The sequence below is a fragment of the Urocitellus parryii genome, chromosome 8, assembly GCF_045843805.1.
Source record: "Urocitellus parryii isolate mUroPar1 chromosome 8, mUroPar1.hap1, whole genome shotgun sequence".
Lineage (NCBI taxonomy): Eukaryota > Metazoa > Chordata > Mammalia > Rodentia > Sciuridae > Urocitellus > Urocitellus parryii.
This window is the reverse complement of record NC_135538.1, coordinates 107,935,177-107,996,124: the sequence shown is the minus strand read 5'-3', so window position 1 is coordinate 107,996,124 and position 60,948 is coordinate 107,935,177. Positions and strand designations below refer to the sequence as shown.

The following is a 60,948-nucleotide window of genomic DNA, read 5'->3' as shown; positions in this document are numbered from 1 at the left end:
TTGTGTAAATTAGGAAAGGAAAAGTAAACACTATTGGGAAATGGGGAGGAAGATGGGTTCTAATCCCCATGTTTAGGGGTTTGATGAATATGCATATGTATGTGAATACTATGTCCCACAAATCCCTCAAATGTAGTACTTTATTTCAGTATTTCTCAAAGTTTTTTTTACTATGACTCACAGTAACAAATGCAGTTAACATCTTGTAAAAACATACATTGAAACATGAAATTGACAATATTCCAACTTCTTGACCTATAAAAATGGTGATATATGGTTCAGCCTATATATAATGCAAACACAAGTTTTATGCAATGATACTTTACCTTGTTTTTGTTTTGTTTTGTACCAGGATTGAACTCAGGGGCACTCAACCACTGAGCCACACCCCCAGCCCTATTTTATATTTTATTTAGAGACAGGGCCTCACTGAGTTGCTTAATGCCTTGCTAAACTGCTGAGGCTGGCTTTGAACTCCTGATCCTCTTGCCTTAGGCTCTCAAGCCACTGGGATTACTGGTATGCTGCATCCAGCTTTCCCTTGCTTTTTTGATACCCATTAATTTACTCATTGAAATGCTGGTTACAGTACACTAAATTGATATCACTAACAATAGCGCTAATAAGTCACAATCAACTGCTTTATTTAATCTTCACATTTTTTAAAATTATTTTTTAGTTGTAGTTGGACACAATACCTTTATTTCACTTATTTATTTTTATGTGGTGCTGAGAATCAAACCCAGGGTCCTGCATGTTTGCGGTGAGCACTCTACCACTGAGCCACAACCCCAGACCTTCACAATAATTTTTAAGGCAGAAATCATCACTCTCTCCTATTCCCTTAAAAAACACCTGAATGGGACTGGAGTCTTGGCTCAGTGGTGGAGCATTTGCCTCCCATGCCTGAGGCACTGGGTTAGATCCTCCATCAACAGTTTTGGCCCCCTAATCCACAGTAATAAAATAAATAAAGGCATTGTGTTTACCTACAACTAAAATAAAATGTAAAAACACAACAACAAAAACACCAGGATGTTTATCCCTGGAAAGAGGTGACTTATTCTAGGTAGCTCCTATTAACTATTCACTGACTATTTATTGTGTGCTTTACTCTTTATCTCATTAAATGTGCATTCAAAATCTCTTGAGATGGACACCAACAATGGTAAATATGAAGTCTGGAGAGAGCTAATCACTTATTTCCAGGCCAGGACTAGCAAGAGGCAGATTTCAGATTTGAGTAATTTTTTTTTAACAGCTAAGTCCAAATTATTTTTACTACCTTGGAGCAAAAAAGACCCAATTTCTTTTCTTTCTTTAATATATATATTTTAGTTGTAGATGGACCCAATACCTTTATTTTATTTATATGTGGTGCTGAGGATCGAACCCAGGGCCTCTCAAGTACTAAGCAAGTGCTCTGCTGCTGGGCCACAACCCCAGCCCTGTAGCCTAATTTCTAAGATAAGAGCTTTCCTTGGTTTTTGAAAGAAGGGCAAGTGCGCGCGTGCATGTGCTCGCTCCTTTAAACTTTCAGTCCGCTACACTTTATCTCAGGCCTTTGCACGACTTTTTAGGGTATGCTTGATCGTCTGGACCACCCCCCTTCCAGTCCACCCAACAGCTGGAAGTCTTCACTGATCTCCATCTCTCTTCCCTGCCCCCATCAGGGACGTAGGAAGACCACCTCTCTCCCCCAGCTTTTTCCAGATGTAGATCTGCCAAAGACGCCCCAGTGAAGAGGGTGATGAATGGGGACCTTGGAGCCGAACTGGTGGGAAAGTGTTGATCCCTCGAAAAGCGAGGGAAAGGAATGGGAAGTCGGGGGGCGAAGAGTAGGGGAGTGGAGCCACTGGTCGCGAGGAGTCCGTAAATACCAGGCACCCGAGCCCCCACCGCTGGGTCAATAACTTTGCCTTCCTCAGGAAGACGTGAAGAAGTGCTCCAGTCAATTCCTTCACCGGAATTGGGCTTTATTTTCTATTTATTGCAAACCTCCAGCCCATCAGGCGGTCCGGAGTGTTTGGCTCAAGGTCCCTTCTCCCCGCAAGACAGCGCCGCAGTTCTCTCCCAGGCTTCCTCTCTTCAGGCCCCTCCCAAATCTACCATTCTCTGGTTCAGGGGGCGGAGTTGTGCCTCCTTTCTGGTTCCTTTAAGGGCGTCGACTCCTCCCCTATCGGAATCGCTGCCTGACGCCGGATGACAGCAGCGAGTTCGGTATGTCTATGCAAATAAGAGCCCCCTGCGGGCCAATGGGGAGCGGAGGTGCCGGAACCGCGGACCAATGGGGCGGGGGCGCTGGGGCTCACCATATAAGGAGCGGCCTCGCCATAAAAGGAAACATTGTATCTCTTTATATGGGGGGAAGGGTCGGGGGATCCCTCCGCCGCCAGCGCGCGGTCCCGGCCCCCTCCACCCGCCGTCTCGGCTGCGGCCAGCAGCCCCTGCCCCCCGGGGGACGCTGACGGCCGCCGGGCGCGCCGCCCTAGCATACGGACAGGGGGCGCTGCGCGCGGCCTGGGGCAACCCGGGCCACAGGGGCAGGAAAGTGAGGGCCCAGGTCGGCCCGGGCGTGCAGGGGCCCCGGGTTAGCAGCGACGGCCGCAGCAGCTATAGCCGCACTAGGAGCAGCAGGAGTGCCGGGTTTAGCCGGGAAGCCGATGGCGGCGGCGGCAGCGGCTCCGATTCCTTGCTGACTGCCCGTCCGCCCTCCTGCATTGAGCGCCATGTTACCGAGCCAAGCTGGGGCCGCGGCGGCTCTGGGCCGGGGCTCGGCCCTGGGGGGCAGCCTTAACCGGACCCCGACGGGGCGGCCGGGGAGTGGAGGCGGCGGGACTCGCGGGGCTAATGGGGGCCGGGTCCCTGGGAACGGCGCGGGGCCCGGACCGGGCCGCCTAGAGCGGGAGGCTGCAGCAGCGGCGGCAACCACCCCGGCGCCCACCGCGGGGGCCCTCTACAGCGGCAGCGAGGGCGACTCGGAGTCGGGCGAGGAGGAGGAGCTGGGCGCCGAGCGGCGAGGCCTGAAGAGGAGCCTGAGCGAGATGGAGCTCGGCGTGGTGGTCGGTGGGCCCGAGGCATCGGCGGCGGCCGCTGGGGGCTACGGGCCGGTGAGCGGCGCGGTGAGCGGGGCCAAGCCGGGTAAGAAGACCCGGGGCCGGGTGAAGATCAAGATGGAGTTCATCGACAACAAGCTGCGGCGCTACACGACCTTCAGCAAGAGGAAGACGGGCATCATGAAGAAGGTACCAAGCCGGAGGCTGGTCAGCCACCGGGTACCAGGAGGGTGGGTAGGCACAGGGGGAGCCCGGGAGCAAGGCAGAGCTGAGGCGGAGGTGAGAGGCGGCGAGTCCGCAGGAGGTGTGTGGGAGGGGATGGTTGTTACCCGCGAAGGGCGAAAGGGGAGGGGCCGCCAGGGAAATGTGGGGAGAGGGGAGATGCCGCAAACGTCCGGAATAGAGGGAAGAGGCGCCGGGGTGGGAGTGACCGGCACGAGAGAGGAAGAGAGACCCGGCGGAGTGAAGGGGTGAGCAGTGGCTGCCGGGGAGGTGGCTAACGAGATGCCGGGGTCAGAGGTCCGGTGCACTTCGGTGTTAGGGAAATGCATCGGAAAAGCAGGGAGCAGGGAAGGTATGGAGATGGGAAGACCAGAGCTGTATGACAACAGTGAGCGAGCATGTGTGGGAAGAAGGTGGGCACCACAAGAGTAGTGCTGGCTAGAGGATAGGCAGGGCTAGGGGCCAGGTGAGGGAGCCGAGCAGGAGGGCAGGAGAGCTCGTGCTGTCTGGAGTAGCCATAGGGTACCAAGTCCCGCCCTGGCCATGTGTCTTCCGTTGCTTCACTGGAAACCTCATGCTCCCGGTAGGACTGTCTGCAGAATCGCCTGTCTTTGGGGCAGATGGGGTTTCCAACCCTAGGGAAAATTTGGGCATGGACTTTGAGGGAAGATCAGGGAAGTTTGTAGAAGTGCCTAGAAATGCCTCCTCCGAGTCATCTTGGGGGTAGAATATATAAGAATGGGTGGAAGCAGAGGAAATGGAAAACAAGCTACAACCTTGGGAACACTGGCTGGTATTTTTATCTGTGTGTGCATCCAAGGTGGGTGTGGAACTTTGTTGGGAGTAAGGATGGTATCTTTGGGGTCCCCTTCCTGGCAGAGTATTTGGTGCCATCTCCCATCACTCCAGATAGTGTTACATCAGTGTCCCTTGTTACTTTATCATGAGTAGAGAAGGTTGTGTGGAAACATAGTTCACGAAGAAAAACTCGCCTTTATTTTCTTTCCCTCCCTCTTTTCCTTTCTTCCTTCCTCCCTTCCTTCTCCCTCCTTCCCAAGACAAGTAGGAAAAAAGGTTAGTACAATGTTATAGGGCAGAAGGAAAAATTAGGTTATAGCAACAGGTTAGGGCCTGGGAAGAACCATGAAACAGTTTGTGGCTTAGGTGGTCCCTTATCACTAATGTGATGTGTGAATTCCAGTGTCATAGGGTTCTAGCCCTATCCCTGTGACAGGGAGGAGAGAGGGAGGCTCCATCCACTGGGAGCTAACTGGGTCCCTCCATGTCCCCTGAGGTTATATGCTCCATCCCTGGGGAGGCAGTGACTGTTTGCTGGTTATCTGTGTTCTGGGGAGAGACATGGATAGTTTTACTGCTCATAGCTCACTTTCATATACACTGATGGGACCCTTGTAGAGTCACTAAAGATGAAGGTCATTATAGGAGTGGGGGCTGGAGATCTCTGTGTATTCTTCTCTTTCCTTCTTCCTGAGGAAGGTTGAAGATAAAAAGTTTTGCTGACTTGCCCATCTCCCTCCCCATCCCTCAGGCCTATGAGCTGTCCACGCTGACAGGGACACAGGTGCTGTTGCTGGTGGCCAGTGAGACAGGCCATGTGTATACTTTTGCCACTCGCAAACTGCAGCCCATGATCACCAGTGACACCGGCAAGGCACTGATTCAGACCTGCCTGAACTCGCCAGACTCTCCACCCCGCTCAGACCCCACCACAGACCAGAGAATGAGTGCCACTGGCTTTGAAGAGCCAGATCTCACCTACCAGGTGTCGGAGTCTGACAGCAGTGGGGAGACCAAGGTGTGTTTGTATCACATATGTAAGAGGAGGGAAGGGAAGGGGATCTCTTTCCCTACCTGGCTCAGTATAGGTAGAAAGGTGTCTACAAAGGTGGGTAGAGCCAGGTTAGTGCCCCTTATCCTAGGGGACAGGTGTCCATCCTCCATTCCTGACAGGAGGCCGGCCCCCTAGATAAGCGGGCGGCCTCCGTGCCCATATAAGGCCTGCTCGGGCTCCACGCCGGCCTCCCGCCCGCAGCCCGCCTGCCTGGCAGAGCCTTTGCATTCCTCCCGCCAGCTGTCTCCCTGCTGGGGGCGGGGGTGTTACTTAGCCCTGCCCTCCTGGTAGACTGGGTCGCCCGGGAGTAGGAAGGGAGCACTTTGGGTCCCAGGGTCCTGGGAACTCAGCACTGTTGGCAGGCTGGCTGGCCGGCCGACTGGGTGGGGGACTACCTTACTAGCTAGCCGCCTATCCCTTCAGGATGTTGAGGCCTGTGCAGTTAGGGAGTGTATTCGCCTGCTGCTAGGGATGCCGGCCCTAGTTACGCCTCCCCCTTCCTATTCCCGGTAAGGAGATGGGGCGGGGCTTCCTCTTTGCTGTCTGGGGAGCTCCACCTTCTGGGTGTGCCTTAACTAATTGACCAATGAGAGGAAGGGGCACTGTTTGCCTTAGCAACGCCACTACCAATCAGCGGCCTTGAGCCCTGCTGCTTAGCAAACATCCCTCGCTGACCCACCCCCAGCTTTTGAGCCCCCTATTAACTCAGTTTGATTTAGGCTTGGTGGTTGGTTTTAAGCTCCTGGCTTTCTCTTTCCCCTTCTAAGAACAGAGCTGCCCCTCCCCTCTTCCCTCCCGCCCCCATGAGGAGAGAGAGTCAATGCTCCAGTCTTCCCCTCTATTAGTTCCTACACCTGTAATCATTTTCAGACCCCTGTAGCAATAGGAAATTCTGGTGGATGAGTAAGTTACTAGGTACTTTAAGTCTTAAGCATTTAGCATAGTTCTTCAGTGCCAGAACTCTAAGATCTCTCTCACATCCTGAGTTCCCTGAAAAACTCTCAGTCATCTTAGAAGCCTGGCAGGTCAGAGCTGGAAGAACCCTTTAAAGATAAGATAGTAGTACAGTCTCCTTGTGTCTATAAACACAAGGAAGAGGAAGACTGAGGCTCAGAAAAAGAAAGTAATTTCCTCAACTTTATACAGATGGTCATTGCCAGAGCTGGAAACAGACCCTGGTCATGATTTGTGACCACAGTCCACTGGGACAGAGAATCCAGGGAGTTCTGATGATGATAATCATGACTATCATTGTCATCATGATCACAAGAGTAGCAGATATGTATTTGTCTTTATGTGCCAGGTAATAGTCTCTAAATGTTTTTGGATATGTTAGCCTATTAAATCTAAACAGAAATTTATGAGGTATTGTCCTCCTTTTAGTCATTTATTTTTATTTTATTTTTATGGTGCTGGGGATCAAACCCAGGGCCTCACAAATGCTAGGCCAACTGTCTACCACTGAGCTGTGCTCCCAGCCCTCTACGCTTTCAGAGGTAGAAAACTGAAGCTTAGCAGCTTCATAACATGCCCAAGGGTCTGCATCAGATATTGTAGAGCTGGGATTTGAACCAAAGCACACTGATTTCAGTCTGGGCTCTCAGTCCACACAAAGCTTCTGCTGGGTGGGGTCTGGTAGAGGCTCACTATTTCATCTTTACTCTGGGTATAGGACACACTGAAGCCGGCGTTCACAGTCACCAACCTGCCAGGTACCACCTCCACGATCCAAACAGCACCTAGCACCTCTACCACCATGCAAGTCAGCAGCGGCCCCTCCTTCCCCATCACCAACTACCTGGCACCAGTGTCTGCTAGCGTCAGCCCCAGCGCTGTCAGCAGTGCCAACGGGACTGTGCTGAAGAGTACAGGCAGTGGCCCCGTCTCTTCTGGGGGCCTTATGCAGCTGCCTACCAGCTTCACCCTCATGCCCGGTGAGTCACAAGAGGCAGGGAGAGATTTATCCTCCCCGGGCCAAATTGAGCATGCTCAGAGTGGGTTTAGGACTGGCATGAGGAGACCCTTTTTCTCAGCTCAGAACAAGAGTTAGAGCCTTAGAGAAACCTTATATATCCTATTGGTAGATTGCTGTCCTCATCAGTAAGTTTCAACTGTATATTCTAGCCATTCTAGCTAGCCCAGCCATGTTCCTCCATTGTAATGGGGACAGTAGACATTCCATTACTCTCCTATCTTGACTGGAGGGCAGATTATGTCCTTGATGGGTCATTTGAAGAAGGTAGAGGTAAGGTTTGGGGAGGAAGAGGAAAGGAAGCCCCTGGAGAGGAAATTCAGGGCATGGAAGACCTGTTTGGCTGTTAGGAAAGAGGGTTGGGAGTTTGGGACCAGTGTGCCAGACCCTAGGACTAGAGTGTTTAAACATGTTTGCAGGTGGCAACTGGGCAGGATAGAGCCCAAGTAAGACTCTGTGTCTCGTAGGTGGGGCAGTGGCCCAGCAGGTCCCAGTGCAGGCCATTCAGGTGCACCAGGCCCCACAGCAAGCGTCTCCCTCTCGCGACAGCAGCACAGACCTCACGCAGACCTCCTCCAGCGGGACAGGTATAACTTGCAGCCCTGTTGCCCTTCCTGCTCTGTCTCCCCCCACGAGGCCTAGCAGCAGATACCCAACTATATCCTTCCTGTATGTAAAGTAAGAGAGTTTCTTAAAGTAGAAACTGAGGCATTTGGCATAATTTTAAGGAAAAGTCAGGTGAGAATGCTGGATTTTAAATCCTGCCCTGCAGTGTGCTTGTGGATTCCAGGAGGAAATTAAGGATCACTGAAGTTACCTCTTTCTTATTTAGATAAGGAGAAGTTATTTGCCCTAAAACCCAGCATTTAATCAGTTATCAGGAAGGACTCGTGGGGCAGTTATCTCCTTGTGGGGAAGGTATTATAGAATTTGAGTAGCCATAATTTCCCTCAGGTATCTTTGGTCATTTCACCCCTCAGGTATCTTTGGTCATTTCAGAAACAATAGGATTATCTCAAAATTACTTTTAAGTTATCTTTATTTCAACCTTATTACACAAAATGTGGTCTAGGGACTGGGAGCACCAGCATTACCTGGGAGCTTGTGGAAATAAAGAATCTTAAGCATCACCTCAAACCTATTGAATCAGAATCTGCATTTTAACAAGATTCCTATGTAACTGTATGTTTGTTAACATTTGAGAAGTGCTTGTTTAGAATATGAATTTGTGAGGTTTGAGTTTAGAAAGAAGGAGGAGGCATAAGAACAAATTTTTTTAAAAAGGGATGATGGAGCACTCTAAAGGGAGAGAATCTGAGTTTCCTGGGAGTGCGGTCAGTCCTTGAAATCTTAGGGCTTGAGAGCAAAAAGTTCAGTAGATGGACAATCCAATAGTACAAATGATGGGATATAGTCAAAGGTTGGTGCTTTTGTGTTCCGGGAAAAAAATAGGCTTTTCTTAGCTGGTGACTAAGAGAGCAGAGTTATAGTCTCATCAAGCTTCTGACCCCCTGGGACATTGCGAAAAGATCTTGGAGACTGGAATCCTGGGATAGGAAGGGAGATATCAGAGAGACTAGTGCCTGACATGTGTCTGTGTTTTCCAGTGACGTTGCCCGCCACCATCATGACATCGTCCGTGCCCACAACTGTGGGAGGCCACATGATGTACCCTAGCCCCCATGCGGTGATGTATGCCCCCACCTCGGGCCTAGCTGATGGCAGCCTCACCGTGCTCAATGCCTTCTCCCAGGCGCCATCCACCATGCAGGTGTCACACAGCCAGGTCCAGGAGCAAGGTAAGGGGAAGGGCAGGGTTGAAGGAAGGAGGACCATTTCCTCCCTTATACACTCAAATGTTCCAACTCCCTCACTGAGGTATACATGCTCATACACACACACTTGGATGCCAATACATATTTCCTGTGCACGCGCGCGCGCACACACACGCACACACACACACAGACTTGGATATTCTCACATACACTAGGACACCTGTATTTGTCTACTTGGACCCTCATATCCACAAGTACTCTCAAAACATATTGGGCACTGAGACTCACCAGTCACTTGTGCATTGCCACTTCTCCAATAGCTGGAAGATCCTCTTCAGCAAACATGAGTGTGTATCTCTTATGGTTTCCAATGCAGGTGGCGTCCCCCAGGTGTTCCTGACAGCGCCATCTGGGACAGTGCAGATCCCTGTTTCTGCAGTCCAGCTTCACCAGGTAGGTGGGGGCACCTCTCACATCATCCCACATAGCTACTGCATCTTCAGCTGGGTGGACATTATTACCAATTGGTCAGAGCCCACATCCTAATTTGTTTTCTGCTCAGGCTTTTGGTGGGCAGGCAGGCAGGCCAGCAGCAGACTGGTTGATCCTCCTGCCCGTTTCCTCATATACCCCCTTCCCTCCAGATGGCTGTGATAGGGCAGCAGGCCGGGAGCAGCAGCAACCTCACCGAGCTACAGGTGGTGAACCTGGATGCCGCCCACAGCACCAAGAGTGAATGATCCGCCCGCTGCCCTGGACAGATGGCCCAAGGGACGGCACCACTTATTTATTGTTGCCTTTTCACGTTTTCTTTACACACTTGTTGACGGGCCGCAGGAGGGAGGCAGGGAGGAGGAGCGGGCAGCCACGGGACTATGCCCTCTCACTCCAGCCAAAGAAATGGGCCTGCCTGCCCTCCACCTGTCCTCCCTCACTTTTCCTTCCTTCCTGCTCCACCTCCTATTTCTGTTGACGGTGGGGCTGTCCTCCCTCCTCAGACTCCCCTCAACAGCTTGGCTGGATGTTTGCCATGAGTATTAGCTTACCCAATGGGACCGTGTCCCACCTTCCCACTCACAGGCCTTCTGTGGGACTGGACACTGTGTCCTCCCCTGAGGAAGCGGTTGGGACTCTCTCTCCAGCCTCCTTGCTGACTCCAAGTCAGCACTGTGTCTGCCACAGGCTGGGGGTCTAAGGAGCCCTGTACCTTCCCCTCAGGGAGCCAGCTGAGGAGATGGGAGCTTCTTCCCTCATGCTGCCGCCCTCTGCCCCTTCAGCTCCTGAGTAGCTGGGCCTGTGCACTGGGCAGGTTCCTGGGGCCACCTGCCCTGCCTTGCCGTTCCCCATGGACCTCCAGGGGCTCTTGGGTTGGAGGGAACCACCAGCGTTCCCTTCTTCCCTTTGTCTTCCCCCCCCCACTCCTCCCAGCTGCTTTACTTAAAGTTGATTTTGAACTTTTTATTTGAGGAGACGAAGTGAAAACAAATCTATAAATATATATTTTTAAAATATTTAACTTTTTTTTATGGCGTTTTTCTCATCCCCCTCCCTACCCGAACTCCCCTTCCCTGGGGAGCCCAAGGGCTCCCCAGAACTGGTTGGATCCCTGGGGACAGAGTCACCCCATGAGCTTGGGGTCTGCCAGTGTGTGGGGGAGATCTGGGATCACCCGGTCCTGAGTTGTTTCCAGGAGAAAGCCGGGGGAGGGGCCCTCAGGCCATGCCCTGAAGGGGTGGGGAGGATGACCCACAGCTCTGGGCCTCTTTTTGCCCTTTAGGCTGTTGCTCCGGAGAGGGAAGAGGGAGACCAAATGTGGGGGTGGGGTGGGAGGGTGTCAGGTAGAGGCAACTGAGTTCATTTGTGCCACACACATGGGCATTGCAGCCTTGTGCTCCCCCAGGCCCGCAGCTGCCTGGGGCCCAAGTTGCAGTGAGCAGGGTGGGATCTGGGAGGGGGGAGAGGCAGGAATGGGGGGTCAGAAGTGGGAGCAGCTTTTGGGCTGAGTATAGAGATGGGGAGCCAGAAATGGGCAGCTCTCCCAGGGAGTGAGCAGCTACTGTAACTTTTTTAAATTAAGACAAAAAGCCTTGAAGAAAATGACTTTATTTTTCTAAGTGTAACCTCAGTATTTATGTAATTTGTACAGGGGCCATGCCCCACCCCACCCCTGCTCCCTTAGGGTAGAACTTGAGGGTGGGCCACCATGGGGGAAGATTTTTACCCTGTGTTAGAGCCTACTTTCACCACCTGTATCCAGAAAGGGAGCTTTTTCAGAAACGGGGCAGCAATTGGGGTGGAGTTTTATTAACCCCTTAACGACTGCCTTCAGTAGGAACAAGCCTGCTTCTGTGATTAGGTGAAGGGGTGGGGTAAGATTCTACGCACAGCCTAGTTATCAAGGGGATGATTTGCCGACACAATTAAGAACCCCCTAACCTCTAACCCCCATTGCTGTCTTGCCCCAAATTGGAGTACCAAGATGGAAGTTGCCTTCCTAGGCTTTCTCCTGGAGATAGCTGGGGCTTATGGGTGGTTTTTAAGGCTGGGGCATGGCAAATCAGGGGCCAGAGTTGGGGAGCTTGGGACTCAGGTCTGTAACTGCCCAACCCCTTTTCTCTGCTCTTGTTTCACTCCACCACCACTCACTCACTCCCCAATCCCCCACCCGGAGGAGGAGATGTTGATGAATTTCTCTCCTTCCCACAAAAGACAGACCCAATGAGTGAATCAGGCAAAGTGCTTACAATGTGTGTTGTGTGAGTGTGGCCTTGGGAGAACATGCGCATCAGGGATGAGGTGGCATTTATATGTGGAGCAACCCTTGGTGTTTCCCTTACTTGATGGCTCTGGGGTATGTGTGTGTGCCTGAGTGAATGTGTGTGTGTGAATGTGGGGTGTGTGTGTCAGTGGTTTCTACTTCCCCTGGGATACTGACCCAGGAATAGTGGACATGGTCACAGTCCTATGTACAGAGCTTTCTTTTGTATTAAAAAAAATTACTCTTTCAATAAATGTATCATTTTTGTGCACAGACTGTGGGGTCTTTGGCTCTGTTTTTCAACATAGGGAGGGAGGTGCAAACATTAAACAAATCCCAAAGCTGTTCCAAGAAACAAATCTGGCTGCTTGATGAAAACGGAATGTTAAGGGGTGCTTTGTGCTGTTGGATTCTATATGATTTAAAGAACATGGTGGTGGGGGGGTTGTCTCCCTATGCATAGTTTTGCTAGGTGCTTTAGGTCAGCAGAATCAAGCAATTTTAGTTAACAGGGTATGTGGGATCAATTACCCAAAGTATTGCTAATAAGTTTGGGGAAATCATGGCACGTGACCTACTGAAAAGCCCTAGGGTGGGAGATTACTATGTTTCAGAATGGATGAAGTAACCGGAGATAATATGAGGAAGGCAGACCTAGTAAAGAGAAGGGAAGTTTTCCAGTTGACTACATGGAAAGGGCAGCCCACTGCCGCTACGAAGGAGCAACCAGTGATGCTGCACTCCTCTAGCGCGCCGCCTTCACACGCCCCTCTCCACGAGCACGGGGTCCGCGAGTAGTACGCATGCTCCACGCGCGCCGTTCCGCCACGCTCGGCCTGGACCGCTATGGGACCCGTAGATCGTAGAAGCTAGGCGGTGCGTGCACTCGCTAAGTGACCCGGAAGGGAGCTGCTGAGGAGGCGGGACCTGGACGGCGGGTCCCAGCTAGGACCGGTCCGGACGGTGGGAGGTGAGAGGAGGTTCTGCGCCCGACCCAGTCCCTTCCCCAATCTCTGGTCCTTTACCCATTCTCTGTGAGGCTGACGAAGGAACCAGGACTTACTCTGAGATTTCGCTCGGTCCTGTCAACCTTCTCTGACCGCGCCCCCCACCATGCTTACCCGGCATCCCTACCCAGTCCCTCAATCCCATTCCCTTGCTGTACAGGTCTCCACCCCACCGCCCCACTGTCCTGCAAACGTGAGACTGGCCTTGCTCCCAGCTGGGCTCAGTCCCCGCAGCCAAACCTCACCCCTACATCTGTTTATTGCTCCTGGTCTAGGCCCACGCTGCGCCTTCTCAATTTTCCTCCCACACCCGCCGGGCCTATTCATTTTATTCCTCCTGGCGCTAATCAGTTGCCGATTGCTGGGAGGCTGGTTACCTCCCGGCCTCTCCCTATCCCCCACACCCCCCTCCCCGCGCGCGCGCTCAGTGAATCCCTACCCCCATTGAAGTCCACATCTTTTATGTCTCTTTCTCTTCTGTCCTTTCTTCTTGTCTTTTATTCTGTACCCTGACACAATTCCCGTCCGGTTCATCTTACATTCTTATGCTTACTATTCCCTGTTGCCTCTATACTGCTTATCACACATGGCTTTTCCTGATCATACTACTACCTTTTATAATCTTCTGACTTATAATCTTCTGACTTAATTTATCTGATAACTGCCTGTACCTTATAAGAATAATAGTAGATTAATATTAGACCATGTTTACTGAGCACTCATGTGCTAGATGTTTTTGTTTCTTTGTATGGTTCTAGAATTGAACCCCGGGCCTGGTACATGCTAGGCAAGCACTCTACCACTGAGCTACATCCCCAGCCTTAAATGCTACTCTAAATGTATTACATACATAATCTTATTAAGTTTTTATTTCATGAGATAGGTGCGAATATTACCACCATATAGAGGAGGAAATAGACTCAGATTTTAAGCAACTTGTTCGAAACTATGCAGTAGTGAGTTGGAATTAAGAATCATATATTTATCCGACTCTGAAATCTGTACTTTATTGTTTATCTCATGACCTCATTCACTACCCTGTACGCTGTGAGTACTACCTTCCTGTTAATCTAGCTGACCTAAACCCTTACTATACATACAGCATAAGTACAGGGTGGGACGTGGTCTTTTTCTCACATAATTTTATGTGGTTCCTAGGCTGCTCCTCCTCTCACAAAACTCATATATTTCTCCCATCCAGTAATCTGCCCTACATCCCTGCCTCCTTTCCTTTGCTTCTTTGTATCTGTTGTGGCCCACCCCTCTATATCCACATTCTAGTTTTACCCTGTCCTGTCCCTCCCCCAGCCTTCTGGCCTCATTATCTCATATGCTGCTGTCCTTCCTGTTCATTCATGTTAGCCTTTTAAGTCTTGATCTATATCCTTCAGCCATTCTACTATTTACTGCCCAGCCTGTCCTGCTTAACTGTTAACTCTGTATTGTTACCTTGCCTGTTTCTCTTATTCTCTTTGTAACCATCTCCATCTCTTGAAGCCCTTTATTTCATCCCCTTGATATTTTCACTCTTTCTTCTCTTATAAATATCAAAGTTAAGTTCAGCTGTTCATTCCATCCTATTCTTTATCTTTTATGTTTGGCCTCTGAATTCTACCATGTAGCTTGCCAGTCACCACACACCCTCTCTTGTTCCAAAAGTTATCCCACTATGTATAGTCTTTCTTTTCCCATACTGTCTGATCTTTCTCTTTCTGTATCTCAGGAGATCAGGATGATAGGGGAACGGCGTGCTAGGGACCTTATGGTGCCCTTGGGGCCCCAGCTGCAGGCATATCCTGAAGAACTTATTCGACAGCGGCCTGGACATGATGGACGCCCTGAATACCTGGTCCGATGGAGTGTCCTGAAGTGTGGGGAAGTGAGCAAAGTGAGTGTAGACGAAGGCAAAGCAGAGCACATTCTCATGTGGCTGTCAGCCCCAGAGGTCTATGCTAACTGCCCCATGCTATTAGGTGAGCGAGCACTATCTAAGGGACCTCAGCATGAACCATCTGGGGGTTCAGGAAGCTTTCCCAGAGACCCAGGAGGCCTGGACGATGTGGCAATCGGAGAGATGGAGGCTGATGTGCGGGCGCTGGTACGCAGGGCTGCCAGGCAGCTGGCAGAAGGTGGGACCTCAAGCCTTACAGCTGCTGTGCTCCACACTATCCATGTGCTCAGTGCATATGCCAGCATCGGGCCTCTCACCGGGGTCTTCAGGGAAACAGGAGCCCTGGACCTGCTCATGCATATGCTGTGCAATCCTGAGCCTCAAATTCGTCGGAGTGCGGGCAAGATGCTACAGGCTCTGGCAGCCCACGATGCTGGTAAGGGAAAGAAGGAAAACATTGGAGAAAATGGGGCTGCAAGGAATAAAAACAGAGATTTCCCAACTCTATTAGAACACCTAGTATTGGTGAATATCAATTCACTGTAAAGGAGGCATATAAATTATTAGGTTATTACAAGTACATAAACAGGACAAATTGTTGGCACCTGGTAGGTATGTCCATTCTTAGTGCCGTGTAAGAAAAGAGAATGGGTTAGACTTGTAATTTTTAAGTAGGTTGAGATTTATTGGTTGTGAAATCAATTTATTGGGTTTTAACATTTTTACAAAACAATATCAATATGCAGTATAAGGTTTTTGTAGCATGTTGTATGTTCCAGTTTTATGTGTATAGGTTTGTTTCAGGTCACCACATAAAATATATTTTTTTGCTGTGGGTCTTAGTCACAAGGAAGTTTGAAAATACCTAGGGAAGGAGATAGAAAGCCTAGGAAAGGCAGGGAGAAAGTATTGGGGATTGAGGAGAAGATACGGATTGGGTGTGGATTACAGGGAGTCGGGCTCACGTCCTTCTGTCACTGAGCCAGCAAGATGGCATCGAGCAGCACATGGATTTTGACAGCCGATATACTTTGCTGGAGCTGTTTGCAGAGACCACGTCCTCTGAAGAGCACTGCATGGCCTTTGAAGGCATTCATCTGCCTCAGGTACTCCACAGCTATGGGGGAATACTCTGTTCAAGGCATTATTTCTGAAGCTATAGTTCAGGACTATGTCAGCACCAAAGCCACCTGAACAGGTAGTTAAAATGAAGGTTCATGTCCACTTTCCCAACCTCTCCCATTGAGAAATTTAAAAATTAGAACCCAAGTGTTTTAAGATCTTCCTGTATGTTTCTTACCCAAATCAAAGAGCTATAGACCTAGGAATGAGACCTTTGCAATTTTCTGTGGGGGAGGATATTAAGGGGCAAGGGAAGAGGCCAAAGCCAGGAAGAGATGAACCTATAACTGGGATTGTGTCCTAGATCCCAGGAAAGCTGCTCTTCTCCTTGGTGAAGCGCTACCTATGTGTCACTTCCTTGCTGGATCAACTAAATAACAGTCCAGAGCCAGGAGCTGGAGACCAAAGTTCCCCAAGTACCATGAGGGAGAAAAACCGGGGACAAAGGGAGCTGGAGTTCAGCATGGCTGTGGGCAACCTCATTTCAGAACTGGTGCGGAGCATGGGCTGGGCCCGGAACATCAGTGAACAGGGCACGTTACCACCCCGGCCACTTCGGTCCATCTTTCAACCCTGCATTTCAGGACCACCCCTTTTACTCCCCACCATTGTCACCATCCCCAGAAGGCAAGGGTGGGCCTTTCGCCAGCGCTCCGAATTCTCTAGCCGTAGTGGCTATGGCGAGTACGTGCAGCAGACACTACAGCCAGGGATGCGAGTGCGGATGCTGGATGATTACGAGGAGATCAGTGCTGGGGATGAAGGCGAGTTCCGGCAGAGCAACAGTGGTGTGCCCCCTGTGCAGGTAAGGGACGCACAGTGATGGGACACTGTTGGGGGTCTCTTCTGGGTGGTGCATAAACTGGAACTTCCAGGTAGGAGGCTCTGGTACGCCACCCAAGGTGAAAACCTCCAGGGGAATTGGAATGGTAAGAGAGCATCAGCAAATGAAGGGGTGTTATTTGAAGAGCTGAGAAAACTTGGTGTGAGTGGGTATGAGGTCATGGACAGGCTCATAACCAGGAAGCAGAAGTGATACATGGAGATAATATCATCACTTCCACTAGTGGAAGAAGCTAGGAAAGAATGTGAGAACAGAGACCTTCAAGGTTAGGAAGAGAGGCAGGGTCCACTCCTGATAGGAGAAGAAATCCTTTAGCTATATGGAGGTTCTTCCAAGCCTAGACAGGTGTGTATCTGAGGGTATGATCCAGATCTGGACTTGGGCATGTTCTCTCAAGCTTTTACAGCTCAGAGCTCAGAGCACTGAGCCCTTTCTGTTCTTCCTTCATGCCAGGTCTTCTGGCAGTCGACAGGCCGCACCTATTGGGTGCACTGGCACATGCTGGAGATATTGGGCGCTGAGGAAGCTACTGGGGATTCAGCTTCGGCAGCTGTGGAGAAGGGGGCAGGGGCTACTGTATTGGGCACAGGTGAGCCTAAGAGAGGATGTGGGTAGCCTGTCTCTGAACAGAGGAGTTGTGTCTCATATGAAACCACTTCTGACTGGGAGCTTCCCCAGGTTCAGAAATCAGCTATTACTTCTACTGGGTGCTGATAGCCCTATCTTTGTGTTCTTAGCATTTCCTTCCTGGGATTGGAAGCCTGTGGATGGCCTCTACTGTTTGCCGTACCTCCAGATTGAGCCTCAGAAGAATGAGGAATTGGGATACCTGACCCAAGCTGAGTGGTGGGAATTGCTTTTCTTCATCAAAAAGTTGGACATATGTGAACAGCAGCCAATTTTCCAGAATCTTCAGGAGAAACTAGATGAGGTATTTTAGGCCTGAGATATGGTGGGAGATGGACATTAAGGGATTAAGAGTAGTAGTAATGGGATTAGAGGTAGAAACTAAAGGAAGTTTTATCTATGGATACCACTTAAGGGGAGGCTGAAGTTAGAGAGTATAGGGGTCTTATTGGTTGGCGGAGACATGTGTTGTGAGACATGTGCTTTCTAGTATGTAGAAAGGATGAAGTTATGGTGGGAGTGATCTATTTCTATCCCCAGGACCTTTGTGTCTGCTTGTCCCTGAAATTTATATTCTTTGTATTGACAGACCCTGGGTGAAAAGGCTCTAGGTGAGATCTCTGTGCCTGTGGAGATGGCTGAGGGTCTTCTGCAGGTTCTCAGTAATCGGTTTGAGGGCAGCACCCTCCGTGACTTGCTCAACTCCCAAATCTATACCAAATATGGGCTGCTACCTGATGAACTAAGCAGCTTATCTTCACGAAGTCACTGCTGTTCCTCAGATCCAGAAGAGGAACCCAAGTCAGAGGCCAGCTTCTCAGAGGAAGAGACTGAATCCCCTAAAGCAAAGACTGAGCCCCCTAAGGCAGAGTCACAGCCTGCCAAGGCAAAGACTGAGCCTCCCATGGCCCAGAGTGATTCACAGCTGTTTAACCAGCTTCTGGTGACTGAGGGGATGGTTCTGTCCCCTGAGATGAAGGAGGCAGCCAGTGGTGAGTCAGGTTCTGGGAGGGGAGGGCAAAGACATTGGAACAAATCCTGTCATGGGCCCAGAGGTGGGTTGTGAGGGTGGAGGAAAAGCTATGGAGTGAGGTCCTTTTTTGCAGGGAAAATGGCTTGCATCCATCATCTTCCCTTTGAACTTGATTGTACCTGGCCAACTACTACTCCTTTTCTTCAGTATCTCTGGAAATGGAGAGTCCATTTCTCAGGGTATTTCCATCTTCTGTATTTGATTAGATCTTTCACACAGAATTGGAAATATTCCAAATGCAAGCTATAGTAACGAATAACATATTTAAATGTCAATAGGATAACTGGGCTGACCTTTAAAGACTTCCAATGTGGAGGAGGTGCCACAGTTCTTTTAGCCACTTGCCTTTCTCCCACCAATTTCAGAAATGGCTAGAGCCTTGCGGGGTCCTGGTCCGCGCAGCTCCCTGGATCAGCATGTGGCAGCAGTCGTGGCCACTGTGCAGATATCCAGCTTGGACACAAACCTGCAGCTTTCAGGGCTCTCTGCCCTCTCTCAGGCTTTGGAAGAGGTCACAGAGCGGGACCACCCTCTGGTCCGTCCTGACAGATCATTGAGGTTAGCATGTTACAGAGGGAAGAGGTCTGGGTTGAACCTGTGGGCAGTGAGGCTGATGGTGGAGGGAAGAAGTAATCAAGAATTAGAAAGGCTGAGGGTGAAGAAAGGGTCATCCTGAGGAGCAGCTGAGCAGGAGGGGGGTTAAAATAATCTCAGAGCATTTCTGTGCTAGGATTTTATATGGATTATTTTATTAACTCTGCCTAACAGCAAGGAAGCATTGATAGTATTATTATTCTATCATTATTTATTAATATCAGTATTATTGTTTGGGTGAGAAAGTAAGCTTAATAGAATTTAAATAACTTTAGCTCAAGAGTTCTGTAGGTAGCAGAGCCAGGATTCAAACCTAGGTCCTTTGGCTGTAGAGCATGAGATTGTTTTTTTTTCTTTCTTTCTTTTTAAAAAATAGTTTTCTAGTTGTTGATGGATCTTTATTTTAATCATTTATTTATATGCAGTGCTGAGAATAGAACCCAGTGTCTCACACATGGGAGGCAAGCACTCTACCACTGAGCCCCAGCCCAAGATTTTTTTTCTTTAAAAAATGTTTTTTCTTGGAGCTGGGGTTGTGGCTCAGTAGTAGAGCACTTGCCTGGCATGTGTGAGGCACTGGGTTTGATTCTCAACATCGCATATAAATAAATGAAAAAAGTAAAGGCCCATTTAAAAAAAATAAAGGAATCTCTTAAAAAATGTTTTTCTTTCTTCTATCTCCGCTTTTTTTTTTTTTTTCATTTTGAAAGTTTTTTTCTGCTTCTTTTTTCTGGGGAGGGGCAGGTACTGGGGATTGAACTCAGGGGCAGTGGACCACTGAGCTACATCCCTAGCCTTATTTTGTATTTTATTAGAGACAGTATCTCACTGAGTTGCTTAGTGCCTTGCTTTTGCTGAGGCTGGCTTTGAACTCATGATCCTCCTGCCTCTACCTCCCAAACTAGTGGGATTACAGGTATGCACCACTGTGCCTGGCTTTTTTCCTGCTTCTTAATTACAAATAATAATACACAAATACATTATCATTTTAAAAGATCTAAAGAATATAAACAAAATGAAAAGCCTGAGTCCTTTTTACCACTGTTATCAGGCTGCTATATCAGTCAGACCATCTACAGTTTTACACTAGTAATTATGTACTTGGAAATAAAGCATTTGGCGTAGTATTTATTACTATATTATTATTTTCTACTTATTTTTATTCGTTTTTGTGATGCTGGGGATTGAACCTAGGGCTCTTTACTACTGAACTTTATCCCTATCCCTTTTCTTTTAATATTTATTTTTTTAGTTATAGGTGGACACAATATCTTTATTTTAATGTGGTGCTGAGGATCAAACTTGGTGCCTCACTCATGCGAGGCAAGCGCTCTCCCTCAGAGCCATAATCCCAGCCCCTCATCCCTATCCCTTTTTAAGACAGAATCTTGCTAAATTGCTGAGGCTAGCCTAAAACTTATGATCCTTCTGCCTAAGCCTCCCAAATCACTGGGATTATAGGCATGTGCCACCACACCTGGCTTTTTGGTAGTATTTTAAAAATTCACATTAAATTTATTTTTAATTGATGCATAAAAACATAAAAATTGTACTTACTATTGAAGTTGAAATAGAACATTTTCTGAGTTTGTATTTTTAATATATAAGCAGGAGATGGGTTGTTAAAATATTCTTGAAGCACTTTTGTGCTAGAATTTTACATTCTCATTAAATCTGCATAATACCAAGGAACACTGATAATATTATTATTCCATCATTATTATTAACACAGTATTACTATTTGGTGAAAAAAACAGGCTTAGAGAATTTACACCACTTTAACTTAGAGTTCTGCAGATAGCAGAGCTAGGATTCAAACCTAGGTTATTTTGTCTCCAGAGGTTGTTTCTGTGACTGCATGTTTCTCTACCTCCATTTAGTATGTTTCTAAGGGTTTTCGTGTCAGTTCACATGGAACCACTCCTTATTTTCATTGCTGCATAGAACTCTGATATGGTCACAGCCAAATTCAAGTACAGTTTTCTAGTGGATCTCTTTTTTATTTACCTCCATCAATAATGGGATATCATTCTCAAAAACAATAGATTAAATCAGTGAAAATTTTAAATGGTGTCTGTTTTAATTTTCATTTCTGATAAAGTTAGGCATATTTGCATGCATTTGTTATGTTTCTCCTATAAAAATTTTATCTTGTCCTTTGCCCAGTTTTTAATTGGGTCACTGCTTTATTCTTAAGGATTTATAGGCATTCTGGATATTAAACTTTTGTTATTTATGTTTCAAATATTATGTCTTTTAAAAAAATCTCATTAGTTTTATTTTTGTGGTTATAAAAGGATACATGCTCTCTGTAAAAAAAAAGATTAGAAAATTAGAAATATAAAAATCATCTAAAATCCCTTTATACAAGACAATAAGTATTAATATTTTGGCAATAAATATTTAATATTCTTATGTTTTTAATCTATCCATATATATTAACTATGTACATTAAGTAGTTAATAATAAATCCTGGCTACAGAAGCAGCTATGTATTTAAAGTATATTTGATTCATCATAAGCCCTCTTGAGAAAATGTAGATCAAAACAATTTCTCCAGTACATTTATTTGCTTTCTTCCCCAGAAATTCTCTATTTGTATTCTTTTCTCCATAGTTCCCAGGCCACCTTCTCATCTGCATCTATCACTGTCAAAGGTGTCAGTACCTGCTTTTTGCCTTTTGTAACCTTCACTGAGGACTAGAGACTCTGGAGGCACCACTTCTTTTCATTGCACATCAGCATTTCCACTGAACCTTTTCCCCAGCTCATGTTGTTTATCTCTTAATTTTACTTATAGTATCTTTCATTATGATGAAGTTTTAGGCTTTTTTGCTGCTGTATTTTTCAACTTTTTTTGTGTCTTCTAGATTTTGAGTCCATTAGGAAAGGTCTGTCCTGTTCCAGGATTAGAAAAAGATCTTCTTTTTCTTAAACAATTTTATTGAGATATTATTTACATGCCATAGCTTCAAGCATTTAAGCTATACAATTGAATGGTTTTTACTATATTTTTTTAAATGGATAACATGCCTTTATTTTATTTGTTTATTTTTGTGCAGTGCTAAGGATTGAACCCAGTGCATCACACATGCTAGGCAAGTGCTCTGCCACTGAGCCACAACTCCAGCCCTAGAAAAATATTTTCTTTTTTTTTTTTTCCTAGAAAAATATTTTCTAAAATGATCTATGATTTTTGTTTTTTCATTCATTTTAAAATCCATTTGCAGTTTTTTTTTTTTTAATAAATGTTGTGAAGTAGAACTTCAATTCAAGTTCAAGTGTATCAACCTCACATTTTTTGTTTTCGGGTATTGTTTTGTGTTGGAGATTGAACCTAGGGTCTCATGTGTATTTAGCACATACTCTCTTACCATGGAGCTACATCCCCAGCCCAGTATCAGTTTTGAAGTATTCCATTCTGTCCTCATTTGGCTGAGATGTCACTGTTATCTCTTTTGTCATCTATTGATCTGTTTGGCTACCCTGTTTTAGAATTACTGAGTTTGTTTGTTTGTTTCTTCATTTATTGCCTTCAGTGTGTTGCTGATTTCTCTCTGAGGGCAGATTTTTTTTTTTTTTAATATGGTGCTAAGGATTAGAACCCAGGACCTTGTGCATGTGAGGTAAGCACTCTACCAACTGAGCTATATCCCTAGCCCATGGAGTTTTAATTAGTATGTCTTTCTAGTTATATTTGGATAACTTCAGACAGTCTATCATTTATTTAATTTTTTTTCAGATGTTGATGGACCTTTATTTTATTCATTTATTTATATGCAATGCACAAAATTGAACCCAGTGCCTCATACATGCTATGCAAATGCTGTACCTCTGAGCCACAACCCCAGCCCCTCTATCATTTTTTTTTTCTAAACATTTCTTTTTGTATTTTTAAGGTGCTGGGAATCAAAGCCAAGGCCTCAAAAATTCTAGACAAATGCTCTACCATTGAGCTACGTCTATAGTCCTTCCAAACATTTCTTGATTATTATTACATATTTTCTCTTGCTCTGTCTGAATCTACCTATAATTTTTTTTTTAATTTTTAAGGCATTTTGATAGAATTATATTGAATCTGTAGATTCATTTGGAAAGCTGGGCCAGTTTGTAGCCATTTTGCTCTCTACCAGAAGTAGTCTGCAGAGGGAAGGAGGTAGTGATGGGGAGGGCAAGGAGAACAGGTTTGGGAGGGGGACAGGCACGATCTTAATGGATGGGGTTGGGCAGGGAGTCAGATGGTGAAAGTCAGGAAAGATTCCTTGGGATGGGGAGCCCCAGTGTCTCCTCTTTTCTCAGAGAGAAGCTAGTGAAGACGCTGGTGGAGTTGCTGACCAATCAGGTGGGAGAGAAGATGGTGGTGGTGCTGGCTCTCCGCCTCCTTTACCTGCTCATGACCAAGCATGAGTGGCGCCCACTCTTTGCCAGAGAGGGTGGCATCTACGCTGTGCTGGTTTGCATGCAAGAATATAAGACTTCTGTCTTGGTACAACAGGCAGGGCTGGCGGTGAGTGCACTGGGCCCTGTGGGAAAGAGCATTGGGCAGGACAGGCAGATTGGGGAACTTCTGACCTTGGAGGTATTTAAGGTGTAGACATTAGAATGAAAGAAAAGACACACATGGATTTAAGATTGCAATCAGGACAGTCTTGGAGATTGCATGTTGAAGAAAAGGGGAAGGCAGTTTTTATAACCTGATGCTCATGTTATAGGCACATGACTCCTAAAGCTCGGGAAATAATGCCAAGAATTAATTAATGGGATGGCATCAAATTAAAAAACTTCTGTGCAGCAAAGGAAAACAATTATGAATTTGAACAGAGAACCTATAAAAGGAGAAAATCTTTGCTAGATACTCTTTTGGCAGAAGATTTATATCTAGAATATATTAAAGACTAAAAAAAATACAAAAAAATAAATGGGCAAATGAATTAAACAGATACTTCTCAAAAGAAGAAATACAAATGGCCAACAAATACATGAAAAAAATGTTCATCAATATCATTAGCAATTAAAGAAATGCAAATTAAAATCACACTGAGATTTCATCTCATATCAGTCTTAGTGACAATCATCAAGAATACAAACAATAGTATTTTTTGAAGAGGATGTGGAGAAAAAGGAACATGTTTACACTGTTGGTGAGATTGTAAATCAGTATAACCAACAAGGAAATCAGAATAGAGGTTCCTCAAAAGACTAGGCATGGAACTAACATATGAACTCATCTATACCACTCCTTGGTATTCTAAAGAATTAAAATCAGTATACTGTAGTGATACATGCATATCTATGTTTATAGTAGCACAATTCACAATAGCCAAACTATGGAACCAGCCTAGGTTTCCATTAATGAATGAGTGGATGAAGAAAATATGGTATATGTACACAATGGAATTTTACTCAGCCATAAAGAAAAATGAAATTATGTCATTTGCAGGAAAATGGATGGAACTTGAGACCATATGTTGAGTGAAATAAGCCAAACTCTCAAGGTCAAGGCTTATGTTTTCTCTCATTTATGAAAGCTAGAGAAGAAAAAGAAAGAGAAAGGTGGGGAGTGAGCTCATGAAAAGCAAAGGGAGATCAATTAGAATAGAAAAAAGGGACCGGGGGTGGGAGAAGGAAGTGCTGGGGAGAGACAGTGACCAAATTATATTGTGTGTGTGTAATAATATGTAACCAAAAATCCCACTATTATGTACAACTATAATGCACCAAAACAAAATGTGGAGAAAATTTTAAAAAAGAATGATGCTCAGGCTTAAAATTGAACAGCAGAGTACATAAAGTGGCTGCTTACCAATTTAAAGAATGTTGCAAGAAAAGGAGGTAAGGGGAAGGAGAAGTTCAGGAGTTGAGTTTTTAGTTGTGTTGAATGTCTGGTTAAAGGCTAACATTTTAAATGAGACAATTAAACTAAAAGGATTTTTTTACCCTTTTATCTGAGTGATACTCTTACCCAGAAAATATTCCCTCACCAGATTTGGGAAACAAACTCTGCCCACCCCGCCAGCTGCAAAGAATAGGAAAGGGAAGTCCTTGTTCAGGGTATCTTACAAAAGATTGACTTCCTGGCTACTCAAGACAGAAGTGTTGGCTGGTAGGGTGGGTTGGGAAGTGTGGGCTCTGTATAGCCTGATGGTCTCTTTGGGGGACAGGTAGACTTCAACCAGCGCAGTTCTGAGAATGGATTCTAATAGTATAATGAGAACAGCATGGATGGGAGGACATGTCCTCTTAGAGCATGCCATCTGGGAGAGGGCAGGAGGCTCTTTCCTTTATGGGATCAACGAATTTCTTCTTCCAACAGCTGCCAGGCATTCATAGAGTTGGCCACATGTGCTCAAAGAATTCTTTGATCCTTTCAAATTTCATGGCCAAAATACAATGTTTACATTTAAATTAAAACTCTTGCCCATAATAAAATCTCATCATCTTGTTTATAACTTGAGGTCTATAGAATTTATCTAATTGGGTCAGAGTGGGGTAATCAAAGGGAGAAGACCTCATTACCAGGTGGCTTGGTGGACTCAGGCCTTACATGGGTCCTCTTGAGAATAAGTTCTAGCTTTGTCCATCCTTAGTGGGTTGTTTCTAGAGTCAGTGCTTTTACCAGCAGAGAGGTTCTGCACTTTGATGATGTAGTGCTCATTTAAAATTAATTTTTCTCTGTAGTACCAGCAAATAAGTTTTCATGCTATATTTTTCTTTTCCTATAATTCCAACTACTCTGCTGGTAAGATAACCAAGTAGCACTGTCAAGAAGAGCTGGATACTGGCTAAGGCCAGGGGACATAGGTTTGGAAGGTATATAGATGGTAATGAGTAGATGAAGTTGTTTAGGGAGGGAGCACAAAAAGAGAAGAGAAAGGGGACAAGGAACTTCAGTGCTTGAGGACCAGACAAAAGAACAACAAAGAGTAGAAAAACCAGGAGACTATGAAGTCACAGGACTCAGGGAAGAGAGGTTTTGCAAAGGAAGGAGTGGTCACTTGAAACAGAAGAGGAATTCAAGGAAAGCCTCTGAAGACAGGTGAGACTGTGAAAGGATGAAAAGGTACCATCCTGAGTGGGGTGATTCAGGAGTGGGTGGCCAGACCACTCTTGTAGCCTTGGAGCTGAGAGTGTAGAGGCAGAGAGAAATGGTGGTCTGATATTACCATCAGATATTAGATTGTTTGGTTTGTTTTCTTTTTTATTCCTCCCTCCCTTTCTCCTCCCTTCCTCCTTAGCATTTGATATTCTATCACTACATCTTCCATTTTCACCTCCTGCACTACCTATTTGCAAATAGTTCAGCTGCCCCAAAGTTTGAGATCTAGAATGCTGACCCCTATCTTCCCATTGCTTTATAGTGACTTTGTCTACTCCTAACTCTGCTTCCACATCCCCCTTGCAGGTGCTGAAGATGCTGGCTGTTTCTAGCTCCTCAGAGATCCCCACTTTTGTTGCTGGTCGAGATTCCATTCAGCCTTTGTTTGATGCCCAGATGACCAGAGAGATCTTTGCCAGCATTGATTCAGCCACACGCCCAGGCTCTGAGAGCCTACTGCTTACTGTCCCTGCAGCTGTGATCCTGATGCTGAACACTGAGGGGTGAGAACATTACCCTCCAAACTTCAGATTTCTGTTAAGTCTCAAACCCCACTACTCTGTCCCAGGCTTGTGCGCTCCACAGAAATTCCTCTTACATTGTCACTTCCGAATTAAGTGATGGTGGCCCTCCCTGAATGTCCTTATAAGAGACACTAAGTTGTTGGGGTAGGGAGATTCCCAGAGAAAGCAGAGAGACCCTGATCTTCATTCATGGGACTGAGAGGAGTAGCCTCAGGTCAGGGTGCCAAAAGTCCCGCCTCAGAGGGATAATAGCCCCCTCAACTGCAGGGCCCTCTGCACTTTCTTTGCTGCTTCAGTTTCATTTACCATCAATTTCTTTCTGGGTTACCTCCCTCTTTCAGGTGTTCCTCTGCAGTGAGAAATGGCCTGCTTCTGCTCAACATGCTTTTGTGTAACCACCACACTCTGGGGGACCAGATCATAACCCGAGAGCTGAGAGACACCTTGTTCAGGCATTCAGGGGTAGCACCAGGAGTAGAACCCATGCCTACCACACGCACCATCCTCATGATGCTTCTCAATCGCTACTCTGAGCCACCGGGTAGTCCTGAGTATACAGGTACCATTGTGGAGGGAAGTTGTTCTGCTGAGGAATCATACAGTGCCAGCCAATGGCCAGAAAAGCTAAGATTTACAAACCAGTTCTTACTAGAATGATCTGAGCTATCTTCAGGAAATGAGTGAGGGTTTTGGTGCTTCAGTGGAACTTCCTGACCAAGGGTAGGATATTCTAGAATAAGTGCAAAGAAATTGCCTTCTGTGAATGGCTTTAAACAGACAGGGAATCTAGCCAGTTTTGTCTAGGTTTGGTCTATCTTATTGGAAAGTAGAAAATGTATTGAAATGGCATGTAGGATAGCTTCTGTAGAGGAATTGCAATTTACGGTATGGAAAATGTGTGACTAGAAACATGAAATATTGGTGGTACAGAAAACTTATGTTTAAAAAACAGGTGAGGGCTGGTTGTGTCTCAGAGGTAGAGCACTCGCCTAGCATGTGCAAGGTGCTGGGTTCGATCCTCAGCAGCACATAAAAATAAATAAATAAAATAAAAGTATTGTGTCAACTACAATAAAAAAAAAAATTTTGAAAAAAAAAAACAGGTGAAAACCCAGAAGTATGGGCAGATCAAAATAAACACTATATATCTATTAGTCTATAAACTAAAGCCATCATGCTAGACATTGTGGCTAGACTATTAACTATTCATAATCATTACGTGATTATTGCTTAATGTCTATGAGATTAAAACTGTGTTTAACTTGACAATGTTTTGCTATACTAGATTTATTTTTAGATGTAGATATGTCTGTATTTGGGAACAGAAAAAAAAAAAAACAAATCTCTCTTAGTTTGGTAAAAATTGTAGACATCCTTGATATGGGAAGAAAATTTGGAGGTGATTTTCTGTACCTTCCTGTATCTCAGTTTGATGAACTTATAAGACTCCTCTTCATAAACATTTTCCCCCATCTGGCATGTTTTGACTACAGCATTGGAAACCCCCAGTGCCCAGGGCCAGGATGGGTCCCCTGAGCTATTAATTCGATCCCTAGTGGGGGGCCCATCTGCAGAACTACTCCTGGACTTGGAGCATATGTTGTGCCATGAGGGCAGCCCAGGGGGCGCTGTGAGGCCCCTCCTCAAGCGCCTTCAGCAGGAGACCCAGCCCTTCCTCCTGTTGCTGCGAACTCTGGATGCCCCTGGGCCCAACAAGACTGTGCTCCTGACAGTGCTGAGGTGAGAGGTCTGTCCAGGCACCCATGCACTGCAGGGGTGAGAGAGACTGCAGAGACTTCACTTGTTTCCATCCCCTCACAGGGTCATGACCCGCCTGTTGGATTACCCTGAAGCAGTGGCCCTCCCCTGGCATGAGGTCTTGGAGCCCTGCCTCAACTGCCTGAGTGGACCCAGCAGTGACTCTGAGGTACCAGAGCCCTGGCAGGAGTGGGGAAGAGAAAGGCAACATCTGGGGTAACACCCACCTCTTGAGGCTCAAGGCATAGCAGATCCATTCTGACCATGTCTGCAGGCTCTGGGATGGGGTTGGGGAGAGGAAGGCTAATAGCATTGAAGGGTCTTTGGAACTGGCATCTTTAGAGTATTAACCTTGTGGCTGTACCTGGATTCTAGATTCTTGGTTTTGGAGAAGCTCATATTCACCCATCCAAATAGCCCTTGCTGTTCACTTGTCAGGGTTTGTGTATGTGGAGTGAGGCTCAGGCACCATAGTTGGTTCTTGGGATAGCTGGGTCCTGGCAGGAATAAACCTGGGAAACTGCCCAAGCTCTGCCATTGCCAGCTCACTCTGGAGGCCCAGCACCCCAGTGTTCTGTTCTGTCCTTGGCCCTGTCCTTTCTCTGGGCTTTCAGGTTTCTCCAAATGTTAGCCATCACTCTTAATTTACTAGACCCAGCCCTCAATCCTTACTTGCCTTGATCTTCATTTCCTAAAAACTAATCCATTTGGCTTTTGGGTTAGATTGTTCAGGAGCTAACCTGCTTCCTGCATCGCCTGGCTTCGATGCATAAGGACTATGCTGTAGTTCTCTGCTGCCTTGGAGCAAAAGAGGCCCTCTCCAAAGCTCTAGACAAGCACTCAGCTCAACTGCTGTTGGCCTCTGAGCTGCGGGACCTGGTGACAGAGTGTGAGAAGTACGCCCAGCTCTATAGCAACCTCACCTCCAGCATCTTGGCTGGCTGCATTCAGGTGAGGAAGGGCTTATGCATATAGAGCTGAGAGAAGGTAAGCCAGAGCTAGGGAAAGGCACTCCATGTATGCCTCTCTGGGATCCCTGTGTGGCAGAAGTGGCAGCAAATCTGGAGTACTTGTTCCCTAACCTTTGCCCCACATGTAAATACCCAACCCCTATCAAAATGTAGGGAGAAAGGGGTTGGGTATTCTGTTGCTCCTAGACTCTTTCTTTATACATGTTTCTCTAATGTTCTTCACTTTCTGTCTCCCTCCCTCTATGATATTCTCACTACAGATGGTGTTGGGTCAAATTGAAGACCACAGACGAACCCACCAACCCATCAATATTCCCTTCTTTGATGTGTTCCTCAGGCATCTCTGCCAGGGTTAGTGCCTCCCTCTGCTTTCTCCTGACTCCCACCCAACATTTACTCTTTCCTTCCCTTCCTGCTCCCTTTCCTTATTTCTGTGTCAACTAACCAGGTGTGGCTTCTACCCCTTACCACTGGCCCCCAGGCTCCAGTGTGGAAGTGAAGGAAGACAAGTGCTGGGAGAAGGTGGAGGTGTCCTCCAACCCACACCGGGCCAATAAGCTGATGGACCGCAACCCCAAGACCTACTGGGAGTCCAATGGCAGCACTGGCTCCCACTACATCACTTTGCACATGCACCGTGGTGTTCTTATTAGGTATGAACACACCCATTTGCGTGCATGTTCATGCACACAGATATTTTGATAGACCCTTATATATATATTCCAGAGCATCCACATAGAATTCTACATATAACTCCCATCCCTGAGGGCCATACTCAAACCCATTTCCGTGCAGTGAAAAGATAGACTGACTACCTTGGTTCTGTGTATAGATACTTCTTGCTTGCTGAGCATTATAACCTACATATACCCCAACAGTCACAGATGTCACCTCCCTGTGACTAGTGTTGAGGGAGATCAGTAACTGATTTATCTACTCTTCCTGGAGTCATTTGTTTAATGCCAAGCATCTGTACATGGCACTGTACTAGGATCTGGGGATACAAGGACAATAAGATATGGTTGTATCAGGGAACTCACTGTTTAGCTGGGGAGTCAGATTAGAAAATCAGAGCTGGGGATATAGCTCAGCTAGTAGAGTACTTGCCTCACATGCACAAGGCCCTGGGTTTATTTCCCAGCACCATACACACAAAAAAGTAGAGTGTACAGTAAAGAAAAAACATGGGCTGGGCAGGTGGCAAGCCTAACATCCCAGCTGCTTGTGGAACTGAGGTGATAGGATTGTTAGAGCCCAGGAGTTCAAGGCCAGCCTGGACAACTAGTGAGACCCCATCTTTAAAAAGAAAAAAAAAAGCTAAAAGAACAAAAAACATCATGCTTTATATGTGCCTTGAATCCTGAGGCTGATGGAAGGGTCAAGGGCTTCCTTCTAGAAGGAGGGATTGACTGAACTGAGGTTTAAAATTGAGTGTTTTATTTGGTTGGGTTTTTGTTTTTTGGTTTGAGGAGGGGTTGTTGTTTTTTGTGGTGCTGGGAATCAAACTAAGGGCTTTGCTTATGCTAGGCAAGAGCTCTGTCATCTGAGTTACACCCAGCCCTGAAGTTGAAATTAGCTAGATAAAGAAGGGGCAGTGGATGTCGCAGGCAGAGGGACAACATGTGTGTAAAATGGAAGTAAGAAACAGCGCTGTGTTGGGGAACTTTAAGTAATTGTGTTTGCCTGAAATGAAGTGTGTATGTTATCATAGTGACAGAATATGAAGCCAGGAGAGTAGGCTTAGGCAGATGAGAAAGATTTGTGAACTAAAGTTATTTGAATTTTGCTTTGAAACTTGGTGGGGGCATTGAAGAATTTTAAGAACAGACAAAACTAAACTTTTTATTTAGAAAACTCATTTAGGCAATTATGGGAGTTTGTGTTAGAGGCCAGGAAAAAGGAGTTGAAAGGTTTCTTCAGTGGTCTAGTCAAGGAGTGCTTGATGTGTTCAATTAGGCAGAAGGACTTGGAATAGAGAGGAGGTGATGAATCAGGGGTCTATTGGACTTACTCTTTTTTCCTTAATATTTAGTTATAAGTGGACACAACATCTTTATTTTATGTGATGCTGAGGATCGAACCCAGTGCCTCACACATGCCCTACCTCTGAGCCACAACTCCTACCCCGCCCCACTCACTCTTGATTGGATGGTAAAAGCCATGAAAGTGAGATGTCCATAGTGACAGTGGTCTGTGTTCTAGTTTGAGGATACAGTAAATGGCCCATTTATTTCACAGGAGAGAGCAATAGGAAGGGGGCAGGTTTACATGGATAGATGATTGTTCTACTTGAGCTTGCTGATTTGAAGTACCTGTGGGACATGACATGGAAATGTTTTAAGTATACAGCATGAACACTCAGGAGCAGACTGGGTTAGAGATGTGAATCTGGAGTCATTTTTTAATTAATTTTTTATTGAAGCCGTGAGTTTAAATGAAGTCACTTTGGGGAAGTATAAAGGCAAGAGCAGAGGGTCTGGGAAAGAAAGATATGTTAGGAGTCAGCAAAGGAGCAGGAGCCCGAGAAAGAAATAGTAGAGTGAAGTAGATTTGACTGACCTCTTTCTCCTCTCTCAGGCAGCTGACTTTGCTGGTGGCCAGTGAGGACTCAAGTTACATGCCAGCCAGGGTGGTGGTATTTGGGGGTGACAGTACCAGTTGCATCAGCACCGAGCTCAATATGGTGAGGATGCATGTGCCCCCCTTCACCTTACTTTACTCCCCATATCTCTATTTATCTCATGGCCTATGGGAAGGATGCAGTCCCTGGATCCAGTCTCCTCCTCTCTGGAAAGGCCTCACCTTGTAAGCAACAAGAATAGAATTAGGGATTTGTAACTGTGGCTCCCTAGGCTCAGTGAAGGGCACATGCCATAACCACCTTGGTTGCTGTCAGCAGTCCTTCCAGCCCTGCTTCTTTAGGTGACAACTATCTCTCTTGGTCTCTTTTGCCCTGCCAGGTAAATGTGATGCCCTCTGCCAGCCGGGTAACCCTCCTAGAGAATCTGAACCGCTTCTGGCCCATCATCCAGATCCGTATAAAGCGCTGCCAGCAGGTGGGGCTGGGAAGAGAATGGGGCGGAAGATCAGGAAGTAACACAGGGTCCCTTTAGGGACTGGGTTCCCTAACATTTAAAGGTCGAGGCTTCAGCCAAGGTTTCTCTTTGGTCTGCTTGGGAGATGATCCAGCAAACCATTAAGTTCCAGAGGTATGGAGGTATCCTCAGCAGCTCTGTGGAACTCATGGCATAAGGCCTGACTTTGGTAATACGTAGTGGCTCAGGTGATTTATGTGACAGATGAGTCTACTTGCATGCAGGGCGGCATCGACACCCGGGTTCGGGGTGTGGAGGTCCTGGGCCCTAAGCCCACTTTCTGGCCACTGTTCCGGGAGCAGCTGTGTCGCCGTACATGTCTCTTCTACACAATTCGGGCACAAGCCTGGAGCCGGGACATAGCAGAGGACCGCAAGCGCCTTCTCCAGCTCTGTCCCAGGTGGGTGGGGTATAAAGGAGGGAAGATGGTTAAGGATACTGTAAGAAGTAGGTGGCAGAAGATAGGTTTCCATGGGAGTCTGAGAAGTAAAACTAGTCAGGACATGAGGAGACAAGTGGACATGAACAAGAAGTATGTGCTGATAGGGCAGAACTGGGGAAAGGACTAAGCTTGGGAAGATTGGGTGTTAATTTGCATTTGAGTGTAGGCCTCAGGCAAACCTGTGTCTTTAATCCTTGTTTTGTTTTTGTATTTGTTTTTGGTACTGGGGCACTCTGCTACTGAGCTGCATCCCTGTTTTAGTTTTTGGGGTTTTTTTTTTATATTTATTTTTTAGTTGTAATTGGACTCAATACCTTTATTTTATTCATTTTTATGTAGTGCTGAGGATCAAACCTAGGGCCTTGCCCATGCTAGGCAAGTGCTCTATCGTTGAGCCACAACCCCAGCCTCTTAGTTTTTATTTTAAGGCAGGATCTTGCTAAATTCACCAGGCTGACCTTGAATTTGCGGTCCTCCTGCCTCAACCTCCAGAATAGCAGTGTCTTTAGTCTTAACTCCAGTATTTGTTCCCAGACTGAACAGGGTATTGCGTCACGAACAGAATTTTGCTGATCGCTTCCTCCCTGATGATGAGGCCGCCCAAGCACTGGGCAAGACCTGCTGGGAGGCCCTGGTCAGCCCCCTAGTGCAGAACATCACCTTGCCCGGTAACCATCCCAATGCCTGGCCCTGCTAACCAGCTCCTTATAGTTATCCCCAGGAATCACCTGAGTCAATATTCTTGATTCTCTTGATTCCTATGTTTGTCCCCAAAGGCCTGTCACCCCCTTGTTCCTTTCTCCTTCCAACTCTGGAGACTGTTCCCTGAGATTCTGATATTTGAATCTTCCTCTCAACCCTACTTCCAGCCTGCTGGAGCAAGCCTTGCTGAGGGGTGGACTAGAGTTCTGCCCCCAAAACCTTTTTGTACAATTTCTCCTTCTCCCTCCTTCTCCCTGAACTACCTATTATTCATTTCCCAAAGCTGCCTCTTCCTGACTTTCAGATGCAGAAGGTGTGAGCTCTCTGGGATGGCTGCTGGATCAGTACTTAGAGCAGAGAGAGAACTCTCAAATCCCCATGAGTCGAGCAGCATCATTTGCATCTCGAGTTCGTCGCCTTTGCCACTTGCTGGTGCATGCGGAGCCTCCTCCTGGACCTTCTCCTGAACCATTGACACGGCCCTGTGAGTCCCATTGGTGGCCAGCTGAACTGAAAATCTTGGTTCCTTCCTTCTCTGACTTTCTAGTCCCCTGGGATCTACTGCCCTTTCCAGGAGAATCAGTATCCAAGACCCCTGCACTCACCCAGAGGCTGAGGTGAAACCCCTTCTTCTGCCCTCTGTCTCCACAGTCAGCAAAAACAGCAAAGTTCGGGATCGGAGCCCTGCGCCCTCACCAGTTCTTCCAAGCAGCAGCCTGAGGAACATAACCCAGTGCTGGTTGAGTGTAGTGCAGGAGCAGGTAGGCAGAAGCAAGCTGAAGTCTGGGGGGGTGCAGGGTGTGCCTCTTATGTCATTTCTTGCTCTGTCTCCTTAGGTCAGCAGATTCTTGGCTGCAGCCTGGAGGGCCCCAGACTTTGTGCCTCGTTACTGCAAACTCTATGAGCACTTGCAGAGAGCAGGTTCCGAGCTGTTTGGGTCCCGGGCAGCCTTTACCCTGGCTCTGCGCAGCGGTTTCTCTGGTGCCCTGTTGCAGCAGTCCTTTCTCACTGCTGCTCACGTGAGTTTGCCAGCCTCCCAGGCCACAGAGCCATAAACTTGTGTTTGTTTCCTTCTATTCTGTTCTTTCACCTCCTTTCACTCCATATTCTCCTTTGCTGCCTCATTCACGGTTTGCCCAGTGCCTTTTCCATTGTTCCCAGATGAGTGAGCAGTTTGCTAGGCACCTTGACCAACAGATCCAGGGTAACCTGTTTGGTGGATCCCCTGGAGTAGAAATGCTGGGGCAGCTTCAGCAACACCTGGAACCCATCATGGTCCTTTCTGGCTTGGAGCTGGCCACTACTTTTGAGCATTTCTATCAGTGAGTGCAGGTCTGGAGAGGGAGGGGATGGGAGGCCTAGATTCTAGAGGAGAAAGAGTTAAGTTTTAGAGGGGAGGAGAAGGAGGCGGCATTGGAGAGGAGAGTTAAGTTATAGAGATGTTCATACATTGATGGAAAGCGGGTGGAAAGGAAGAGCAGTAGGGCCTGTGACTCCAGCAGGCTGCAACAGAAGGACCTGCCTTCTGGAGGGGGAAGCTGGGCCTGTACTGTGCTGGCACCTATACTTAGGCCTGGATTATGTTGTGTGTGCTGCAGGCACTACATGGCAGACCGTCTTCTGAGCTTGGGTTCCACCTGGCTGGAGGGGGCTGTGCTGGAGCAGATTGGCCTCTGCTTTCCCAACCGCCTCCCCCAGCAGATGTTACGGAGCCTGAGCACCTCAGAGGAGCTACAGCGCCAGTTTCACCTTTTCCAGCTCCAGCAGCTTGACAGGTTGCTCTTGGAGCAGGAAGATGAGGAGGAACTAGAAGAAGAGGGGGTAAGAGCAAGGGGAAAGAGTGGGGGAATAGGAAACAAGAGAAGACTAGAGTCAAGAAGGGAGCCCATGGACCCTTGAAATCCTTCTGTTCCTCAGGAGGAAGAGGAGGAAGAAGAGGCGGGGAAAGAAATTTTTATGGAAGATCCAAGTCCAACAGTTTCCATACTGGTCCTGTCACCACGCTGCTGGCCTGTCTCCCCACTCTGCTATCTGCACCATCCCAGAAAGTGCCTTCCCACAGAATTCTGTGATGCCCTTGACCGCTTCTCCAGTTTCTACAGCCAGAGTGAGGAGCTAGGGAGAGGAAACTAGAGATTGGAATGATTTATTTGGGGTGGCAAGAGAGGGAAAGGAGAGGATCATGGGACAGGAATATGTAGACATGAAGAAATAATTTCTAGATTTAGCAGTTTCTTAGGAAAGGGTACAAAAGTGTGGGTTGTAGCTTCATTAATTTTGCTCTTGGTTCCTTCAACTTTCTATGAATTTGTTTTGTTTTTCTAATTTAAAGTTATATATTTAATTTTCAGTCCTTAAAAATATATATCGTTTTTGCTGCACCCCATGGATTTTTTAAAAAGATTTTTTTATTGGAATATAACTAGTATTCAGTAAAATTTACAAATACCAACTATAAGGCTTACTGAATTCCTAGCCCACGTACAACCACATTCCCCCAAGTAAAGAACATCTTCAACATCCCAGAAGACTTCACCCTCTGTGTACCTTTTTCAATAGTCAATATCACTCCCTAAAAGATACCATTCTTTTTCCCTTTACTTCCATTTATTACCATAGATTTTTTTTTTTTTTTTTTTTGGTAGCAGGGATTGAACCCAATCGGTGCTCAACTGCTGAACCGCATCCCTAGCCTTTTTTATTTTTTCTTCTGAGACAGGCCTTAAACTTGCAATCCTCCTGCCTCAGCCTCAGGAGTCACTGGGATTACAGGCATGTGCCACTGTGCCTGGCTTATCATCATAGATTTTTTTTGGTCTGTATTTGCATATCATACAAATGGAATCATAGAGGATGTATTCTGTTGTACCTGATTTCTTACACAAATGTAATCATAAGAATTATCAGATCATCAGTTATATCATTAGTTTGTTCTTTTGTATTGCTGAGTCATATTTCATTGTCTGAATCTATTTATCTTTTCTGCTGTTGATAGATATTTGGGGTGTTGCATATGTTTGTTTATTTTATCTATTTGGGGTTGTTTTTTTGTTTTTTGTTTTGGTACCGAGGATTGAATCCAGAGATATTTAACCACTGAGTCACATCCCCAGCCTTTTTATTTTTTTATTTTGAGACAAGGTCATGCTAATTTGCTTAGGCCTTGCTAAGTTACTGAGACTTGCCTAGAACTTTCAACTTTCCTGCCTCAATCTCCCAAGTCGCTGAAATAACAGGCATGTGCCACCATACCCAGCTTCCATGTTTCCATTATACAGTATTTTTAATTGTTGCTTAGTTCCAAGAATTTTCTAATTTTTATAATTATTTTTTCTTTGTTAGTTTTTTTTAACGTATATTTAAAAATTTTAGAGTTCTACCTTCATTCTGTTGTGGCTAGAGAATATGATTTTTGTGATTCTGAACCTTTGCAATTTATAGTTTCTTTAGTCTCTTTTAATCTAGACTATTTCCTCAGAAACTTCTTTTATGGCCTAATAGATGGCCAGATTTTATAAGTGTTCCATGTATGATTAAGAAAAATGTGGAGCCAGGAGCAGTGGTACCCACTTGTAATTCCAGCTAATAGTGAATCTGAGGCAGGAGAATCCCAAGTTGGAGACCAATCTCTGCAATTTAGCAAGACCTTGTCTCAAACAAACAAAAACTAGATAGCCAGAGCTGTAGCTCAGTGATAGAACACCCCTCAGTTCAATCCTCAGTACTGCAAAACTAAAAAAACATAAGGGAAAGAAAAATGTGTTCCTTAGCTGTTGGATATAGGATGCTATATGTTTCATTTAACAGACCTAGTTAATTAGTTAATTGAATTGTTAACATATTCTATGTATCCTACTAATTTTTTTCCCCCGTTCTGGGGACTGAACCCACGGCCTTGTGCATGCAAGGCAAGCACTCAGCCAACTGAGCTATACCCGCAGCCCCTTACTAGTTTTTATCTACTTCATCTACTAAGAGAGGTTTGCTAAAATGTACCCTTATCATAGTGATTTTAAAAACTTAACCATGTCAGTTTTGTTATATATACAAAACAAATATATATATAATTTATATAATAAATATATATTTTATATAACAAAAATATATATCTTATATAACAAAAAATATATATACATATAATTTTTTGTTATGTTATTAGATACATTTTAAAGTCATTTAGTCATGCCATATAATAGAACTTTCTGTAATGATGGAAAAGTTCTTTCATGCACTCTTTAACATGATAGCCATTCATGGTTGTTGGGTACTTGAGGTGTTACTAATACAACTGAGGAACTGAATAATTTATTAATCAGTTTAAATATAAATAGTTAACATGTGACTAGTGACTACTATAATGGACTCTGTACATGTAGTCTTCATGGTAAATTAAACTTTATTATTATTGTGAAGTGAACTTCTAACAAGGCCTTTTCTCTTAAAGTCTATTTTTCTCAGGTATTAATTGTATACCAGCATTCTTTGGTTCTCATTTTTCTGGTGTATCTTTCTTTTCCTATCCTTTTACTGTTTTGTTTTTGCACTAAGAGAAGTTCTTCATCTTTTATGTTTCTTTCTTTTTTTTGGTACTGAGGATTGAACTCAGGAGCACTTGACCACTGAGTCACATCCCCAGCCCTATTTTGTGTTTTATTTAGAGACAGGGCTTCACTGAGTTGGTAAGTGCCTTGCTGTTGCTGAGGCTGGCTTCCAACTCATGATCCTCTTGCTTCAGCCTCCCAAGCTGCTGGGATTACAGGCAGCACCACTGTGCCTGGCTCTAGATTTCTTTTTTAATTGTGACAAAATATAGCTAACATAACATTTGCCATTTTAATGATTTTTAAGTATACAATTTAGTTGTCCTTTTACTTAAAAATTTTTAAAATTTGCAAATAATTTCAAGAAACCCATGTAACCTTTATCCAGATTTTCCTTTTATGAACTTTTCATTAACATTGCTCTTATCATTTGCTTTTCTTGTATATGTATGTATGTGCATGTACATTATCTATGTGTGGTCCACACACACATATACACGTTTTTGGCAACCATTGCATAAACTCTGCCCCTAAATAATTTAGTACATACTTCCTAAAGAATAAAGGTATTCTCTTACATAATAAGTTTATTTATTAATAAATTTAACATCTATATTCCAGTTTTGTGAGTTGACCCATAACATTTTCCATGTTTTTTTTTTTTTTTTTTGTTCAGGAGAGGATGCAGTCTAGGATTACCTGTCATATTTTGTTGTCAGGTCTCTTTAGTCTCTTTTAATCTAGACTATTTCCTCAGCTTTCTTTGTCATCTGGGAAATTGACTTTTTTTTTTTTTTTTTTTTGGTGGTGGTATTACTGGGGCTTGAACTCAGGTGCTCTGTCACTGAGCTACACCATCAGCTTTTTTTTTTTTTTTTTTTTTTTTTAATTTTGAGATTGTCTTCTTACTCAATTACCTAGGCTGGCCTCAGCCTCCTCAGGAACTGAGATTTCAGGTGTGCACCATCACATAAACCAGACCTTTAAAATTTTTTAAATAGTTTCTCATTTTAATTGTATGTTTTCTCATGATTAGACTTCAGGTTATACATTCCCAGGTGGAGTACTAAGTAAATGATGTTATGTTCTTCTCAAGGTATTTCATCCCCAGACACACAGTTTCTATCTGCCTTTTTGTTTATGATGTTAATTTTTTTTCAATGTTGACGGTTGAAGTTTTTATTTCATTATTGTTTTTGTTTTTTCGGTGCTGAAAAAAACCTAGGGCCTGATTCATGCTAAGTAATTGCTGTATCATCACAGCCCCCTGTGATGTTAATTTTGACAACCAGGTCAAAAGGTTGTTTGAGTTCTCTACCTGATAGTTAATATTTCTCCCTTGTTACCATTAACAAGCAGTATGTGGGAGAAGATACTTTAAAGTCATGCCAGCATTCTACTCCCATCAGAATTTTCCCCAGTATAATTTTAACTTTGTCATACCCTTATGTTTTACATATGACTTAGAAATTACCTAGAATTTATTTTCTGTTCAACCCGACAGTCTCTTTTTCTGAGTTGTCAATTCTAGCCTATTTATTTATGAATAACAACATCTTTAATCTTTTATTTTATATTTTTATTTATTCTTATGTTTAAAAAATAACAATAAATTGAATACCTTTGTACATATGATTCTACTCCGGGTTTTTGTGCATTTTTACTTTCTTCTTTTGGATTGACAGATTTTTAAAAAATTTTTTTTCTGTCAGTTTTAGAAGTTATGCATTCATTTTTGTATTGGTCTTTATTTTTCATTTTTATTTTTTGCCATAATGGTGATCAAACCCAGGGCCTCATGCATGCTAGTAAAGTGCCCCTACCTTTATATTTTTAACCTTCTTGAATTAATGTGATTTCCCACTTTTCTGAACAATTAAAGGACCTTTGAAAAATCCCAACTCCAATCCTAACTCCTATTTTACTGGTGTTTAGTATTTTAGAATTATCTTTTTTTTTATTATTTCCAAGTTTAACCCTTATTCAGTGGTTATTTACATTTGCCATCATGCCAATTGCTTTAGTCACCATTCTTTTTGCATCTTGGTCTTTCTATGCTCAATTGTCTTTTTTTTAAAGTACATCCATTAAAAGTTTCTGCATTGAGGGAATATTGGTAGAAAACCTGGGTTCAATCCCCAGCACCATGAAAAAAGAAAAACCTTACCAGTTTTTATTTGTCTGAGAATGGGTCATTTTACTCTTATTTAAAAAATAATTTTTTATTATAATAAAATTCAAGCATATACAAACATAATAAATAAACTTCAGCCCACCAGTATATTGTAAGTCTTGGCCAATCTTGTTTCATCTAGTCCCCCTAACCTACTTTCTCTCATCCCCAAATCTGAAAGGTAAGGACTCCCTTTTTAAAAACAAGGACACTATCATTACCTTTAGAAGTTAAAAATATTTTCTAATACCATTAAATATATAGTGTTCATATTTCCCTTGTTATCTCAAGTTTTTTTTGTTTTTGTTTTTGTTTGATTATTTAGTTTAATGATGATCCAAGCAGCCCACATAATGCATTTGGTTGAATTATCACTCACTCCCTTAATCTATAGGTTTCTGCCTCCCTTTTTTCCCCCTTGTAATTGTTTCTGGAGGAAATTGGTTGGTTGTTAATTAGAGTTGTCCCCAGGCTGGCTTTTGCTGACTGCATCCACCTGGTATCTTCTAACATATTCCCCTCTCTCCTTTATTTCCTGAAACCTGATATTTAGATGTAGAGGATTAATCAGATTCTACTTTGATTTCTTGTCCAGAAAGCATCAAGGGTGGTACTGTATCCTTCCAGCAGAAGGCATGTTAGAGCTAGCTATCTGTCTCTCTTTGAGATGTAAAGACAGATCAGTGGATTTCAATGTCATCAATCTCATCTACATATTACATGTAATTTTTCATGAGATTTTCATGTCTGTCATTTTATTGGGGATTATGAAATGGTGATACTATAGTTTTGTCACTCCTTTATGTGTTAGCTGGAATGTTTTCTCTATAAAGAGAAACTTACTCTCATCAATTATTGGTTACCTCAAAGTATAGTTTTTATAGGGAAGGCTTAATCCTTCCCTCTTGTCCCATAATTTTTTAAAGTTTTTTTCAGTTGTAAATGGACAGAACGCCTTTATTTTATTTGTTTATTTTTATTTGGTGCTAAGGATTGAACCCAGTACCTCACACATGCTAGGCAAGTATCTGCCACTAAGTTACAGCCCGACCTGTTCTCCTTTATCTATCTATTTATCTATCTATCTATCTATGTTTTAGTTGTAGTTGGACACAATACCTTTATTTTATTTATTTATTTTTATGTGGTGCTGAAGATCGAACCCAGGGCCTTGCATATGCCAGGCGAGAGCTCTACCACTGAGCCACAACCCCAGCCCCCCTCCTTTATTTTTTAACCAGTGAGTTATAATAACTGTTGGTTCCCTAGTAAACTCATGTAAGCCCAATGAAGTCTTTTAAAAATGTGTATCATTGTGAACTCAGATTGAAAAATATTTTGTGCTTTTATAACCTGACCCTAACCCCCTCATTTCCTTTAGTCTTTGCCTCCACCTTTCTCCTCAATAATTTCCTAGGTCAGAACCACCCAGTTCTGGACATGGGACCACATCGGCGACTGCAGTGGACATGGCTGGGCAGGGCTGAGCTGCAGTTTGGTGACCAGACCCTGCATGTGTCCACCGTGCAGATGTGGCTGCTGTTGAATTTCAATCAGATAGAGGTGCCTTAGCTCCTTAGCCTCTCAGTATTCTCTTCTGCCTGTCTCTATTTTCCTACTAAACTCTCTAGGTCCATACTCCTCCCTCCTTTTCTCTTCCTTTCCCTTTACTCCTGACTGGCCTTGTTTCTCCTCACCAGGAGGTATCAATAGAGACCTTGCTGAAGAATTCTGACCTCTCTGCTGAGCTACTACACCAGGCACTTCTGCCCCTCACCTCTGAGAATGGCCCTTTGACCCTGCAAGAGGGTCAGGACTTTCCACACAGGGGTAGGTCAGTGGGGGCTGGGCTGAGTCTCTTCTGTGGGGCAGGGGGGCTCTCAGATTGGTGAATGGTATACTAGGGAATGAGTGTCTAGTAGTGTCTTCTTAGTCCTTACTCATGTGTCCCTCCTTATCCTTGGGAACCTGACTAGAACCTGGTTTCCAGGTGTGCTGCGGCTCCGCAGGCCTGGACTCCAGCCCAGTGAGGAGGTCCTGTGGCTCATACCTCCACAGACATACCTGAATGTTGAGAAGGATGAGGGCCGAACCCTGGAACAGAAGAGGAACCTCTTGAGCTGTCTTCTTATTCGTATTCTTAAAGCCCATGGAGAAAAAGGCCTCCACATTGATCAGCTGGTTTGTTTGGTAGGCAGAGGGGACCATGACATTGGGAGAGGCAGGGAGTCCTGCTTGGGGTTGGGGGATGGAGCCAGAGGTCTCACAAGGTAAGGTAAATCATTCTCAGTATGAGACTTCCATTGGGTAGCATTTCCGACTGGGTTTCTATTCCTGACCAGTTAGAAGTTAGAAAAAAAACTTGAATGTTTAATGTGTGCATGATTAAGTCATTTAGTTTTCACAGTGATCCTAAATATTATTATTTTAGTCTGTTTGACAGATAAGAAAATAAGGCATGAGAAAGTTAATAACTTACCCATAGTCACACAACCAATGAGCCAGGCATTGAACTCAGGCAGCCTGGCTCCCCTCAGTAAAGTAGTCTGCTTGTTTTGTTTCTTCTGTCCAGGTGCTGGAGGCCTGGCAGAAGGGCCCAAATCCCCCTGGAAGCCTGGGTCGTGCTGTTGCTGGAGGTGTAGCCTGTACTAGTACAGATGTCCTCTCTTGCATTCTGCATCTCCTGGGCCAGGGCTATGTAGAACGGCGTGATGACCGGCCCCAGATCCTGATGTATGCCACACCAGAGCCCATGGGTCCCTGCCGGGGTCAAGCAGATGTCCCTTTCTGTGGCAACCAAAGTACCAAGGCCTCCAAGCCAAGGTAGCCACCTCCACTTCTGTCCGTTTGTAATGAGGTGGGAAGGGTTGTAGGGCCAAAGCCAGTTTTTTTTGTTTTTTTTTTGTAAAAACATTTCCAGTCTTTCTGTGTCTGGTCCTATTCCCTTTCTCTATTATTTCCCTCCCTTTGCTAATCTTCATTTTCCCTTTGTGTACCACCATTCCCTTAAGTAAGGGGTCTTGCTATCCTTGTCTTCCTAAAAGGAGCCCTTACACGTGGGACCTAAACACTCAAGCCCTTTTATAGATATCTCTCATTCTAAAAAATATGAAATATTCTGCAAATGTAGAGAGTGCTGAAAAGCACTCTGCTCAGTGAAATATGAAAAAGTTTGTTCTGCAGAACTTGCTATCAATCAGCCTTTTATAATTGGCCAGCACCCCTAAAACTTCCAACATCAGATCCAGTTCATCAGAAACTGTTAATGACACTAATTTTCATGCCTGCTATTTACATGGTATGTAAAGTGAGTTCTCTGGAATAATCTTTCTCAAATATAAACATGCACACACATCAGCTGGGATTGGGCTCAGTGCAGACCCTGGCTCAGCAGCGCTTTCTTTTTTTTTTTTTTTTAATATGTTTATTTTATTTTTATGTGGTGTTGAGGATTGAACCCAGTGCTTCACTGAAAGCTAGGTGAGCACTCTGCCTCTGAGCCACAATCCCAGCCCTTGTATTTATTTTTTTTATGGGGTGCTGAGGACTGAACCCAGGGCCTCGCACATGCTAGGTGAGCACTCTACCACTGAGCTACAACCCCAGCCCCTCAGCAGCGCTTTCTATGAGACTTGAGCTGCTGGTCCATAGGTCACACTTTGTGTAATAAAGAAATAGACTACTCTTTCTCACCAAAGGTGCTGCTAGCATTTTGGGTGGGACCTATAGTGGATCTTCCCATCCACTATCGGTTGTTTAGCATCCTTACCTCTGCCCATCAGATCCATGTAGTATTACCAGTCATTGCTACATCCAGCCCCAGCCCCACATTTACCAATCCTTCTGTGGAGGTCTTTGTTCAGACAGTTTGCATTGTAACCCTCAGGCTGGTAACGCAAGTCCAAGTGATGGTGTGCAAGTGGGGAGTTGAATCAGGTGGGGTTCAGATGGTAAGTCAGATAAATAGCACAGAGATACTGATTGCTGTCTCTTTTCTCTCCCCAAGCCCAGAAGCCATGGTGGCTCTGGCATCTTTACAGCTGCCAGCAGGCCGCACCATGAGCCCCCAGGAAGTAGAAGGGTTGATGGAGCAGACAGTGCGGCAGGTGCAGGAGACACTGAACTTAGAGCCAGATGTGGCTCAGCACCTTTTGGCTCATACCCACTGGGGTGCCGAACAACTGCTGCAGAATTACAGTGATGACCCTGAGCCACTGTTACTGGCAGCTGGACTGTGTGTACCCCCAGCCCAGGCTGCCCCCACACGCCCTGATCACTGTCCCGTCTGTGTGAGCCCCCTGGAACCCAATGACGACTTGCCCTCCCTTTGCTGCAAGCACTACTGCTGTAAGGTGAGGCCCCCAACTCTCCATCCTAACACAGTTTCTTGAAAACTCTACTGAGACCAGTGCCTAGGAGAGAAAAGGCCACTCATTGCTCAGGCCTCCTTTCTCTTTGGCCTGTCTGCTCTTTCCATCCTTTTTAAAACTTGGGTCCTCCTTCTTTTTCTTGTTCTCTTTACTCCCTTCCTCCACGTCCACTCAACAGTAATTATATTAGGCTAATGCCTGAGCCTGTGCATCCTCAAAGACAACTGTATTTTGTGCCAAGCACAAGAAAACCCATAGAGACCAGAAGGATCAGGGTCAGTTGTGAGGTAGATCTAGGAACAGCTGTCTCTGGCCTTACACATGGTAGGGAAGGGGTGGGTGCTAGGTCAGTTACAAGGACACCTGTCTTTTAGCAATCTCTCCTTCTGTCCCTCCCAGTCTTGTTGGAATGAGTATCTGACAACTCGAATCGAGCAGAACCTTGTGCTGAACTGCACCTGCCCCATTGCTGACTGTCCCGCCCAGCCCACCAGCGCTTTTATACGTGCCATCGTCTCCTCACCAGAGGTCATCTCCAAGGTATCCCCTCTAGTCTGAGAGGCTCTAATCAGAACCAAAGGGCCTCCAGGAATGTATTGACCTGTGGGGTGCTAGGAGCCTGGCGGTTTGGCATCCTGGAGAACCATGTACTCACCTTGTGGCACCTGTGGCCCTACAGTATGAGAAGGCCCTTCTGCGTGGTTATGTGGAGAGCTGTTCCAACCTGACCTGGTGCACCAACCCCCAGGGCTGCGACCGCATTCTCTGCCGCCAAGGCCTAGGCTGTGGGACCACCTGCTCCAAGTGCGGCTGGGCCTCCTGCTTCAACTGTAGCTTCCCTGAGGTGGCTGCCCTCCCCATACCCTGCCCCTGATCAAGTATTCCCGCTCCTTCCCTGCTCAGCACCCCTGCCCTCACAGAATGTGACTTGTCCTTCTTCATCCTCTACAACCCTATTGATGTTCACCCTTCTGTGATTTGTCCTCTCCCTCCCTCCCCCAATACACACCAGCAGGGTCACACTGTCAGGGCTCAGCTGTGTCCTCATCACCCCCTTCTGCTCTAGGCACACTACCCTGCCAGCTGTGGCCACATGTCTCAGTGGGTTGATGATGGTGGTTACTATGACGGCATGAGTGTGGAGGCCCAGAGCAAGCACCTGGCCAAGCTCATCTCCAAACGCTGTCCCAGCTGTCAGGCTCCCATTGAGAAGAACGAGGGGTGCCTGCAGTAAGAAGGGGGTACTGTGGGCACTGGGACATGAGAGGGCAAGGGAGGGGCAGGGAGTCCTGGCAGTAAGAAAGGGACAATGAAGCCTGTTGTAAAGCTCAGAAGATGAACCACCCCTCAATTTGGCACTCCCAGAGTGACTTCCTAGGCCTTCATTGTCCTTTCCTCACTTTAAAATCTATACTGTGGGCAAATTCAAAAGCAAGGGTGCATGCAGCAGGGCTTGGAAAGATGAAGGTAACTACAAGGCAGAGGGACAGGCCAGAGGCCCAGGGCATTGTCAGTGGTGTGTCCAGGCACTTGGCAGTCCTGGCACACCCCTGCCCAGAGGCAGGCACCCTCTGACAAGCTAGCTTCCTCCATAGCATGACCTGTGCCAAATGTAACCATGGATTCTGCTGGCGCTGCCTCAAGTCCTGGAAGCCAAATCACAAAGACTATTACAACTGCTCTGCCATGGTAAGAGGCTGGGCACCCAGGAGGCAGAGGCCCAAGCACAATCACGATGGGCTGCTGCTGCTGGCCCTGGGCTAAAAGGGCTTTGTGTCTAGAGCAGTGTGACTGCAGTTGGGACTCAGTGGAGGGGAGGACAGAAGCCACTAGGGCCTGCAGACACTGGGAATTCTGTACTGGGAGGCTTGTTTTCAAGGGCCTTTATCTTCAGAATAAGACTTCTCACCCCCAAGTGGCCACAGAGAATCTGAGGACAGGGCATCCTCAGTGGGTGCCTGGGCACAGCAGAGCAGGACACTGAAGTCATGTGTGGCTCTGGGCAAGCCTCAAAGTCCCCACCTGTAGAGGGGATTAATAATACGACATGTCCCTAATTTAAATGAAAATCACCTGTGTACAATGCAGAAGCACCTCAGTGGATGGTGGCTGTTCTAATTATTAACTCCATCCTGTTGGACCAAAGCATCCAACAACCTTCTCCACGTGTTCTCACCAGGTAAGCAAAGCAGCTCGCCAGGAGAAGAGGTTTCAGGACTATAATGAACGGTGTACTTTCCATCACCAGGCACGGGTGAGCAGGGAGGGAACGGGTAGGTTGATGGGTGAGGCCAGAGGGCTGGGGTGACTGCATGGGAGGCTATGCTGAGTACCTTCTTCACGCAGGAATTTGCTGTGAACTTGCGGAACCGAGTCTCTGCCATCCATGAGGTGCCCCCACCCAGATCCTTCACATTCCTCAGTGATGCCTGCCGGGGCCTTGAGCAGGCTCGAAAGGTGGTAGTGGTGGGGGAACAGTGTACCAAAGGGTCCTGGTGGGCTTGGGTGCTTTTATCTGACTTATCTGGATGGAGGGACTGAGGAGAGGGTAGGTGGGGAGGCAGAAGTGCCAGGCCTCAGGCAGGGAATGCTGACTGGGGCTTCCCTAGGTGCTGGCCTATGCCTGTGTATACAGCTTCTACAGCCAGGACACAGAGTACATGGATGTGGTGGAGCAGCAGACGGAGAGCCTGGAGCTGCACACCAATGCCCTGCAGATCCTCCTTGGTGAGCGGGGCCCCTCTCAGTCCTGAGCATCCATGCCCAACCAGCCAGGTAACACTATGCCCTCATCTTCACTCTGTCCCCATCTTCTTCATTCTGCATAGCTTCTCACCCTTGGGTCTAAAGTCCATGCTATAGGGGCCAAGGGCAGATGTGCACCTGATGGGTTGATCCTGGTCTGTACCCTGCTACTGGCATGTAAGCTCCATGAGTGTCTATAGCCATGCCTGGCACCTGGTAGATGCTCCATAGGTGTTTGTGGAAGGAGTGGGTGAGAATGAGAAAAGGAATCAAGCCCCTGTACCTGCCCCTCCACAGAGGAGACCCTGCTGCGCTGCCAAGACCTGGCCTCTTCCCTGCGCCTCCTGCGGACTGACTGTCTCAACACAGGCATGGAGCTGCTGCGGCGGATCCAGGAGAGGCTGCTAGCCATTCTGCAGCATTCCACCCAGGTACCTCCACTGCTGGCCACTTGTGCCCCTGCACTTGACAAGGTCAGGGGCTACCTATGTCCAGCACAACCCTGCCAGGGTCAAGTCCAGAAGGAAAGGCAGTGAGGAGGGTGAATAGATGTTAGGAGGCCTGGGCAGATGTCCCATCCCTGGGACCATCCAGCTGTGCTGCCAGTCCCTGTTTTTTAACCTCCCAGGGTTTCCTATAGAATGGTGGTTGGTTTGCCCATATCAAGGGTTTTTGGCTAGGGTGCCCATCAGAATCACTCAGGAAACCCTTTCAGACTATATTTCCCAGATGTGGGTTCAAAATCTCACAAGTGAGGACCAGAAGTGAGGATCACTGGAGTAAGGAGCCTACAAGGTTCTTCCAGTTCTAATATGGGTGTGTTGTACCTGCACCATGAACCCTGCCCTCAGGTTGTCACTGACTAGAAAATAACTTGGGAAGAATACATAAACACGCACTGTAAGCTGCTCGAGCACAGGTGGGGTTCCCGCCAGAGTATCTTGTATTTCTGGAGATTCCCAGCCAGTTACATTGCACAAATGCATTTGCTTGTGGAGGGCCATGGTAAGAGGAGGGAGCACTCATGGCAGGAGCCTGGCCCTCAGCAAACACAGCTGAAAGTATGCTGGGCACAAGGCCACATGTCCTCTGCTCTCCTGCTTCTGCCAGGATTTCCGAGTTGGTCTTCAGAGTCCATCAGTAGAGGCCCGGGAGGCAAGAGGATCCAACGTACCTGACAATCAGTGAGTAGGGCAGACAGAGCCCCAGAGGGGCAGTGGGAGATGTCAGGCTTCTCTGGGCTCAGAGCAGTGGCTTTCCTTAGGCCCCAGGATTCCTCTGGGCTGGAGGCAGAGGATGAGGAGGAAGAGGACGAGGAGGAAGATGATGATGATGATGTGCCCGAGTGGCAGCAAGATGAGTTTGATGAGGAACTGGACAATGACAGCCTTTTCTACGATGAGGAATCTGAAAATCTGGACCGAGAGACTTTCTTCTTTGGTGATGAGGAGGATGATGATGAAGCCTATGACTGAGGGGCAGGATGCAGGAAACTGCTGGAGTTGCCCCACCAGAATCATGGGGCTGTGGGGATGGGGAGTTCACCACTTCCCACCATTGTGAGGAGGGGATCCCCAGTGTCTGCAGCACACTCTTCTGTTTACTGAATAAACTTTTTTTCACAAACTTCTCTGAAAGGAGGCTGGATAGCTTCCCTAGGGACAGCCAGCTTCATCTCCCACTGTTCCCCTCATACCGTTGTCTTTAGACCTCCAGACTCTTCTGCCCTCCGAGAAGGCCCAAAACAGACCCATCTGGTCTAAGCTGATAAAGGGAAGTGAAGTCCACAAGGTCCAGGGCCAGGTGCAGACCCAGCCCCACTTCAGAGGAGATGAGATGAAAGGCCACCCCCCAGGATAGCCTTCCTCCAAGAACATGAGGAGGTATCCTCCTCTTAGGGACCTACAGACTTTTAAAGGGTCTCTCTCTACCTTGAAATGAAATGCGGGGGGGTGGGGATATGACCAAAGACTTGCTCCATCCCCACCAAAATACAGACAAAACCATAGAATTTTAAACAATTCTTTTAATTTGCTACTGGGCTAAAGGCAGGAATGATAACTACAGCAGTTTCAGTCAGAAGGTTTTAGTAAAGTGGGCTTAAGTCAGGCAGTTGGGTCATCAGAGACAGCCACCTGCTCAGGAGGATCAGCCTCAAAGTATCGATCCAGAATGGCTTCCACCTCTCCCTCTTCGTAGTCCCACACCTGGAACCTTGAGCCATCTGCTGCTCCCCGGATCATGGCTGAAAGCACTGGGGAGGGAAGGGAAAGTGAAGCTGCCTCCCTTTTAAACCCCCCTAACCCCCGTAGCGGCCCCCCCCCCCCCGTTTCCTGCCCTAACTCACTGGGGAAAAGCACTGTGCTCAGAGCTTACTAAGGAAGGAGCTGAGGCTGGACCTACAGAAAGCTGGGGAGTGACAGGGGTAGCTGTCTAGGGCTTGGAGTACTCACCTCGGCCAGACTGTGGGCGAAACAGGCACAGGATTTGCTTATTGAGGGCCACAGCCCGGCCCAGCTCATAGCCTACACCCAAGGATGGCTGTGTCACTTCAGCCACGACCACTGGAAGAAATATGAGATTAGGGCTTAATACCTGGGGCCCTTGCGCTTGTAAGCAAAGGATAACAGTTGGCTGTAGTGAGGAGGCTAGGATGTCCCCAGGAAGCTAACATTCCAGGGGAGCTTTTAGGTGGAAGGGAGGTCACTCACCATCTGCCTGCTGCAGCCAGGCCAAGTCTCGCTCATGGATGAGCCTGTCGCCCCCAGCAGCCTCTTCTCCTAAGGTCAAAGAAAAGCTGGTCAATGATGCTCCCCATCCTGGCTCACAGTAACTTTCTATTGCCCTTGATGACTCTCTGACCACCCTACTCTGTGAGGGAGAACCTCAAGGGCCTGTCCAATACAAGGAGCCTGTCAAAAGGGGTGATCAACTACTATATGTTTTTTTTTTTCCACTCAACCCTGTGCAAGGTGGCAATGTGTGATTAGGGCACATGAAGATATAGGAAGGACTAACATTGTGGAACCAAGTGGCTAGACAAAAGTTCATGGGCACAGAGGGTAAGGACTGCTGCTTCCTGCTTGATTAAATGGTGAGGCTCACATCTAGAGGCATCAGAACCACTGGACAGCTTGTTAAAAACAGATTCAAAGGCTTTATCTTATTCAAAGGCTTTAATCAGACTGGTGATTGATAGATTACATTTTAAACAAACTCCCTCATGACACTTGAGCACACTAAAGCTCCAGAACTACCAGACAAGTAGGCCCAATGGAGCTAGTGGACCTTGAGCTTTCAGGATCCCTAACTTGCACAGACCTTTTCTAATTCCCTAGCAATTTGGTTTTGAGATTTTTGTTTTTTAAAAGGTCTCCAAAAATTGCATTAGGTCCCACAAATCATGGCCTTGCTCTTGGGTAAGGGAGGTGGAATCACTAAAAGTTATCTGGGCAGAAGGAACAAACTGGAAGGATGGTGAGATTCCAGACCAACGTATCAAAACTTGGCTTTAGAAAGATCAGCTTCCGGGATCTTTCACTCAGCATCACTTTGATAACAGCCTGAAAAGAGGTCATTCGGGCTGAAGGTGGCTCAGGAGAGGGTGGTTGAGAAAAGTAGGGTCTGTCGGGTCAAAGGGAGGGCTGATTCTTAGAAAGCGGGGAGGCGGGGCAGAGGACCCGCGGGCGAAGTGGGACATGAGCTGGGAGAAGTAGCCCAATCTGTCTACCTTCAGCTCTTCGCCAAAAAGCGCCCGGGAGGGGGCTGAAGAGAGTTCAAGGGACCGAAGTAAGAGAGCCTAATGCTAGGACTGGTGTCTCACTGCAGTGTACTGGGGCAGACGCCGCCTGCGCCCACCCGGGTTCCTTCTAGGGCGGGGGCGCTGGACCGAGCGCCGGGCAGGAGGGTGGGGCGTGCAGTGGCCGTAAGAGGCTGGGGCCGGGCCCGTCTCTCGCCAGCCTGTCCCCAGGTCTGCCTCCCCGCAGCCCGCGCCCCCGGAGCCTCACCACGCGCGCCTAGCTCGGCAGCCGCCATGTGCTCGGTGAGCACTGCCCCGAAGCGCCGCAGCCGGGATACGATCCGCGCGTACAAAGCCCGGTCCTCGCGTCCGCCACGGATGCTCCCGCAGAAGTACAGGGCCCGGCGGCCCGGTGCGCCCGGCTCCACCGGCTCCCCGCGCCCCCGCGCCCCAGCCGCTGCCATCGCCGCCGCCGCGCGCTGCTTCCCGCGCCAGGGGGCGCCTGCCGCGACCACGTGACCCTGGAAAAGGGATCGAGTGGGCCGCGAGGGGGACGACCCGGCTAGGCCCTCTTGGGAACCCACGCCTCTGGGCCCTTCTGGACTGTTTCCTTATTCTCAAACCCTCCACCCACCCATGGGCCACTGCAGCCGGTTCTCCCAAATATTTCCAGAACCTGACGCCCACCGCCACCCTGCCCACGCCCTACCCCCTCTCTCCTTGCGCCCTGCTCTGCGCCTGCCTCACCACGGTTTCCACTCAGCACATTGAACACACGTGAACAGACTGAGAACTGTGACCCTCCCTGCCCAGAACACTCCAGAGTCTCACCTGGGGTAAAAACCGAGAGGCCCACAGGTCCCACGTGGTTTGGTCACCCACTTGTCTCCCTAACTCCAGCTCCCACTACTCTGTAGCCTCGCCGGCTTCCGGGCTGCTCCTCAAGCGTGCCAGCCATACCCCTTGCCTTCACAGCCTTTGCATTTGCTGTCCCTCTGCCCAGGACTCTGCCCGGCAGCTGGATTCCTGGCTCATTCTTTACCTCCTTCAAGTCTTTTCCTTCTTCAAATCTGTGTTCACTTGTCAGCTTTCCAGGCCACCCTATTCAATATGGCAGCCTCTAACCCCATTACTCTCTATCAGCCTTTTCTGCCTTCCCTTCTTCGTGTACCACGATTAATTTTGTTTTGTGTCTAGCTTCACCTGGTAGAATATAATTCCCCAGGAGGGAAGGAATTGTTTGCATCTTCACTGTATGTGTGACTTCTAGAACTGTGCCTGGCACACAGAAAACATTTGTCAAATATTTGTTAAGGACACATTTGACATCCCTCCCAATCTGCTCTGCTCTAGAATAATTATGCAGGTGGATAGAAGCAGTTTCTTCAGGGAGATGGGCACACACACTTTGCTCACCAGAGATACTTAGGATTTCCCCTTTGTGTTATCATGAAAATAATACAGATACATGACAAAAAAAAAAAAAGTTCAAATAGAACAAGAGAGTATGCATAGAGTCCTGAGACTTTCAGTCCCATTCCCAGGAGGAAAGCCCCATCAGTGGTTTCTTCTCTGTTTTTCCTGACAGATGACTATTAAAACACCAAAATATGAAAGTATGGGGTTACAAAGAAGTCAAGATACTTTTTTTTTTTAAGTGTGAGCAGTTGAACCCAGGACCTTGCACATTCTAGGCAAGGGCTCTGTCACTGAGCTATACCCCAGCACCATAAATATATATTTTTTCCAAGTGCTAAATACAAAGGACAGACAAAGAAATGTCCACCCACTATTAGGCCCTGCCACAAACACAGTACACAACACGGGGGCAAATGTGAACACACAGCTGTGCCACAGACAGCCCACCACACACTCGCCCACATAGGCTTAAAGAAGACGTGTCATGGGCCAAAGGACTGACCAGGAAACTCCTGGACACTTCTTGTCCTGGCCCACTGCCCCTCCTCAACGTCCTCATAAGCAAGGAACACACATGTACACACTCACAGACCGTCTTATTTCTGCCATAGTCTCTTATAAACGGAGGAAACCAAGCAGCCTGATCTCCCTAAGTCCTCACCTCTGGTGTGACTGGCATCCCCTTTCTATCTTTGTTAAGGTCTGTAAATAAGTCAAAAATAACACCTGGTATTTTGCCAGAGGAATGTTAGAGTTCGTAAACAAGTCTGGATGGTGCCTGGCAAAATGTCAGAGGGAGTGGTTTGAGAAGTAACAAAAGTGAGCCATTAAGTGTGGAGATTCCTTATTGGTTGACTGATGTATCTAGTTTATGCTAATTAAGATAAGCTGTGCAAAATGTATAAATAGCTCTGTTGCCCTACAATAAAGGGCTCCTACTCCTGCTGCATCAATCTACAGAAGTTATTCGTGTCACACACACACCACAACCCCCCCCCACCCCCCCCACCCCCCGTTATTTTGCTGCAGCCGGACTGCGGCATATCTTAGACTGGAAGAAAAAGAGCAGCCTGAGTCTCTGGGTGGGAAGAATGCAGGTGCAGCCAAGACTCGCATCTCAGACCTTCCTCCAATATGGAGAGGCCTGAGTTGAAAGGATGGGGCACTAAGTGATGGATGGGGGAACCAGATTGGTAGACAGGTTAGAGAAGCAGCATGATGGGGGAAACACCTTGTCAGGTGACCAGAGGCCAAAATAGAGTACTGGTTCAGTTAGTAACTAGCTCTGTGACCTCAGTCAGTAACACTCTGAGTCTCAGTCTGCATGTATATGGAATTGACAAGAAATGTTATCCTGCCTTGCTCACCTGTTTTGACTATGGTGCGCTTCAGATCAAGTTTATAAAAGCACATTAGAAAACAAAGTGCTTGCTGGTCATAGTGGCACCCGCCTGTAAACCTAGTGGCTCCGTATGCTGAGGTGGAGGATCATGAATTCAAAGCCAGCTTCAGCATCTTAGTGAAGCCCTAAGCAACTCAGTGAGGTCCTGTCTCTAAATAAAATATGCAAAGGGCTGGGGATGTGGCTCAGTGACGAGTTCTTGCTCCCCGATGTTGAAGAATAACACCAAAGAAGCACGCCGAGGCAAGGTCAGAGTAGAAATTAGAAATTTATTGGAAATTAGAAATTTATTAAAGGACAGAAGAAAAGACTTCTCCCGGAGGAAGAAGGGGACCCAAAAGGTGGAATCCAGTTAGCGGGCAATGTGTTCCCCTTTTTATAGGTTTGGTGATGGAATGTAGGTGGGAAGGGTTTGGGACAAAGAAGTAATCTGGTCATTTCCGAGTCAAGTTTGCTGTTCATTAACATTTCTTTGGGATGGGCTATCTCCAAATCTGTTGGGGGCTGTATCCTGGGCTTCATTAACACTTCTTTGGGATGGGCTGTCTTCAAATCTGTTGGGGGATGTTCATTAACATTTCTTCCAGGTGGACTTTGGCCTAGGGCCTTTATTAACATTCCATGAGTTGTCCTGTTTTCCCTGAGTCATTCCCAACATGGCCTCCATTTTAGATTTCACTCGGTATTAGACCCGATTTACCTAACTACACTGACTACCTAACTTTAAATCTGGCTTCACTAGGTTCAATCCCTAGTACCAAAAAAGAAAAAGAGAAAGAAAAAACAAAACAAAGTGCTCAGAGGATTTTAAGCATATGTGATACTATAATGGTGGATACATGTCATTATAAATTTGTCAAAGCCTATAGGACGTGCAACACCAACAGTGAACCCTAATATAAGCCAGGGACCTTGGCTGACAACAAGGTGCTAGTGTAAAAAGCATCCCACTCCAGTGGGGATGGGCATGTGGGGGCAGAGGACGTAAGGACGGACCTGCTAGAGCAGTCTAAAACTGCTCTAAAGGGCTGTGATTGTGGTTCAGCCATAGAGCGCTCGCCTAGCATGCCCAGGGCCCTGGGTTCTATCCTCAGCACCACATAAAAATAAATGAATGGAATGGAGGTGTTGTGTCCAACTACAACGAAAAAAAATAAATATTAAAAAAACTGCTCTAAAAAATAAAGTGCTATATGAATATTCAACAAAAAGTGTTTTTTTTCTTTTATAGAATATGTAAAACTTATATACTAGTATAGAGAACAGTGAAAAACACATATTGTATGATATGATTTAAATAAAATGTCCAAAAAAGGTCTATTTGGAGAGACAAAAGACAGATCAGTGGTGGCCCAGGGCTAGGGCTGGAGGTGAGAGTGGGAGTGGGAACTGACTTCAGGGGCCTAAGGAAACTTCTGGAGGTTGCTAGAAATGTTCTTAAACTGGATTGAAATGATGTTTGTACAACTCAAAAAATTGTTAAGTTATACATTTACAATTGCTAGATTTTATTGGTGTGCTAATTATACCTCAACAAAACTGTTTCTTTTTTTTTTTAAGTTTTGTTGAGGTGTAATCGACACGTCAAGATCTGTACATATTTAATGTGTCCAATTTGACAAGTTTGCACACATGAGAGATGTGTGCAAATGCCTGTCATTCTCTCACTATAGTTCAGGTAACAAGCATACTCATCACTTCCCAAAGTCCTTTTCTGTCCTCTTACTTTTACCAAGAAACCTAACCTCTTTATGATTTTTTTTTGGGGGGGGGGGCATGGGTAGGTCCTGGGAATTGAACCTAGGCGTGCTCTACTACTGAGCTACATCTTTTTATTTTTATTTTATTTATTTATTTTTTATTTTGAGACAGGGTCTTGCTAAGTTACTGAGGCTGGCCTCAAACATATGATCCTTCTGCCTTAGCCTCCCAGGTCACTGGCATGATAGATGTATGTTACTGTGCCTAGTGTCTCTTAGTAAATTTTGAAGTGCACAATACCATATTGTTAACTATAGGCACGATGTGGTACAGCACACCTTTAAAATTTATTCATCTAGCAAAAGTGATTGTTACTTCCATTGAACAAGTCCCCATTTCCGCCAAGTCCTAGTTCCCCACAACAACTTGCTGGGTTTCTGTTCTCACGACTAGAAGGCTCAGGGGTCACTCCAGGTAAACTGGGCTGACTGGGCTTTGCAAAATAACCACACAAATACCTTTCTCATTAGGGTCGCTGTGACAGCTCCTCTGACCTTAAGTGTCCGCAGGAAGGGAGAGAGCAAGAGCACGCTTTGACTCCTTTTATTGAGGAGAAGCTATTCAAAGAGGCAAGGGGTCAGGTTTCAGGGGGCTGAGTCTATCTTCATGATGTCCACTGTCAGCAGGTTGACTGACACCTGGGTAGGCCACACCCAAGGGCACAGTAAGAGAAGGGGACACACACAAGGCACTTCCATGGAAGATTCTATCCTACAGGGCAAGGGGTTATATTACAAAGGAACAGGTGAGCATAGCTTCACCCATGGGCTGTAGCAAGACACACCCATGCACGAGACATCCACCCTAGAACCCAAGAAGGGTGGAGAAAGCTCTGTCACATTTCTGTGACTGAGTGCCTTAGCACCCAGCCGGGAGTGTGACTCAGTCACGTGCAAAGTTGGTCTCCCACAACATCTATTGTATTCTCTGCTGCTATAAGTTTGACTATTGTAGATATCTCATGTAAATTAAATTTATATGGTATTCGACCTTCCATGACTGACTTATTTCACTTGGCATAATGTCTTCCTGGTTCATTCATGTTGTACATTTCCTGACTTCAAAATGCATTATAAAACTATAGTAATTAAGACAGTATGGTACTGAGGTAAAGACAGATAAATAGAAATAAGCCCATATATGTATAGCCAACTGATGTTTTTTTTCGGGGGTAACAGGGATTGAACTCAGGGGCACTAGGCCACTGAGCCACATCCCCAGCCCCATTTTGTATTTTATTTAGAGACAGGGTCTCACTGAGTTGCTTTAGTGCCTCAACTTTGCAGAGGCTGGCTTTGAACTCGAGATCCTCCTGCCTCAGCTTCGGGAGCTGCTGAGATTACAGGTGTGCACCACTCGGTATTCACAATGGCCAAGATTTGGAAACAGGGCCGGGTCTGTAGCTCAGTAGTAGAGAGCTTGTCTAGCATGCGTGAGGCACTGGGTTCAATCCCCAGCACCACATAAAAATAAACATAAAATAAAAGTATTGTGTCCACCTACAACTAAAAAAAAATTAAAAAATAAAAAAAAAGATTTGGAAACAACCCAAGTGTCCTGTCTGTTGAGAGATGAATGGATGAAGAAAATGTGGCATATCCATACAATGGCATGTTATTCAGTGTTTTTTAAAAAAGAAGGAAATCCTGACATTTGAAGTAGTAAAGCTGTTTTTAACCAAGTAAAAAAAATGAGAAAATAGTATAATGAGGTTCAAAAATTATGAATTTATGACCAATCTCATTTCATTTATACTTAGTATTGTCACTGTATTATTTTGGAGCAAATTTCAGATTATATGATTTCTTTTGGAAATATTTTAATATGTGGATTTAAAAGGTAAGGACTCTTTTTTTAAAGATTTTTTTTTATTTGTTCTTTTTAGATATACATGACAATAGAGTGTATTTTGGCATTGTACATACATGGAATATAATTTAGTCTAATTAGGATCCCATTCTTGTGGTTGTACATGCTGTGGAGTTACTGGTTGTGTATTCGTATATGAACATAGGATGTTTAGGACAGATTCATTCTACTGTCTTTCCTAATCCCATCTTCCCTCCCTTTCCTTCATTCTCCTTTGTCTAATCCAATGAACTTCAACCTCCCCACTTACTGTGTGTTAGCATCTGCATATTAGAAGATTTGGCCTTCAGTTTTTTGAGGACTGGACTCTTTCTCTTTTATTTTTATTTTATTTTATTTTATTGCAGTACTGGTGATTGAAGCCTGAGCGTTGTGCATGTTAGGCAAATACTATGCCACTGAGCTACATCCTTAGCCCTTAAAAAAAATTTTTTTTTTTGAGACAGGGTTTGGTTAAGTTGCCCCAGCTGACCTCAAACTTGTGCCTTCTGCCTCAGTCTCCTGAGTGACTGAGGTTACAGGCCTGTACCACCATGCCCGGCAAGGACTCTCTTTTTAAAAATGTAATCAAAATATTATTATCACAGCTAAATAATTTAACAAGATTTTCTTATTGTCATAAAATTGTCTATCATTGTTCAAATTTCCTGTTCTTATAAGCATTATAAATATTCATTTGTTTATAATTAGTTTTTTGCGGGGGGAGGATACCAGGACTTGAACTCAGGGGCACCTGACCACTGAGCCACATCCCCAGCCCTATTTTGTATTTTATTTAGAGACAGGGTCTCATTGAGTTGCTTAGTGCCTCACTGTTGCTGAGGCTGGCTTTGAACTCAAGATCCTCCTGCCTCAGCCTCCTGAGCTCTGGGATTACAGATGTGTGCCACCATGCCCAGCTATAACTTACTTTTTTTTAATGTTTATTTTTTAGTTTTAGGTGGACACAATACCTTTATTTTACATTTTATGTGGAACTGAGGATGGAACCCAGTGCCTCGTGCATGCCAGGTGAACGCTGTACCACTGAGCCAAAACCCAATCCTGTAATTCACTTTTTAAAATCAGGATTCACATAAAGTTCATATATTGTGATTAGTTTGCATCTCTGTTAAGTCATTTTTTTTTAAGTACTGGGGATTGAACCTAGGAGTGTTCTACCTCTCTGAACTATATCTCCAGCCCTGCCTTTTAATTTTTTTTTTAATTTTTGAGACAGAGTATGGTTAAATTGCACAGGCTGGCCTTGAACTTATGATTCTTCTGAGTTGTTGGGACTATGTATGCACCACCACACTTGTCTCTTTTAAGTGTGTGTGTGTGTGTGTGTGTGTGTGTGTGTGTATGTTACTGAGACTTGAACTCAGGGCTTCATGCATGCTAGGCAAGAGCTCTATCATTGAGCTACATCCCCAGACCTAAGTCTATTTTATTTTTTATTTTATAATATTTATTTTTAAGTTTTAGGTGGTCACGATATCTTCATTTTACATTTATGTGGTGCTGAGGATCGAACCCAGTGTCTCATGCATGCTAGGCGAGCGCTCTACCACTGAGCCGCAACCCCAGCCCCCTAAGTCTATTTTATTTTATTTTTTAATAGCTAATTTTTTAAATATTTATTTTTTAGGTGTAGATGGACACAACACAATTCCTTTATTTTTATGTGGTGCTAAGGATCGAACCCAGGTCCTGCCCATGCTAGGTGAGTGCTCTATCGCTGAGCCACAATCCCAGCCCCTAAGTCTATTTTAATATATATGTTTTCCCTACATATTTTCTCTCTCTTGCCAATAATGTCTTACAGTCTGGAGTCTGCTGATTATATTTCTGCAATATCATTTAACAAGTTTCTCCGTCCTCCTTTTTTCTGTGAATTGGAATTGGATCTAGAGGCTTGATCAGATTCAGATCAATTTGGGGCAAAACTGTCACTTATAGTGGTGTATACTTCCATCATGAGTCACACAGTGTCTGGGTGCCTTTATCTTTTTATATTAGCAACAATTGGTGCTCAGTGCCCAGACTTCAATCATCCATTCATTCATGGGACATACAAATAAAACATTAATAAAAATGTTTGTATTAGGGCTGGGGATGTGGCTCAAGCGGTAACGCGCTTGCCTGGCATGCGTGCGGCCCGGGCTCGATCCTCAGCACCACATACCAACAGAGATGTTGTGTCCACCGAGAACTAAGAAATAAATATTTAAAAAAAAAATAAAAATAAATAAATAAAAATAAAAATAAAAATATTTGTATTATAAAATAAAACTCAGAAAAAATAAAAAAATAAAACTCAGCTACAAAAACTAAAACAAATGAATTATTATAATATAAACATTCTTGTAAATACCATGTCAGGTAATAGATCATTAGGTTGGACCATGTAGCTTAGTGGTAAAACATTTCCCTAGAATGCGGGAGGTCCAGGACCACACTGCTCCCCCACACAAATAATAAGAATAATGGATTTTCAGCTACCCCAAGTTTCCAATTACTTACTTCCAATTCCACACTGCTTACTCTCTCCAGAAGTGACCACTGCCCTTACTGTCATAGCAAGGGCAAAAAAGAAGACATAACTAAACTTCCTTAGTTTCTCTAAGTTTAGCACATAATTTTTTTTGTATTTGTGAAATCTTTTTCTTCTTTTCTTTCTTTCTTTTTTTTTTTTTTTTTTGAGCTAGAGTTTTTTTTTTTTTTTTTTTGTTATTTGTTTTTTTGGTTTTGATATTGGGGATTGAACCCAGAGGCACTTAACCACTGAGCCACATTCCCGGACCTTTTTTTGTATTTTATTTAGACACAGGGTCTCTCAGAGTTGCTTAGGGCATTGTTAAGTTGCTGAGGCTGGCTTTGAACTTAAGATCCTCCTGCCTCAGCCTCCTGAGCTGCTGGGATTACAGTGTGTGCCACCATGCCCAGCTCAGAGAATTTTTCTCTGTTGCCCAGGGATTGATGATCCTCTCACCAAGCTCCTGAGTAGCTGGGACTACTGGTGTATACCACTATGCTTAGTTAAGTTTCTTTTCATATACAGATGGGGGACACATTTTTTTAAGCATTTATTTTGTGTTTATTTTGGGTACCGGAGGAGCTATAAAATGGAGTAAAGAAGAATCTGAGTCTTTAAATTCTGTTTGGCTTTGGGAAGTGTTCACCTTAGCTCCTGAATAGGAAGGACCAGATCAATGGCACCCAGTGAGGTGTAAAGGATCAAGTGCTTTGAAGAAGACAGGATTTGGAAGATCCCTTTCAGTTTATCTTCACACTCCGGCCATTGAACTCCAGACCAAATGTTTCCTTCCAGCCAAGAACCAATTGCCAGGACCAGATTTACCTTCTGTTTAACAACTAAACATGGGAACTATCAACAACTATCATTGGGCTGGGGATGTGGCTCAAGCGGTAGCGCGCTTGTCTGGCATGCGTGCGACCCGGGTTCGATCCTCAAGCACCACATACCAACAAAGATGTTGTGTCCGCCGAGAACTAAAAAAATAAATATTAAAAACTCTCTTTAAAAAAAAAAAACAAAACAACTATCATGAGGTTGTGGACTAAAGACTGGACCAAATATATGAA

At 45.7% G+C, this 60,948-nt stretch overlaps 3 protein-coding genes across 3 annotated transcripts; 2 read left to right on the top strand and 1 right to left on the bottom strand.

Moving 5' to 3' along the window:
* Positions 1-2,364: 2,364 nt before the first annotated feature.
* On the top strand, positions 2,365-11,911 carry Srf (serum response factor). Its single transcript, XM_026383496.2, has 7 exons — positions 2,365-3,245; positions 4,828-5,094; positions 6,803-7,064; positions 7,570-7,689; positions 8,710-8,901; positions 9,254-9,330; positions 9,522-11,911. The coding sequence occupies exons 1-7, from the start codon at positions 2,730-2,732 to the stop codon at positions 9,615-9,617; spliced, it is 1,530 nt and encodes a 509-aa protein (XP_026239281.1). The 5' UTR covers positions 2,365-2,729; the 3' UTR covers positions 9,618-11,911.
* A 633-nt stretch (positions 11,912-12,544) lies between these two features.
* Cul9 (cullin 9) lies at positions 12,545-48,773 on the top strand. The gene is made up of 41 exons (XM_026383417.2): positions 12,545-12,605; positions 14,366-14,969; positions 15,485-15,639; positions 15,960-16,460; positions 16,953-17,088; positions 17,237-17,430; positions 17,716-18,118; positions 18,525-18,717; positions 23,053-23,260; positions 26,156-26,352; positions 26,715-26,932; positions 27,867-28,113; positions 28,195-28,300; positions 28,855-29,082; positions 29,363-29,453; positions 29,584-29,755; positions 31,680-31,785; positions 32,063-32,158; positions 32,422-32,597; positions 33,174-33,307; positions 33,646-33,825; positions 33,993-34,102; positions 34,178-34,360; positions 34,503-34,663; positions 34,940-35,162; positions 35,259-35,448; positions 41,473-41,618; positions 41,756-41,885; positions 42,046-42,245; positions 42,628-42,878; positions 44,062-44,407; positions 44,825-44,965; positions 45,105-45,269; positions 45,492-45,655; positions 46,021-46,114; positions 46,605-46,679; positions 46,772-46,882; positions 47,035-47,152; positions 47,468-47,601; positions 48,281-48,354; positions 48,435-48,773. Exons 2-41 carry the CDS (start codon positions 14,375-14,377, stop codon positions 48,643-48,645), a joined length of 7,563 nt encoding a protein of 2,520 aa, XP_026239202.2. The 5' UTR covers positions 12,545-12,605; positions 14,366-14,374; the 3' UTR covers positions 48,646-48,773.
* A 440-nt stretch (positions 48,774-49,213) lies between these two features.
* Positions 49,214-52,434, bottom strand: Dnph1 (2'-deoxynucleoside 5'-phosphate N-hydrolase 1). The gene is made up of 5 exons (XM_026383707.2): positions 51,741-52,434; positions 51,178-51,430; positions 49,882-49,950; positions 49,624-49,734; positions 49,214-49,424 (listed from the first exon to the last, which is right to left on the bottom strand). Exons 2-5 carry the CDS (start codon positions 51,371-51,373, stop codon positions 49,276-49,278), a joined length of 525 nt encoding a protein of 174 aa, XP_026239492.1. The 5' UTR covers positions 51,374-51,430; positions 51,741-52,434; the 3' UTR covers positions 49,214-49,275.
* Positions 52,435-60,948: the final 8,514 nt, after the last annotated feature.

What these genes read in the sequence shown, in the direction of transcription:
- Srf (XM_026383496.2), top strand. Translation starts at nt 2,730, where the DNA reads ATGTTACCGAGCCAAGCTGGGGCCGCGGCGGCTCTGGGCCGGGGCTCG. An exon ending in ACAGCAGTGGGGAGACCAAG is followed by an intron (nt 5,095 to 6,802) that starts GTGTGTTTGTAT and finishes CTCTGGGTATAG; the next exon opens with GACACACTGAAGCCGGCGTT. An exon ending in GACCTCCTCCAGCGGGACAG is followed by an intron (nt 7,690 to 8,709) that starts GTATAACTTGCA and finishes TGTGTTTTCCAG; the next exon opens with TGACGTTGCCCGCCACCATC.
- Cul9 (XM_026383417.2), top strand. Translation starts at nt 14,375, where the DNA reads ATGATAGGGGAACGGCGTGCTAGGGACCTTATGGTGCCCTTGGGGCCC. An exon ending in TCTTGGCTGGCTGCATTCAG is followed by an intron (nt 29,083 to 29,362) that starts GTGAGGAAGGGC and finishes TTCTCACTACAG; the next exon opens with ATGGTGTTGGGTCAAATTGA. An exon ending in TCAGCACCGAGCTCAATATG is followed by an intron (nt 31,786 to 32,062) that starts GTGAGGATGCAT and finishes TTGCCCTGCCAG; the next exon opens with GTAAATGTGATGCCCTCTGC.
- Dnph1 (XM_026383707.2), bottom strand. Translation starts at nt 51,373, where the DNA reads ATGGCAGCGGCTGGGGCGCGGGGGCGCGGGGAGCCGGTGGAGCCGGGC. An exon ending in CTGGCTGCAGCAGGCAGATG is followed by an intron (nt 49,735 to 49,881) that starts GTGAGTGACCTC and finishes TATTTCTTCCAG; the next exon opens with TGGTCGTGGCTGAAGTGACA. An exon ending in TCGCCCACAGTCTGGCCGAG is followed by an intron (nt 49,425 to 49,623) that starts GTGAGTACTCCA and finishes TTCCCTCCCCAG; the next exon opens with TGCTTTCAGCCATGATCCGG.